This window comes from Borostomias antarcticus, assembly GCF_949987555.1.
Source record: "Borostomias antarcticus genome assembly, chromosome: 2".
Classification (NCBI taxonomy): Eukaryota; Metazoa; Chordata; class Actinopteri; order Stomiiformes; family Stomiidae; genus Borostomias; species Borostomias antarcticus.
In genome coordinates this window covers 9305258-9376839 of record NC_140235.1, presented here as the reverse complement: position 1 = coordinate 9376839, position 71582 = coordinate 9305258, and the positions used below count along the sequence as shown (strand labels likewise).

The following is a 71582-nucleotide window of genomic DNA, read 5'->3' as shown; positions in this document are numbered from 1 at the left end:
AATCAGTCATCTAAATATTAATGTCGACATGGTCATTATTTTGCACCACTGTTGCCACAAATAACAAATATCCAACTTAATAGCTTCAAGTTCATAGATTTCAAATTATTTTATGTAGACCTATCAAAAACACAATCGCGCCCACTTGCGTCCAAATTGCACGCTTTACCACTGTGCAATCCATATGCCAATGTTGAATTATGCGTGCAATCCATAGCCAAGCAAGACCGGAGTGGAGCCAGTGGTCCACATACCACGAATGTGCAGAGGAGCGGGGGCAGCGAGCACTGAGCAATTGCGAGAGCGCGCCCGCTCAGCGCCATCTGAGTAGCTCTACTCCAGGGTCCAATTTCCTAAATTAGCCTGATCCCTGTGTCCACGTCTAACCCCTGTGTTGACATGGATGGTGCTTGTGTACACTGTAAATAGCAAGGTAGCTAGCTAGCTAGCTGGTATTAGAGCTGTAACTGTAGCTAGCTAACTAGCTAGCAAACGCATATCTTGACCAACGGAGGATACATCACACAACACACTATAGGTCATTTATTTTAGAACGTTTCCCAGGATGTACAAAGACATTTAGTCTAGTAGGAAGGAGGGGTTCCCATGCACCCGAGGGACCTGTTGTTGTAACCCGTTTTTTTCAGACCCTAAAGGTGTCTACTTAAGATTTTTGCTTGTTGCCCAGATCAACTTATGTCCCATGGGGTCTGTTTGGCGGCCATTTTGAATTGATGTCCATGCGAATGGCAAAAACGCCAATTTTCATAACTCCTAAACCAGACAACATAGAGACAAATGAACAGACTTCAAGTAATTTTGACACCAGGAATAAAATGGAAAGGTCACTGAAAAGGTAGGACCACTCTTTAATGCTGAAAATCAGCTCAACTCTGAATAGATCAATCAATCAAAGGTCAATGAGTGATGTGGTCAGAATAGGTGCACAAGACCAGACAGACAAAATCCCTTTTTCTGTCTTTTCTCACCCCTGATCTTTGCCATACGGTTTAGGCCTCCAAAAGATTGGCTCAGCGGCCCGCTTGTTGCATGCCACTCTGTAGTTCACCCTCTGTATATGGGGAATAAGTGCATCTTGGCATGGAGGCAGGCGAGCAAAATAGATGCATGTGCATGTGATGTCACAGATGGAACTCAGCAGCAATGTGTCTTTGGCATTTAGAATGTAAATTGCCTATATTAGTTTTGCCACTCAGTTTACATTCTAATTGCCATATGAGGCCATTGTAACATCACGTGTGCATACTCTCTATAGCTAGTGGTTAAACAGTAAAGAATGAGTAGACAACGGAGTAGAGTTTCTAAGTATTTATTTAGATTATTGGTATTAGTTTTTAAAACTTTTTGTTTTGGCTAACACCAAAGTTAAGTAAGGGAACCTAACCACTATGTAATTACATAGCCTAGGCTAGTACACCACTTGTGATTTTTTTTAATTTTATATTTACATTTGATATTTCAAAAGAAACAACCATTGTGATCACTTTGTGACAGATTGATGATGAGATGGACAGAGATGACGACCAGTGAAACAGGGTTTTGTCTTCAATTAGCTAGTATATGACTGCCATCTACTCAAGAGTTTATTTTTCAGCAATAAAGAGTGGTCCTACCTTTTCAGTGACCTTTCCAATTGATTCCTGTTGTCAGAATTACTTGAAAAAATGTGTTCATTTGTCTCTGTATGTGGTCTGGTTTAGGAATTATGAAAATTGGCGTTTTCGCCATTCGCGTGGACATCAATTCAAAATGGCCGCCAAACAGACACCATGGGACATTAGTTGATCTGGGCAAAAATCTTAAGTAGACACATTTAGGGTCCTAAAAAAACAGATTACAACAACAGGTTCCTCGGGTGCATGGGAACCCCTCCTTCCTACTAGACTAATTAGAGGAAGTAGTGGATGCGTCAACAGTGCTAGCATCTTATTGACCTTGCCTTTTATTATTTTGTGCAAAGGAAATGTAAGATCTTAGCATTGTGACCTTACTGGTGTTGATGGTACCAAAAAGAAAAATTAAGGGATTTGGTTTCAGAGACTATCAACACCAGTCGCTAAGATAGTATCACAAACATAGTTCTCCTCCATTTAACACATGACAATGATTAGCCTACAGTTAAACTATGTGCTAATTTCACTATCTGAATGAAGTCTAGATACGATAGTCCTTTTAACAGAGGCAAGATCAATAAGACGCTGTCTAGCGCTGTTGTTGACAAGTCTTCTACTTCCTGTAAAGCCTGTGTACATCCTGGGGGAAGTTCTATAGTAAATTATCTATAGGGTAAAGTCCCTATCAAACCCACGTACCAGGTGGTGGTTTCTTCATTGACAGTGATGTGAACAGGCATTTGCAGATCTCCCACTGCACACCAGTACCAGCCTGTGTGTCTACGTTTCAGTCCTCTCAAAGTCACTACCAGAACATTTCCATTGGTTCGCAGCAGTTCCACTGACACACCGTCTAAACTCCCAGAATCACCATTCACACAAGACCCACCTAACTGGCACCACTTCATAGCCCCAGTGTTACCATAGTAACAACGTATAGTGGCATCAAGTCCCTCAACTGCCGTCACCTTTTGTTGATCCACATAGAGACGATCAGAACCTGGTGAGTGAGGGTCACAGACAGATGAGTATCAAAGTTCATATATGAATATTACAAATCTGAGCATGATATGGACATAAAGTCACCCATGTTATGCAGTATGATGAGATAAAAGTACAGAGACTCTAAACAGAGGTTTGCTCCATCCTCTGGACTAGGATAGATGAGATAGAAGGTCATGTACCTACCCCGAGAGACTGATATGAACACATAAGACCTCACATCTGGTCCGTCTTTCTCTATAGCACACCAGTAATCACCAGAATCACTTATCTGGAGGTCAGTCATGGTTACTGTGAAGATGTTCTGCATGACATCATCAGAGATTGAGTTAATTCCAGTGGTCTTAGGGTTATCAGTCCTTACTACATAAGAGCAATGATTAAACAAAGATCCATAGCACCAGTATTTCACATAGTTTCTGTATTCCTGATCATAGAGACATGGGATGGTGATGGTCTGTCCTGTCTTCACAGAGACTTGAGTCACTGAGGATAAACCATGTATTCCTGTAAATAGAGAACATGGACTCATTCATTTCTCATATCACATCAGTTGGAAGTCATGCTGCTTATGAGCACTGTGTAATGCCATTTCTCATGTTTGTACAGTATGCATATTCATAAGACACCTCTGTATTATAAGTGGATTTATAAATGCACACAAGTGCACATATATATTTACACACAGTTGATCATGTATTCTAATGTGGATTCTTTACATACTGCAGATTGGCATTGCATTTAGTCTACATCAGAAACCAGTAGTCTTCTTCTTGGTACTCCTTTGCATTTGATTACTGGAACTATTTTATCTATTTGTGCATAGAAAGTGCAACCACTAGAAAAGGAGAAGTGCAGCAAACTGCTGCTGTTTCACAAACAAGGATGACCCATTTCATAATTAAAATACCTTAATGTCCTGTTACTGAACATTGCAGTATAAATCAAGTTGAGCTCACTTACCAGAGAGTGTGGAGGTGATGAGTAGGATGTACAGAGCTGATAGGAGATCAGGAGCCATAAGTGGATGAGAGAGTGATTGTGAGGAGGATGTGTTAAGAACCCAGGAACCCAGCAGACTGAAGTTGCATTTCCTGATCCACACAGACATTTGTACATCTCTCTTCCTTATAAAATTATGCAATGCATCAGTAAGGCTTATGCATCGTAGTTTATGGTGTAAATAATAAACAAAATTTGTCATTTGACTCTATCTATATGCCACCTGTCTGAATTTGTATGTTGTTGTTTATTTTCCATCTCTGGTGCATTCAAATGGTTTGTTGGTTCAAATACCCAAGCTGGGTAGATTAAAAATCTGTCAATGTGCCCTTGAGCAAGGAACTGAACTCTTAACCGTGCCTGTAAGTTATGTACTGTACTGTATTAGAGTAAGCCTATCTGTTCAATGTAAAAAATAACACTGTAAAAAATAGTATGTAGGAGCACACAGGGCCAGTCTTAAAGATCCTAATCACAGCACAAAGGTATTTTGAAAGAAGCATACTGATGATGTCAGAGTGCTGTGATTAGTTGATCGCAATGTTGGTCTAGGAATACAAACGCTAATCCTAAATCGTTTTAGATGGCCGTGCTGATCCAGGAAGTCCTCACGTCATGTGCATCCTCACAGCTGGGAATGTTGTGGGATGGGTTTTTATATGGCCTACACAATTAAACACGGGTACTGCCCAGGTGGCCAGGCAGAGTCGATCCAAGTTGAGGTGGTAAACTGTGGTGGAAAAATGGGAGCATCTTAATTTCGTAAAGTTCAAATATTAAATGCAAATTGGGTTTTGGGACACAGGTTAAAGAACACATGTACATTTACGGCAAGCAAGGGTTGGAGCATGTACATTGTGAAGGTTGCCAAGGAGTATAAGTAGGCTACATCCCTTCTTCAGAGGGCAATCGTTAGGAGCCGCATGACTTCGGGCAGAGTACCACCGTGTCACAGGAGTCAGAGGACTGATGATCCAAAGCATCTAGGACTTCTGCCTGCAGTGCCAACTCCCATCTGTCCACAGAGTCCACGGTGGATAGCCTCTAGTTCCAAGACCTAGGTGTGTATACAAAATGTCCAGTGTGCATGTAGTGTGACCTGTGACCAGGTGTGCTGCCCACTTACAGATATTGTAGCCACTAGGCATGTGCCGATATGAGATTTTGACGGTACGATAACCTTGGACATATTAGTCGTATTTGGTTAAAATGTAAAATAAGGACAATTTTGGCACTGCTACCCTAAAAAGAAGAACAAATAAAGACATGTTAAAGGCCCTACGAGGAGTTTCGGGAAGTGGAAGTGTTTTCCTCCCCAAAAAAACACATTTCCCATGAGCCTCCCCGCGTACTGTCGTAAACCTTAGCTACCTGCCTGAGCCAGGTGTTTTGAAGACGCGGACGAGGTAATTACATAGGTCTTACTAGTAACGTTACTTTTGACAATACTGTATATAACGGTCATATTTAAATTATCGGCGGCGTAGGATACTGCAGTAAATCGTTTCGTCATTCCAAGGAAGTTCTGAATGACCCGACCACAAAATAATCTAAAAATAAACTACATAGAAGAATCTACATTTGTCAAAAATGGACACAAACAAGTGTGGGTAATGTAGATTCACCCACATTAAAATGAGACCGTTTCGTAACCAAAAATAAACTAATCGGGGTCCCTTTAATGTAATCTACTTGCAAATAGGTGCTATATCGCGTAGCCTAGTACTATTCTTACAGGATAAAACATAGGCTACATTAAAAGTATACATTTGAAACAATTAATCTTTCATGATTATGAATATGTAGGCTACATGTCAAAAGGGCGATATGTTTCTACATACATGTTAATGTAATCTACTTGCACAGAGGTGTGTTATATAGCCTAGTACTATTCTTATTGGATTAAACATACATTTAAACAATTCATCTTACATGATTATGAACACGTAGGCTACTGTAGCCTATTATAGTTGTATCACTCATCAGTATCACTTCCTCCCACAACTTGCCCACAAACTCAGGTCCTCTGATTTACAAACACACATGATCACCTCTCATAATCTCAGCTACCAGTTAGAGTATACCACCGAAGAGCAATCTCTTCAATGGCGCAAGACAGTTTTCATACTGAGGAGTGAGTTTACCCAATTCAACTTGGTTATACTGACCAAATGCATTCATTTGGTCAGGTCTGTGCACTCTGAGCAGCCCTTATAGTTTGTAAATGCCATTGATGCTAGTCATTTCCTTATTGTACTTAATTATTCAAGTCTGTACCTGTGTACTTTGTCACTATGCATCTTTCATACTCTGCTACTGTCTTACTGTAATCATTGATTGCAAGTTCGTGCATTGTCTGCACAGTCACTGCTTTTGTATTTTTCTGTACTTTGCCACTGCCCAATTACTGTCCATGTTGTTTGTAAGCTGGGCACATCTGTAAAAGAAACCTGGTGTCAATATGTTCTTCCCTGTCTAAATAAAGGCATCTATCTATCTATTCATCCATCTATATCCTTCCTATTCTACTTCCAATATATAAATACCCTCCATATAGTTCCTGATAAACACATGCAAAAATATTATAGTTAAGTACAGTAGCGTACTTTATTTAATTCCCAAGAGGAAATTGTCTTATCTTGCACACAAAATACTTCCAAAGTGTTTATTCCAGAGCTTTGTACAATGTAAAAACAGGCCAGTCCTGTACAACATTCCAGTTATGATGAACAATACTAATGTTCACTCATCCTGTCCAAAAGAGCTACTTTGCTCTTCAACTGAGCTTCTACTCATGTCTACCTCCATCTCTTCCTCTCCTTTTACTTGCAATTCTCTCCTCCTGTGGATCAAAGTCAGTCATGTTTGTTCAGCATCCCTTAGAAGTCCTCCTCATTCTCTGACGTCTCTGAAGTTCCCTCTCTGTGTGATGTCCAACTCAGTCCAAAACGTAACATCTTCCTTTTTGTGGGACCTGTCGTCTGTCATGTCCTTTTCTTCAAGCGTCTCCTGCTCGGCCCCGTCCTCAGCTTAGCCGTCCCCCTGCTCCCTGAACTGTCACAGCTCTCACCCGTGTGGCAGCGTTTTATGTGGTTCTTTAGGCTGACGTTGTGGTTGTATCTCTTTGGGCAGAGCTGGCACTGGAAGGGCGTCTCTCCAGTGTGAACACGCATGTGAGACTTCAGCTGGGAGGCCTGAGCAAAGTCATGGTCACACACCTGCAGGGAGCAGAATCAAGGACCTGGTAAACACATCACATTAAACAACGGTGCATTGCATGGTTATCCCTTTTCTCTCGGAATTGTCAATTCAAAACTATTCACAACAGGATCGGGACAAAGGCATATCCTCTTAAATGACTTACAATAGGGCTGGGTCCAAGGACCTCACAATACGATACAATATATATTGCGATACTCTACATAATTTTTACTGAAAATTTTAAAATGCAGCTGAAAATACTCCATCCCCCGCTCCCTGGAGGTGATCCTGAGGGCGGAGGGAATGTAAGGAATGGATGAATGAATTACAGTATCTATGACTGAATTCTATTCTTCTTTTTATACATCTGTATCTATTCCTCGTGCCAAAAAAAAAAATCCATCTTTTAAATATTTCGATACTGTACATGTAAAATCTATACAATGTATCGCAGAAAAAAATATTGCAGTGTGTTGCTATATCGATTTTATTGCACAGCCCTAGCTTGCAATATACTTGATGTAAATGGTGTGATAAATAAAAAGAGGCAATCTGAATGAACAATCCAAATGGGTGCAAATGAAATGGAGCTGACCTGGCACCCGAATGGCTTGTTGACGCTGTGGGACATCTCGTGCCTGTGGAGCAAATGGGGGTAAGGGAAGTCCTTTTGGCAGGTCTGACATCTAAATCTCTTTTGGTGCTCTCTGAGATGGCGACTTCGTGTCGACCTGTCCAAAAATCGCTGCGGGCATTCTGAACACTCGTAGGGCTCCTCCCCTGAGTGGCTCAGCTCGTGGGTTAGTCTGTCCTTGCGTGTTTTGAACGGTTTGAGGCAGAACGTACAAGATTGTTTGCGACACCTACAATGACCATTTATGTGGACACTGAGACTAAGCTCAGTCAGAAAAAAACGTCCACAGTCAGGGCACTGATATTTCTTTTTGGGATCACACTTGTGAGACACGGTTCTGTAAACGCGTCCACAATCTGTACAGAGTGTCTCTGGTCTCTTTTGCTCTCTTTTTATCATGTACATCCTCTTGTAGTGAGGGATTTGATAATCACATCTCAGTCTCTTCCTAGCCTTTCGCACCCCATCCTCCCAATCATCATCATCAGCATCATCATCATCATCATCATCATCCATTTCCCACTCATCATCCTCCTCCTCCTGAGTTTCAGAATCTGCTGTGTCCTCTGCTTCTTCCTCTTTTTCTATATTTTTGTTCCTCACGCTTCCTTCCCCCTTCTCCTGGGCTCCTACCCCATCGCTTTCCTCTTGGCCCCTCTGTGACCCGTCTGAAAAATCGGAGTCTATAGTCAGCTCCACCTCTGCAAATGGATCTGATTTGTTCTTGCTCTCCTGGTCTTTCCCTTTCTTGTCGTCTTCTGTCAGCAGACTGGTCTTCCTGCTGGGTCCCCCATCAGTCAGACCCATCGTCCTCACCGTCAATGAAGCCGCTGACTCCTGGTCCCCCTCTCTCACCTCTCCTGGCAGGGGAACAGACTCCTTGGCCAACTGTGCAGGGAAAATGGGACCAGCTTATCGGTTTACACATTGTGAATGGGTTAGTATGTGACCTCCACTTGAGGTTTGGTCCTGATGTAGGCAGTCCTCAAAATACGCAAGAGGGCAAAATACATTTAATTTTCTTTTTTATTCATATTACGCAAATTGAAGTTTCGAAGAAGCTACTCATTATAACAAACAACAGTTTTAGGATATTTTGTCATCAAAATATTGCAGATGACAAATCCATGGCACATCATTTGAAAGCTTACAATTTACACTTTATGTATTAAAAGAAAACAACTGAAAAATGACCTTGGCAGACATCAGGACCAAACCCTCCAGTGGCAGTCACATATGCCATAGCCTGGGGGCCACTGTGAGGATGTCTCCACTGCCAAAGCGGCCTTATAATTTTAGCACTATATTGCGGATTTCAACAAAGGTACAAATTATTACAGGGTATTTGCAAGTTTCAAGTAATTAGTGGGCCTATGAAATAAAATAATAAGATTCCTACTTTATAGAGTATTACTCACCGCCAGCTCTGGAGGTGGATCTTCATCAGTCAAGATGCTGTCTTCCCTGCTGGACGCTGTGTCAGTCTTACTATCACACCACTCCCTCATTACCAGACAGGCTGTGAACTCCCGGTTCCCTTCGGTCACCTCACACAGATCCACAGGCTCCTCGTCTTCCTAAGTACAGAACAAATTACATGTTTTAATGTCTGTGTATCACATTGTGTATCACGGTCTTAGGCCATAGCCGAGTGTCTCCTCATCCACTGCAAGAGAAACAGGCAGCCCACTAAACATATTCTGGCCTTATAACACATTGCTAATTAAGATGCTGCAAAGGTACACAAATGGTACTTTTTACACCTAATTTCTCCAGGATAAAAAGTGGATTGAAAATCCATCCAAAGGTGACTCATGAGCAAGACAATAAAAAGATGTCTACTTTATTGAGTGAGTGTCACACTAGGAGTAAACACCTTGAAAGGATGGCTGGTCCAGGTGGTCAGCTGACTGCAGATCTGGCACTGGTGGATGACTGTGAAGTGCCTCTTGCCCCCATACTTTCTGACCACACACTCTCCACTGCACTGTCCACACCGTCGGAACAGCCGCAGTAGACAAGCAATGTTCACACACACATCGTGTGGAGCAAGGTCAGGAATGTCTTTCTTCATGAGTGGAGGATGGCCGTGAGAGATTTCATTGGCTGGATAGTGATTCTGAGGGGAGGCTGCACACCTGAATCAAAAAAAAAAAAAAGCAGTGCATACAGATTAACCTCAACCTTTACATCTGTAATCTACCCTATGGCCTAGATGATTTAGCTACATTGGAATGGCTATCTGAGTGAGGCAACTACTTGGGAAGTAAGCCTTTGCCCCCTCACTGCCTTTGCAACATAGCCTATGGGTTATGAAGCATGGTACGTATGATCAAAATCGTGCAGCCAACTACAACCCCAGCTTGAGATCTACAAGAGCCTCTAGATGAATGCGCGTGTAATCTTCTTTGAGTGAAGTGTTGTTTGGTGAAAAGTTAAGAAAGAAAAAGTGAGTTCCAGCTCCCTGGTTACTAATCTAACCTGTACCCTGTAAATTAAAGGTGAATAGGAAAATAACATTGGAACACAAAACACGGCTGCACAGACTGAGGAAGAGACAAAGATGGAGACAAAGAGATGGGAAGTGGTTCAGAACATACAAAGGGAGAATGTTCTACATCAGGATCTGAGATTCTGTGTCTGAGAAACATGACACCTGCTTTGGGGTTGCACAAGGGAGCTGCCTTGGTCCATTATTATTCTCACTATGCTGCACTGCTGCCACTAGTGACCCCTCTAGCTCCTAGGTCCCCTCTAACTCCTAGTGCCCCCTCTAGCCACTAGTCTCTGGTGTCCCCCCTAGCTCCTATAGCCCCTATTGCCCCCTCTAGCTCCTAGTCTCTCCTCTAGCTCCTAGTCCCTAGTGACCCCTCTAGCCCCTAGTGTTCCCTCTTAGCCCCTAGTGCCCCCCCTAGCTCCTAGTCCCTAGTGCCCCCTCTAGCTCCTAGTCCCTAGTGTCCCCTCTAGCTCCTAGTCCCTAGTGCCCCCTCTAGCTGCTAGCACCCCCTCTAGCTCATAGCCCCTGCACTAGGGCTGTCAAAAAAATAGAAGTTTAAAAAAAAAAAAAAATTATCTCTAAAAACTTTAAGAGAAATTTGAACCTAAATTTGAGTTTGAATATTGAAATATTATTAAATATTATTATTTATCAAAAAGTATTCTGTCCGCTGTACGCTGTCAAAAACACCTCAGCGAGGAGTAACAGTGTTCACAGTACAATACTACGGTACCCACCCACATCCATTGTATGACCAAAACGGTGGTAGAGCAATAATCAGACTTTCTCAAAAGTGCTAGTTTTGTCAACTTTTTGATCTGATCCATTGTATGATCATAAGTAACCTTAAAACAGGGCTAAACATGATTTTTCCTTTTTTACTACTCCTTTAAGAGATAGCTGGCCAGCTTAGGCTAATTGGTGTTATAAAAGAGGCCAGCTAGATTGCATCCTCATGCATTCACAGCTAACACAGCCAAACACCAAGCAATTTTCTCTTAGCTATAGGAGATAGCTAGCCAGCTAACATTAGGCTAGCTACGTTACAAAAGAGGCCAGGTCGGCGTCAGTCTCGTAGCCTTCCTTTCATTACACTTCGTCAGCTCGCTAACTTAATAGCAATCAATCTAAAAAGTTATTACACTACCAGCAGCTTAGCTAGCTAGGGTAGGTACATAGCCCAAGATAACTAGATAACATGCATCCTCATACGTTCACAGCTAATACAGCCAAACATCAAGCAATTTCAACATAAGACATAGCAAGCCAGCTAATATTAGGCTAGCTAGCACTAATAGTAGGCCTGGGCACCGAACCGACATGATGTGAGCAGGGATCTTCTGAGAGCCCATGAGATAGAAGAGGCCTACCAGGCATTCAAGCAAACAAGGTTAGATTAATCTTCAAAACTTCATGACAAGATGACCAAGCAACGTCTGAAGACATTCTCCAGCATCAGCACAAAAAAGCTCAAGGAAAGAAACACAACAACAGGTAACGTTAGTGGTCTATCACCACTAGCGGTGTTTGCTAGCAAACGATTGCTAGCTAGCCAAGTTACATGCCACACAATGCCAGAGAATGCACTGTTTCAGTCATACTGTGATACGATCTTCACTCCAAGAGGAACATAACGTTACACTAATCACAATCAAGTATTTCAGAGTGCCATGTAATACGTTACGTTAGATGTTGTAGTGTGGAGATAACGTTAGGTCTGGCTATGCAGATTCCAAGAAAGAACGTTAGCTAGTTAAGTTAGCAAGCTAACGTGAGCTAACGATAGCTAGTTAGCTAGCTTACCGGTCTAGTAGAAAAGTAGCCATGTCACCATGCGACTTTATCCCATGAAACTCCATAAACTCCGTCCAACGAGCAAAGGCTGGCCCGATATTTATCCGAGTTTTGCTCCTTCTTCGGTCACTCAGCTTTTGAGATTCGTATCGCACGGTTCGCCGGGGCTCAGGCGGAGAAGCAGGACAAGGGAGCTCGGCCATTTTACCAAACGTTTAGCGGAAAAGAGTGATCGGAAGTGGACGGAAAAGCTGCCTTCCTTCTTCTTCGTTTGGTTTTATGGCGGTTGGCAAACAACTGAAAAGTGCATTACCGTCACCCACTGGTCTGGAGTGTGGACGAGATACATACACCCTATCCCCTCGCATTCCACTCCTCAGATCCTACGGAGCATGCAGGTTTGTCATCGTCAGAAACAATAGATCCCAGCTCTGATCCCTGGCCTGAGCGCTTCGCCAACACCCCACCAATACAACCCACTCCAACCCCACCTAAAGCCCTCTGCAATTATACCTCTCTCTCCCCAACATACTTCCTGCAAGACAATAGGCTAACACACACTCCGCCGTTTCCTCCTCCCCACAGTAATCACACCGCCCAGTTGCATGTTTCCCCAACAGAAAAAGTGAACTATTTAACCCTGCGTGTCCACACTCCGACCCCAATACCCTACTGTCCCAACCACTGGTGTGTACTTGAACAGACCCTGGCCCCTCCGCTCTGCACTCCATGCCGCCTGCCACCTCCTCTTAACCTGCCGCTTACTTATGGCCTTAGCTTCCGTTTTCCCCAGTTTGACCTCCACCCTGCCACTGCTCCTCAGCGCCCTCTTCGCAGCCCTGTCAGCCCTCTCATTCCCCTCCAACCACACAAACCGCACCACCAGCCTCAGCAAACCTTTTTAGCCTGATAAAACCATTCTCACATAAGCTCATACGTTGTTTCTCTCTTCTGGCATGTGAGGTTACGACTAGCCTACAGTACATCTAGCCACGACTGGAAGCCAGTTCATAATCTGCATGAGAACAGTTTTGGCTATCTAAGCTAATTAAATAACTGGATTTACCTTCAAGTTCAAGCTCCACCCGCTGTCTGTGCCAGTGTGCTTGTTGGTGGGGTAGCCTACATATTTGATGCTGCATATTCTGCCAGTGTGCTTGTTGGTGGGGTATCAATCAATCAATCAATCAATCAAAGCTTTATTTGTATAGCGCATTTCATACCCAGAGGCAACACAATGCGCTTTACAGAGAACAAGGGAGGTGGGCATACGACCCACCCCTACATATTCCAGAGGGAAGCAAAAAAACAGTATCACCCGGGGGCCAGATAAGTGAGCTGTAAAAAATCTTCCCTGACCCCTCTCAACAGGGCGATCGAGCAAGCTCCTGGAGTATGTTTGTCTACCGGCTAAGAACATTTATAAAGCAATACATTACATTAAATTACATTTTCAGAGTAAGAGAGGCTAAAAACATCATAGGAGAGACATGGCAAACACTGGTGTATGTCTGTGTGTGCGGCATTGTGCCTGGGCCCAGAAAGAGGCAGGGGTAGGGGTAGGGAGGGGGTAGGAATGGGAAACGGACCCGGGTTAGGGTGAGGGGAGGGGGAGGCTTACATATTTGATACTGTCCAAGAGTCCTGCATTGTGTGCTATTTTTTACATTTAGCCCTATTTGCAGTAACATGAACCTGAAACATAGAAACCATAATTTCACTGATCGCTCAAGTATTAAGCTAGATCGACATTTTCGTCCAACTCTCTTCACAATGGAAGTGGACAGGGATAGCAAAAAGCAAAAAGTAAGTTCTGTGAAATGTAGTTTATTTGCAAAGTAAAACGAATGTTGAAACAACAGTTACAAGTACCAACGCTGTAATACTATTGGCTGGTATGATATCAACAAAGTGTCATTGTTGGTCAGTCAAAATTTCATAATGTAAGCCTAATAATTTTAGACAAAATATCATTTTTTATGGAAAAGCAAAACTTTTACTCTGCAGCCTTCTCAAAGCCCTATGGATGTATTATTTTCGAAAAAATGTAAAAAATGTAATCCACATATTACATATTATACCTTTAACCTATTTCTTAACTTACAGTAAGCTCTGTACATTGTTATGGAGGCGCCATGTGATTTCGCCGAGGTATGTCTAAATTATGAAATTCTCATCACTAGTGGATATAAGGTTTTTGGAGATATCCATCTGATTGTGATTTTCTTTTTCAAAGGAAACATGCAGAAAATTACATGTAGGCAGTGGTGGTGCCTAGTTCTCCTGCAGAACTTTCCCATGCTGGTTTGATATATTTGCATCCTTAAAATCATTTCTTTCAGTGTAGCCAGGCTGACCTTATTATATTTTCATATTGACTGTATGTAAATATGTAATGCATGCCATTCACTCACCAAGGTCTGAAGAAGAGAGGTCATGAGACCGTAAAAGGCGGAAAAATAAAGTACAGGTAGGAGATGTCATTATGATGAGTGTTATAGTCTTAAACCTGTGTTTAAAGACTTACCCCCCCAATATCTTTCAGGATGATGTAGAAGACATCCCCCCACCACCCAACAAGTCATGGCATGTCACCACGTCAGCATCCAGCTGTGCAGGATCAGGTACTGTATAGGCTATTAGCTAAAGTATGTGTAGTATTATTGTAATAGAAAATATGTATTTTCTAAACTAATAAAGAGTAGAGGCAAGTATTCAGTTCTCTAAATTACTCAAGTCTGTTTATTCCAAGTACTTGTCCAATCCAATAAATTCAGTGTCCTCTAAAACTTCTAAATTGACTGAAACGTCCTCAAAATTGGCCCACTGGATGTTGAAATATGGTCACTTCTGGTTTAAATGGATGAAAATATCAGAAATGGATTCAGCATCCTCAATAACCCCCAAAACCACTCCAATATTGTCCAAATCGGCCAAGCAGTTGCTGAAATATTTGTCAGTACAGGCAAGTATGCTAATTAATGCTAATTTTGCTAATTATGCAAATTGCCCAACATATGCACGTTAGCATCCGGCAGTTTCTAAGAGCTGGGGACCCATACTGTATATTTCTAATTTAGTACTCAACATTTCCGGGTTCACATTGCTGGCAAGTAGACTACAAAGTAGGCTCTCTACTAGTCTCGCATAGCCAGACCTATCTCCACACTTCGTTTACGCCAGCGCCGGAGACAGGTCTGGCTGGACATATTACCATTCTGCAATAGGGGGGGGACGACCAAAACGCAGTATTTCTTTAAACCAATCACAGTCGTCTTGGGCGGAGCCAGCCCCGGACGTCGGTGCTCTTGCGAAATAGTCTGGATCGAATCTGATTGGTGGCGAGAGAATCTCTCGGCCAGAATCAGATTAAATTGCGTCGCCAGTCTCGCCACTGATTGGGCAGTGTGACAACGAATGACAAGGTTTATTGCCAAAACCTACATCCGTTGAGTCCATGGATGTATTAATAGAACGGACTAGCTCTCTACAAACCATGGTAGAATGAATAAGAGTACAATAACGTCTCCCTCTAGTGGGCAAACAAGTCCATGCACCTGTATGGTCTAATGTCCTATAATGAATGTTGAAATACAGGGGGGGTTTATATCTAGTGCTACTAAACACCTCAAGCTCTACTCTGATAATACATCCACATCATCTGGCCTCTTGAACTGGCTAGGATGGAAATGGGCACTGCCTGTACCTGCCTGTAAACCCTGTAGCTCTCATAAAGCCTCTGAAAGCATGAGGCTGGCATTTCGCAGGTTCTGCACCCACCTGGCACACCTGTAAAACAAGACCATATAGGGCTGGGTTTAAAAAATTGATTAATCAATTCTGAATCAAATGATTCAGAATCGATTCATGAATCCCAAAATCAATATTTTATTTAATGAATGAATGAATAAATTAAGGAATTAATAGTTCATTAATTCATTCAATAATTCATTCATTCATTCATTTTTTTAAATCAGTATCGATACAGCCGTGTTGCATAACTTGGCAGTCATGTAATTAAGATTACACCTAAAAATAAAAAACAGGTTTTAGTAACACTAACCGAATCGATATTTAATCGCATCGAATCGAATCGATTCTTGAATTCTCGATACCTAGCCCTAGTCAACAAGACCATTATTAAAAGCTAGGGGTGTAACGATACACTAATCTCACGATACGATACACGATATTGGGTTGACGATAATAATACGATACGATACACTAAGGGCAGGTGTGAAGCGTTGCAGTAGTGGTGCTGTTCACACCAATAGTGCATTTCTCCACATTTCTACTCCACTACACTTTGTGAATTTAGAGCTTAACTGTTTTAATATCATGGATAGGCCTAGAGACAAAAGATGTGTTTGTTACCAGCATTGTGTAGCCAACGTTAACTGATATACAATAAACATATCACGATATTGTTTTCACCTTGACGGTAGGTATTGTGACGTTTCTGTATCGCGATATATTGTGGCACGATATATTGTTACACCCCTACTAAAAGCTATTATTGTGAGTGTGTAAATAACAGTATTTCTAACACTGCCATGGCTCTGAGACTTGCTTCAGGTTGACATGGTTTTTATTTGTCCTGTACGCAGAAAGGCATCACACCACAGTTAGATGGACAAGACGGTCCCGGACGAGCAGTGCCTGGGACCGTCTTGTCCATCTGGCTGTGATGTTATTATTATACTTTATACCTTCCCCACTTCCCTTGGTTTATATGCAGCATGCACCAATTACTCAGGTGTGGCCAGATTGCTAATCATTGGTCAAGTTCGCAATCAAAATATGTTCAATCAGTAATGTTTTGGCGCTCAGTTGCCACATAATCTATATTGACTGCTCTAAATCCTCTTTGCCAGCAGATGTCAGTAGTGTACCAAGCATATAATGAGGCCGTGAGTAACGAATGAATCTATTTACGATACAATGTGCCTATAGGAGCCTCGGTGTTTCACCATTACTAGTCACCATCACCCCCACAGCCCAAAGGTTGACGCCCAGAAACGTCCCGAAGAATGAACAACAACAACATACAGCCAGACGGAGGGGCCTCTGCAGATAAACATACCATCTTTTTTGTATTCTAGTGAGGCCTAAGTGATCATTGAGAGCTTACTCTCTGATCTTAAAGAGTACCTTGCAGCATTCCCCCCTGTTCTCAGACATCTATCTAATATTCCTGCCAAGTTCCATCCCTGTCCTATAGCTCATAGATCGTATCACATGAGATGATGATCCTCTCATATTTACTACAGTAGTAGTTGCAGTAAGTGTGATCATTGATCCCGGGGGGAATTTGCACTGTTGCAGCATCAAAGACAACAAAATAACACAAATGATACTACAGTAGGACCAGGTGCCACAAAAACAGCTTCTTTCCTATGGCCATCAGACTCATTAACAAGGCTTGTGTCCCCCCATGATGCCCCCCCCCCCCCTCAAACTGACTCTATACCACTTACACCACTTGCACCTCACCTCTGATTGTTCCACATCACCCAACAGCACACACACTGTATACATATAACATCTCTCATCTTTCACACTACACTGCACACACACACACACACACACACACACACACACACACACAGTGTACACTCACCACACTCCGTTCTGTATATAGTACGTAAATTGCAGATGTGCCTCCCTTTTTAACAGTATATCACATTTTGTATATTGCACTGTATTTTGTATTTGTACTGTCTTTTGCATTTGCACTGTCATGTCTTTGCACTATCCTTTCCTTTGCACTCCTATGTGCTTGTGCCATTTAGGCCTACATGGCCAAGGAAACGGATCTTGAATCATCTAATCAGACTCAAGCCCCGCCCAACAGATTGTTGAAAACAAAACATGACGTCATTTCAAACCCGGTGCAGGCCGGGAAAGCTTGTTTTCTAGAGAGAGAGAGGACATTTTGGATTTAAAGGGGCTGATCCAGCTGTCAGTTACAGCTCTTGGTAAGTCAAAATTCGACATTAGACAACTTATTATTGGACTTATTGAATATAGTTTAGGGCGGTTATAATACTATAGAATACCAAGGAGTTTGGCCAGGATGATATAGCATTTTTGTTTAAATTGCAGAGGGTGGTTTCTAAACGCTGGTTGCTCCTCTAACAATACGGCGTTCGATGCCAGCTAAGCTAACGTCAGCTAGCTTAGCTACTAGTTGGCACTAAACAAAAGTAGGTAACGTTAGCTAGCTAGTCAAAAAGCAGCTTACTAGCTAGTTTAGATGAGTGTTTTGTTTTATGTTATGCGTGCTTGTATTGTCTGTGCTTGGACTAAAAAATCTCGATTGATGAAGGTTGGAGTATGACGGTGGGTACACGGTAACGTTAACGTTATTTGTCACAATATGGTTATCTACCTAACTAGCTACCTCCTTACTAATTTGTTAACCAGTGATTACAGGACCTGGCAATCAGCTTCTTGTAGGGGAACTAAAGAAAATTGAGACCATCAGTTGGAGACAGTTGAGACCATAGTCCAACTGTTATCTAACCTTATAGCGTAATGTTACGACATGTTTATAATGATGCTAATTACTACTACTAGTGCTGAAACAATCATAACGTCATTAAGAAAAACAGACACTAATTAATATTTACAATATTTACAGACATACAAAGAGCAGATATTATAATATATAGCTATATATGTGCTATCCGTCTTCTCTTGGATTATAACTTCTTTGGCTAGCTACCAAAAACGATCTTTTCATCTGTCCAATTTGTAATAGAGAGGGCCTCTTCTTATACTGTACATGCTCAATATATAAAAAGCGTGTGTAGGTCCATTCCATCTGCCATTTATGGGGAAACAACCTTCTGCTGTGTTCCCAGGGTGGGCTGACCACAGGATTTCACAGGGCAGAGTCTGATTGATGAGCTGGAATAGTGTCAGGGGCACTTCCCTCTCAGCTGTCCCCTGTCCTGCCACACCCTCCCTTTTCACTGGCGTTCCTTTGTGTCTGGCGCAGCCATGAAAAAGGGTGGAGGCGGGGGGGGGGTTGTGTACAGGAAACAGAGGAAGATTAAATGATCCGGTGGTGTCCAGCTTCAATGTGCTGGCAGGAAATGCATCTCCTGAGAGATGGCACAGAGGTCTTGGATTCAGGAACTGTCTTGCTGCAGTTCTAGAGCACCCACCCCCTCCCCCTTCTCTCCCCCTATAACATTTAGAAAAAACAAGCCTCCCTGACTGCAGCATTTAAAACAAATCTGCAACCTCTCAATAATCTAATCTAATTCATACCCAGTTTCATGAGAGCCAGTGGGCTTCATACTGCACTGTCTGCAAGGTGACATTGTTACTCGTTTCATTTGTTTAATTTCCAGCTGTAATTTGACTTGTGATATTGATATAGCCTGATTGCATTCAGAGCCGACAACCTGTATGTGCCTCACATTATCTCACCAGAAACTAGATTAGCTTAATTTTTAAACCTGATGTTGATATAGTCACTCCGTCTCTCCCACCATGAAGGTCACCTTAGATTTTCCTTGTGTGGCTTGAATGGGCTGTTAAGTTATATTTGGATGAGAATAAGGTACGGTCATTACATTTACATTATATTACAGTCATTTAGCAAACTTTTTGTTCCCAAAGCGACTTACAATAATTATATTTAACGTAGTTAGTCAGTGTACTACTTAGGGCTGTATATCATCTTGGATTTCGCGATACGATACGCATCACGATACACAGGTCACGATTCGATACGTATCACGATACAGAGGTCACGATACGATACGATACGTATTGCGATACATCATTTACTGAAAGATTTTAAGTGTTCAAGACTGAAAACTGAATGGCTCAAATGCACTATATAGATAACTCAAACTCAATGACTGGACAGAGAGCTAGCTAATAAATATTTTACATTTGATATCCATGCTTTTTAAACTGTCAACATTGTAGTATTTATGTTTTTTAAAAACTATTTATATGTATGCTTTTTTAACTTAATATTGTAGAATATGCTTTTTAAACTGGATTTAAAAATTGTAAATCAAAAAAAAAAAAAAAAATTTTTTTTTTTTTTACAGCGCCCGGCTGTATCGATACTCCGGGCTGAAAGATCGATAGAGTATCGCGAGACTACGTACCGCGATGCATCGTTGTATCGATACAATCCTACAGCCCTAGTACTACTACACGCCAGAACTCAAGTGCATCTCCTTTATAACAAGTGACTTAAGAGCATAATCTAGTGCCGGTGGTTGAACTGCAGCTTACTGGACAAGCTCCAGAGATTTAATGGCTGACGCTGGGGCCCCAGCAAGGAAGGAGTTGCAGTAGTCCAGACGGGAGATGACAAGAGCCTGGATGAGCACCTGCGCCGTTTTGTTAGTGAGGAAAGGGTGAATCTTCCTGATGTTGTAGAGCAAGAATCTGCAAGAGCGTGTAGGCTAACGGATGTGATATGTGCCAAGAACAACAGTTGGTCTATAAAAACTAGGGCTCAACCTATGAGAAGGTGGATAGCCTAAGCCATTTTCTGTTTTGTTGAACATGCAAATGTTATGTCTGCCCAACCTTGCACTTGAGTAGGTACAGTAGCATGTGATGGGGCACTCTTGAATAATATCATCCAGGCAGTAGCCTGCATTATTTAAGATGTTTCGTTATGCGCCGGTGGTCAGATGTAATGGCTGTATTTTAATTCTCTAAAAATACATCCTTCCTTTCCATCCTTCCTCCCATGAGTGGAAGAGTACAGGATTGGGGACTATCAATTATGTGATCATGTCAAGAGACTTGCCTCTGTCAAGGTGGGGAGAAGAAAGGATAGGATAAACGTCCACCAAAACCTGTTTACAGACATTTTTAATATCTACTGCCACAGTTTAAGCAAAAAAATTATAGATCAATCTCTCATTTGAAGTGTCGATAATTAATAGGCTACACTTTTTAATGTTTTATTATTTAAAGCAATACATAGCGTTTTCTCTGTTTGCAGATGCGAGTAGTGCACTGTCATAAAGTTATCAGATTGTCTTTTTATTTTTCTGGCTTCCTCCGTGATGTTTTGCTTCGGTTTTCTCACCTCCGTCATGATATCATTGAGCTAAAAAACGCATGATATCCATAGACACCGGAATAGTTAGCTACTACTGTGTTGTTTAAGCACAGCGTTGCGCATGCGCACTTCGACTGAATGCTGTGTCCCGGGGGCGAGAGTTTTAAAAGGTAATAAATGTCAATGTATTATCTTTCTGAGTAGACTGTTTGGACGATTCAGCTTACTTTTAGTAAATCTAATTGGAGAATTGGCACCAGACATGTTTGTAAAGGTCCAAATATCGCGATGTATTGCTTTAATTTAAGGAACAACATGTACCATTTAAGCCCATGTGTGTTCCATATAAACACACTTTATGATTTAATGTGTCAAGAAATCATAACTCACATAGCGTCATAACTCAATATGAGCAAATCTGATTGGCTTACAAAAAAAGGCATGTAGGTAAGAAGCCTCTTCATTGAAAGAAACTTGCTCAGCACAAAATTATGCCTTTTTTTTTTTTTTACGCCTAAGTTGCAAGTGGGTTTATGGTATGTGGGCTTAATAGGGCAGTTTACCCTACATCTAGAGTTTTAAAAGGGAGCCAGTGTGTATACACTACTCACCCAGCCTACCTTCCCCAACATATCCACTGCCCGTTCTGTCGTGCTCATCCCTTCTGGGTGTGGGGCGGGGCTGCGCCCTGACACTGCTCTGATCCCAGGCTGGCTGCCCAGAGCAGTGGGAAGGACACACTCTTATAGCAGGCAGCTCTCATCCTCTCCTGCACACGCTCACACTGCCTCCCATCCCGCCCTGCCACACCGCCCTGCCTCTCTCTCTCTCTCTCTCTCTCTCTCTCTCTCTCTCTCTCTCTCTCTATATCAGCGGGACTTTGGAGTTGCTCTCTGTTTGGATAAGCCTCGCTCTCTCTCCACGGCGATGCAGTTTCTTCCCGGCTGGTGACTGCGTGCTCAGGCTTCTTGTTGCTGGTGGAGGAATCATTATTTCAGCAGCCTCTCGTTGCCCTGTGGCGAGCTATGAGGATCTGATCTGCTGCTGAAGCGGAGGTTCGTTTTCTGGTCTGCTATTGTAGTCCCGTTGGAGCATTGCTACAGGGAGCGAACTCTAAATGGTGCTTATCCCAATTGGGTGCAGATTACACAGGAATTCAGGCAGCATCAAATAGGTTTCTCATGAGACTAATTTAACCGTGTTTGTTGATTGATGCTCTCAAATACTAAACGACTAGGCTATAGGAACAGTCTGCTGACATGTTATTCAAGATTGTGTCGCACTCTCTCGACTCTAGGAGGTTGCATTGTAGCTTTGTTTTTGATTACATTTGTGTAAATCTGGTTTGATAAAAGAGCGTATCCATTCCTTTCCTTGCCCCCACTAACCCCACTTTCTTTCCTAAAGCTTTTGTTTATTACCTTGTAGCCTAAGGAGTTGCCTACTTCTAATAAGATAAGCATACTGAGAGTGAACCCTGCTAAATCTTGTTCTGTTTGCGTCTGAATACATTGTGAATCCTGTGTTTTTGCTCAGCATGTTGTCGCACATGAGCATGTTGCAGCTTTATAGAAACTCTTTGAATGGTTGCGTGTTGCTGCCTGCTTCACTCCAGAGGAGCTGGAAAGAGCTGCTCTCAAAGCCTTTGTTTGCTCAGTCTGCCAGTGGTTTAACTGAGCATCCCAGAGAATCCTTTCATCCAATCAAAGTGTCAATTGCAAACACGAACTGTCTGATTAGTGAACATGCTTGCTTGGTCCTTCAAAGAGCTCATATTCTCAGAAATATTAGCCCGGCAAGACTGGCAAGAGTTGCTTTGGAGTCACAACAGATCAGACAGAAATGTAAGCTTGTGTCGCGAAGCTGTTTTCCTGGGGTGTCAAAGATGTTTTCAGTACCACCTTGGTGAGAGAGCCTTTTAATCTCTTGTTCGCTCACTCTTTCTTTCTCTATCTCTCTTAAGTAGTTTATCTATTTTCCCAACACTCTGGATTAAATGTCTTCAGTAGCAATTGATCTCCAAAGTCATCGGACCATCACTCATGACAATGTGGCTTTTGGCTAGGCCAGACTGTAATCTTCTGTAAATTGGTCTGTTATATATTTTTTTTTTAAGTTCTGCTCAGCTAGTTATTGATTTAGGCTACTTTTGTTGAGACTGTCACTGGTTCTTCTCAAAGAGTTCATAAAGTAGATTTTTCTATTGCTCCCGGCTAGATTTTGGTGGAATACCAGCTCTCTTGAGAACATTTTGCCCGGTATCTGACCTTATTGTGAGATGCAGTCATGCACGTCTTGTTAAACTGCTGACTTTATAAGCCGTTTGCTCATGCCAGACATTACCAGATTACTGATCAAACATTTAAAATGTAAAAAAAAAAAAAAAATCATAGTTCTAGTATGTCCTAGTCGAGATCTTTTGGGGCAGCATAGAAAACATGGTTTTTACTTTTTGGCACCCCCCAAAGAGATTTCAGCCAGAGCCAAAGGAAAATCAACAGTACCAAAATGCTAGAAATTGAATTTGATAGCTTGTTTCAAGTGCAGCCCATTCCTTTTTCTGTCATTGTCCATGGGTTGGACCACTAGTAATCAAGATAATTAATAGACAGGTTATCAGTATCTTAAACATTTTGGCTTCATCCATTTTGTCTCATGTCGGGAGATTTCCCGCGATTGTGAAAAGTGAGCTCAGTCAGAACTGAGCTATATTGGCCTATATGCTGGTAGGCTACTCGGATATAAAACGGAGGTTTCCACTCAAAAATCGTGTGCACATCAACCCCCAAAGACCCATTCTGAGCCAGAAAAAACCCTGGAAGAATCACTGCAGGATCGTCTAGCTGCAGCTGGTATGACTAGGCTAGATCTAGTATCTGGTGCCTGTCTGTCTATTGAGTAGTGATTGATGGATTTCATATCCGTGCCTCCGTGCCCTCCATAGAAAATGGTCACCTTGTGAATTGGCATAGTGTGCTGTGTTTTTCTGTGTAAGGGGCTGTGGTAAAGAAGAAATATGCAGAGCTAGTGAAGCGCAGCAAAGCACTAAATTACTGCTGGAGCATGCTGTGATCACACCTCCTCTAGAGACTGCTGTAATCTAAATGGATACTGCATCATCAGCATGGTTATTCTGTAGCAGCTGAACAGAGTCTACACTGCAGCCAGCAACCATGACCCAGACTGGTCTAAGCCTAGTTAGGGCGTATTCACATAAGTGCGCACCATTGATGCTCACCAAAAGCGAAAGTGATACATTGTTTTAATTTCTCAGCTACTGCGGTTCGCTTTCACACAGCACTTTCTTTACTCTGGTACAAATGCAGCATCACAAGTCACATGAAAAGGCTCAGTGCTGTCATTGGTCAATATTTTTCTGGGGGCGGATGCAAGACCGTCATGAAAAACTTTATAGGTCAAACATGTGGCGTGCGACAAGGTAGTTGCGTCGGTCCGAGGTCGCCGCTTTCACACCAAAACTGGTGCGCACAAGAATTCGGTTGAAGCCGCTCCGGGACCACCCCTTCTGGAGGGTCTCAGTGCGGCTGTTTTGGTGCACACCCGAGTGCGATTGCTGTGTTTACACAGGCCTAAACGAAGCGCTCTTGGGCCCTAAGCTCATTTGGTGCGCACTAACTAGTGTCTGTGTGAATACACCCTTAGACTCACAAGTCAGTCTCTAGACGCTGCGCTCAACTAGAGACAGGACATTCATCCAAGTTTCGTTGCTAAGAATGGGTGGAAACGATTTGAGAGAGTGAAAAAAACTGCATTGCAGAACCAATCCAACGTCTTTAGGGCGGTCCTTTCTATTGGAGCGGTGACATGGTGTTTTGATTTCAATGTTTTGATTCTCCACTCCAGTTTGTGGTAAGGGAGGTCCTTCACTCTATTGGAGATGTAGGCAGTGGCTCTGATTGGTTAACGTCAGTTTACAGCGCTGTTCTAGCAACGATATTCAACAGAGATGTCTCCAGACTTTCGGAGTCGGAGATCTCCAAAGTCTGGTATTGGAGACTAAGGCCTCAGTCTCTCATTCATTTGGGTACACGGAACCATTTACCGAACCATAGGTTATCTGACACTCCTATTGATCGACACTGCCTCGCCAGTGGCTCCTCAGACTATAGCAGTGTACGGGCCGAGGTGGGCTGTAGGTCTCCCTGTATCCTGATTAGATTCAGCCCATTACCAGAGGCTGACGGAGCTCTGGTTGTTGCATTAGTAGCGTGCAGTAGCTCTCCCCCTGCGCATGTTGCATTAGTAGCGTGCAGTAGCTCTCCCCCTGTGCATGTCTGGTCCCCATCATTAAATCTCTCATACATTACATTCTACTCTGCCTGGGGCCAGGCACTGTGATGGAATTACATGCTAATCACATTCACACTATAGGAGGCACTATGAGACTACCCCCCCAAACACACACATTGTCAGTTCCCTCAAGCAAGACCCGCATCTTCTTAAGGGTGGTTCCCCACAGTTTTCTTGAGAGTAAAGAGGGGTCGAAAGTACTGTAAGGTGGCATCACTCATCCCACACCACTCACTGTGTCATCTGGAAAATAATTGGTTATGTGTTACCACTGTTGTGACTCAAAGCTGTCTTTTATGGAGAGCCTTGCATTTTTTTCCCAATGGCTTTATGGCGGTATTAGAACTGACAATAGCTGGAAAGGCTGTCGTGAGCCCCGAGTCCCGATGGTGGAGGGACTAGGGAGTGGCCACCACAGAGCTGTGCGTGTGTGTGTGTGTGTGTGTGTCCTGCGTGTTTGTGTATTGGGTGTTTTCTCTGGAGGCAGATGGCTCTCTCAGCTGGTGTTTTTACTGCAAGACCCCCATTCGCACTCCTCCCTGTACTAAATCATTTTGAACTGGAGAATACTTCACCCATCTGAGCGAGCGCGTTGCCTGCCGTTGATCATTCACTCATACTGAAAATGTGATTCATCCATTCAACCTTCATTTATCCAGGAAGTAGCCTACTCACTGAGATGAGAATCTCTTTTGCCAGAAAGACCTGGCCAGGGTAGCAGCAGTGATATTTTGTGAGAATGACGATCAACCAAATTAAACTCAGTACATTTACGTACAAATATTTAGTGTTTCCCCTAGGATTTTTTACAGCAGGTTGGTAGGCCCCCAGAACTCCTAGTCCATGTCACGGATACATGGTGACGACAGTGTTGTCATACAGACATAAGGCATGTCTCTACACTGAGCTGAAATGAAACAAGTGAACATAACCTAGCTAAATAAATATAAACAATATTTACAACACATAAAAACGTTACGGTACTCGAAAACATTTCCTGTAGAAAATACATGTGAATGAACAGCTGTGAAGAAATTGCAAAAGCTTTGCTGAAAATGCATAAATACGTGAAAATTGTGAACTTGAATGCAACACCATTTAGTCCACAACACATAGCCTAGCTAATGTTAGCCTACAAAGTCACTAAAATCAGAAGAGAGATTAAATTATGGTTACATTACTTAAGCAGCTAGCTACAGTAACAGAAAATATTTTCATTTCATCACCTTTCACTCCATCAGAAAATGTCCACTAGCCACGATCCTAATTTTGGCTATGTTTAACTCCATTGACTTAAATGCTGAAAACGTTATCAATCTAAAGTCTGCTATTTTTGCCATTCTTTTTGTGTGTGTGTGTGTGTGTGGGGGGGGGGGGGTAGGGGAGCAGGTCTCGGTGCCATGGTAACACCATCTTGCTGAGAGGGATTTGACCGGCGGCTGAGTGGCCAGCCCTCCCGCCCGGTGTCCAGCCTGGTGGCATGGGGAAAGCCTCCCTGTGTCTGCAGTGCCCAGCCTGGCACCAGCAGATGCCCTCTGGAACGCTGCATCTGTGCGCTCTGTCACGCAGCGGGCCGCAGCCCTGCCCCAGTCTGAATCAGAATCCCCCTCACCCCCAGTCCCCGCCCTCGGCCCCCCACTCCTCCCTCCTTGGCTGTTCATTACAGAGACAGCAAGCTCTTTATGCAAGGCTTGCTACACACACACACACACACACATACGTACTGCAGAGTAAACAAGAAGAACTGAGTTCTAGCCTAAAGGATATAAATGAAATGATGATAATAAATGAAGGAATGAATAGTTCATTCATTCATTCAATGATTCATTAATTTATTCATTTTTTGAAATCGGTATCGATACCCAGCCCTAGTATTGATGTGTTGCATAACTTGGCAGTCATGTAATTAAGGTTACAGCCAAAAAAAAAACAGGTTTTAGTAACACACCGAATCGATATCGAATCGAATTGAATCGTGATAATCGATTCTGAACCTTGTGAATCGGAATCGAATCAATTTTTGAAATTCGAATCAATACCCAGCCCTACTCCTAACTTAATTTTACTGCGTTGATGGTCCTTACTTCTAGCTCTCCAGTGTGAACCGTAGGGCTGTATATCATCTTGGATTTCGCGATACGATACGCATCACGATACACAGGTCACGATTCGATACGTATCACGATACAGAGGTCACGATACAATACGATACGATACGTATTGCGATACACACATCATTTACTGAAAGATTTTAAGTGTTCAAGACTGAAAACTGAATGGCTCAAATGCACTATATAGATAACTCAAACTCAATGACTGGATAGAGAGCTAGCTAATAAATATTTTACATTTGATATCCATGCTTTTTAAACTGTCATCATTGTAGTATTTATGGTTTTTCAAAATTATTTATATGTATGCTTTTTTAACTTAATATTGTAGAATATGCTTTTTAAACTGGATTTAAAAATTTAAATAAAAAAATAAAAAATATATATATTTTACAGCGCCCGGCTGTATCGATACTCCGGGCTGAAAGATCGATACAGTATCGCGAGACTACGTACCGCGATGCATCGTTGTATCGATACAATCCTACAGCCCTAGTGAACCGATGCTTTCATGCTTTCCACAATGACTGCAGTCTCTCACTCTGTCGGGGCAGCTGGCAAATGTTACGGAATTTAGATAATTCGCCAGCCCTTCAAATAGATTTGTGATAGACGGTGTTTGAATCCTCCCATCTCTCGTACGGCTCTATGGCTGTCACATAGCTTGCTGTGGGTCTCTCTCTGCTCACATGGTTAGCAGAGCAGAAAGGTGACATGGTGCCTGGCTGTCAATGTTGGTGTAGGAGGGGGTTGAGCTCACTGTGGGAGAAGCTGAGATCCTGACAGCTGCGCAGCTCGTCTCTGTTAGTCTGTGGGTACAGTGACGGGTGAGCCCTGGAAAGTGGGCACCGTTGTGGAGAATCTGTTTTAATTGAGGCCAGAGGGGAGAGGAATAGCAGGGAAGGTAGTGAGACTCGGCAGTGGCTTGAAGCCAAGCTCCATCCTGGTGTGCTCTGGGTTTCCAGCCTGGACCCTGTTTAACCAAGGCAGCGTGATGCACACAACGTTTTTCTGCCATCTGCAATGCCTCTCCTTATCCTAGACCCAGGCACTCATTCCCTGGTAGGGGTGTAACAATATATCGTGCCACAATATATCGCGATACAGAAACGTCACAATACGTATCGTCAAGGTGAAAACAATATCGTGATATGTTTATTGTATATCAGTGAACGCTGGCTACACAACGCTGGTAACAAACACGTCTTTTGTCTCTAGGCTTATCCATGATATTACAACAGTTAAGCTCTAAATTCAAAGTGTAGTGGAGTAGAAATGTGGAGAAATGCACTATTGGTGTGAACAGCAGCGCTACTGCAACGCTTCACACCTGTAAAACTCACTGTAATGCCTACTGTCTAGCATCAACCAGCAACAGTCTCCAAGACGCATTATTTAATGTTTATGCAAACAACAAGTGCATAGTGCTGCTAATTTACTTGTGGTTTTCAATATAAAGCTTGGTTAAATTGTGTGTGTGTGTGTGTGTATCAGTAGTTTTAGAAAAATTTCAGCACATTTTATAATACCTCGACAGTACTGATAACCGTGATCATTTTGGTCACTATATCGTGATATGAAATGTTCATACCATTGCATCTCTAACGTGCACGTGCATGTACAGGTCCCCCTAAAGGTAGAAGATGTCCACGATGATGTATCCGCGGGAAGAGAAGCTGGAGAAGCTGTCCCAGGAGGAGATCATCTCCAACACCAAGCTGGTGATCCAGGGCCTGGAGGCCCTGAAGAACGAGCACAACTCCATCCTGCACAGCCTGCTTGAGACCATCAAGTGCCTGAAGAAGGATGAGGAGGCCAACCTGGTGCACGAGAAGTCCAACCTGCTGAGGAAGTCTGTGGAGATGATCGAGCTGGGCCTGGGGGAAGCTCAGGTGAGACCCAGAGGACAGGAGGGGGGTGGAGAGGTCTTGGTGAGCCGGCCTAAAGTCCCTAACGTCAGCTTTTCAGATGGTGTTTCTGGTCTGCAGAAACTTCCTCCTTCTATATTAGGCTGGGAACGGTGGGGATGATGGTGATTCACCCCAGACCCTGCAGCTAAGCAGTCCTCACAGTCGGTTCCTTCCTGCTCACTGCTGTTCCCATACCCCATCTCAGAGCAGCTCTGAGATGCCCAGTCTCTGATCTGGACCGTCTGGTCTCCTCCCCGTGTGTCCAGGTGATGATGGCCCTGTCCAACCACCTGAACGCGGTGGAGTCGGAGAAGCAGAAGCTGCGGGCACAGGTGCGGCGGCTGTGCCAGGAGAACCAGTGGCTGCGTGACGAGCTGGCCAACACCCAGCAGAAGCTGCAGAAGAGCGAGCAGAGCGTGGCGCAGCTGGAGGAGGAGAAGAAGCACCTGGAGTTCATGAACCAGCTGAAGAAGTACGACGACGACGCCTCCCCCACCGTGAGTTACGCCGACCCCCGGTACCTGATGACGCACGTGCGCGCGCGCACACACACACACATACACACACACACACACACACGCACGAAGATGTCTCCCCCACCGTGAGTTACACTGAACCCAGTACCTGAGCACATACGCGCGCGCACACACACACGAGGACGTGTCCCCCACTGTGAGTAGCTCTCTTTTAGAACGTGTTAATTCATCAAAAGCGCACGCGTGATTTCAGCAGAGCCAATTAAACACAGTTTCATATCAGTTTTTCTCCCCCCTCCCATACTCTTACATTTTTTGATGATTGCGAATTTCACTTCATCAATACTGTACTCATGCAAGTATATGTGCTTGCTTTTGTGCTGGGATTGTAAATCTTCACTGTAGCAGGATCCATTTAGAGGTTTTGTGCGGTGGGCAGTCATTTCTCTTTGCCTTCGGGAATGCAATGCATTTGGGCAAATGGGTCATTAAGGCTAATCGATTGGTTTAGTTGTTTATTGGTTAGCTTTGGGGTTGAAACTCAAGAAACAGTGACTTGTCAAACAGAATGATATGCTAGCACAGAGTAGCCGCATGAGGAAATGTAATTAAGGTTAATTCATTCATTTAGACTAGAAATGGATTGTTTTACTAATATTAGCTCTGGTCTGGAGCGCGGTGAAAAGCAGAGAGGAAACCTGAAATTGGAATGAGTGAACACAACCGCTATATCCGTACATGGAAGAGGAAGTGATCTTCCTGGAATGGGTCAGTCAGGGCCTCCATTGATCGAGTGTTTGGTATGGATCCCTCTGTCCCCTGACTCTGTCTCTCAGTCAGCAGCGCCGGGTCCAGGCGCACCCCTGCGGGACCACAGGGCTTGTTTACCGTCAGCCTCTCCATTTGAAGGTCTTTAACAGGAGGATCTGTGAGGGGAAAACACCATTCGATAGGCCCAAATACGGGACAGTCTCTGATGTCCCCGAGAGGACCTCAAAAAGCAGATGTTTTTTTTATTTTATTTTAAATTCAACTCATCTAGTTCATGCTTTTACAGTTGTCGAAACAAGGAAAGATCTTTTATTTGTAAAGATGGAAAGATCATGCGTTCCTCTTGAGAATGGCGAAGGGATAAATGGATTAAAGTCCTGTGAAGTTCTACCTGGTTCCTATTGAAGAGTTTAGAAATGACCAAAAGACTAGTCTAAACACAGCGGTACCAGAACCCTGACAGCTGCTTAGAACAATTTGCATGATGCATTCCACCAGCCTGTCACGGTGCGACGTCTAATACTGCGTTCACACCGGGCGCGGTGAGAAAATTTGCGCCGCCCAGTTCGCCCCAATCTCGCCGTGGGATCCAATGGCGAATGTCGCCGCGTGGCGAATCCTGGCCACCGCGCCGCCGGGTTCACCTGATTCGTGCCGCCCGCCGCCCAGTTCGTGTGAATTGTATTTGACTTTCTATGTAAACTCGCCGCGCGGCCGGTAAAATTAGTGCCCGGTGTGAACACAGCATAAGATCCGATGGGATACGCCCGTCACACAGATTGTCATGCAGAGTATTATCTCTCTGAATGTCACTGTCATTAGCTGCTTAACAGGCTGATTTGTCATGGCTGTCCCGGGGCGCTGTGTTGGTGGTCTAATGGGAGGCTGTGTGGTCTAATGGGAGGCTGTGTGGTCTAATGGGAGGCTGTGTGGTCTAATGGGAGGCTGTGTGGTCTAATGGGAGGCTGTGTGGTCTAATGGGAGGCTGTGTGGTCTAATGGGAGGCTGTGTGGTCTAATGGGAGGCTGTGTGGTCTAATGGGAGGCTGTGTGGTCTAATGGGAGGCTGTGTGGTCTAATGGGAGGCTGTGTGGTCTAATGGGAGGCTGTGTGGTCTAATGGGAGGCTGTGTGGTCTGTCAGCAGGAGGAGAAGGACGGAGAAGCCCCCAAGGACTCTCTGGACGACCTCTTCCCCAACGATGAAGAGGAGCATGGCCAAGGCAGTAAGACCTCCGCTGTCCTCAACCCCCCCCCCCTCCACCCCACCACATTACTTCTACAGACAACACCGTAGAAATTGGTTCGCAATGTGTCCTTCTATTTCCGTGTCACAAAAGGCCATGTAATTGATTCACCCCATGTTGCTCACCAAGGACATGCAGCCGGTCCCAGTCCCCCCCCCCACCCAGGGATGACCTTTGCCCTCTCTGCCCTGACCTCCGCCCCACAGTGCAGCACCAACACAACAGCGCGGCGGTGGCGGCGGCCCAGCAGGGTGGGTACGAGATCCCAGCGCGCCTGAGGACCCTCCACAACCTGGTGATTCAGTACGCCTCGCAGGGCCGCTACGAGGTGGCCGTGCCCCTCTGCAAGCAGGCGCTGGAGGACCTGGAGAAGACCTCCGGACACGACCACCCCGACGTGGCCACCATGCTCAACATCCTGGCCCTCGTCTACAGGTCAGGACCAGAGCCTTTGATCTGGGCTCGTGACCCCTGGGCCATGCTGTGTTTTTAGCCTCTTGACCCCCCCCATCTGAGCTTTTGTTCCTCTGCACATTAGTACAGAGCTACCCCCCCACACATTACAGAGAAGGTGTTAATAAGCTGTGTTAATAAGCTATGTTTATGCTTTCAGCCACCAACTTTTCACAAACAATGGGAATTGGGAACGGGAATAAACTGGAAATTTACTGGAATTCATTTTTTTCCAGTTTATTTCTGTTACTTCCCATTGATTCCCATACATTCTTATTAATTCCTATGGGAAGTTTGTGCACATTCCTGGAAATTTGCAACCGTAATTCTAAGGCCGGATTCATAGTCGACGCAAACTACATAAGCGCAAGCAACGCAAGCTTCGCAAGGCCACGCAAGATCTCGTTGTGTCATGCCGAAATTTGTCACTTGACGCAAGCAATAGTGCAATTCCTTGCGTTTCCACAAAACAAAACGCAGAACGCAAGCTCTCGAGTCATGTTGGAGCTTGCGTTCACAACGTAGCTTGCGTTGTTTACGTAGACTATGAATCAGGCCTAATGCTTGTTTATGTTGTGTGAGGTCCGACCTGAACGTCAGACTCTGTGCGTCCACCTCTGTAGGGATCAGAACAAATACAAGGAGGCCGCCCACCTGCTCAACGACGCCCTGTCCATCCGGGAGAAAACACTCGGCAAGGACCACCCCGCCGTGAGTGAAGGGGGGGCTGCCGTTTCCACAGCAACCGCCCCACCACCGCTACCACCACTGCCCACACACACACCCCCGTTCTCCCTGAGAATGGAGATTAGCTAGCTCACCATCGCCCGTTGGTTTATGAGGCAATAACATAGAGCTTCCTTTATTTACCGTCACACACATGGATGCTATAAGGGTTTAGTCCTCTGTCCAGGGTATGGATTTCTCTGACGCATGATCAATCAATAGCAGCTCAATAATATCCGTCAGTGATGTAGCCAGAGCTATCGCAATTACAAACACTATCAGAAGCCTGTAGGAAAACATCTTACCAGTGTTTGATTTGATGTCTTTTCATGACCCCAGTGGATGGATCGGTAATGGGGTCTGTTTGCGGAGGGATTGGCCATATTTAGCTTGAAGTGAGGCAATTAAAGTAGAGAGTTCATAGTACAGATTCCATGGCTATGTCCTGAACCCCCCCCCCCTCCACACACACACACACACACACACACAACACTTTTATCTCTCCTCCTCTCCTACCCCTTCCTCTCCCCTCCTTTCCTCTCTTCTTCTCTCTCCTCCCCTCCTCTCCTCCCTCCTCCCCTTCTCTCCTCATCTCCTACCTCCTCTCCTCTCCCTTCTCCTCTCTACTCCTCTCCTCCCTCCCTCCGTCCTCCTCTCCTGCCTCCCACAGTCCTACTTTCCTCCTCGCCTCCTCTCCTCACCCCCCTCCTCCTCTCCTCCCTCCTCAACTCCTCTCCTCCCTCCTCTCCTCCATGCTACCTGGTCCCTCAGACTAATGAAACACCATGCAGGCTCCAGCCGTCTGTCACACTAGCCCCTGGAGACTCGCTGCTTTTAAAGGGCTTGTTCTGTGTGCTAGATGGGAGGCTAGTTTTATGGTCGTGACACATCACCTAACATTGACAGAAATCAATATGTTCAAATGAATAAATTGCGACATAAATTGGCAGTAGAGCAAAAATGTCCTTTTTGACATCAAAACATTTTGAAGATAAATGGTCTGTGATAAACAGGGAAGTTTTACTCAGTTGTGTGTGTGTGCGCGTGCGCGCGCGTGTGTGTGTGTGTGTGTGTGTGTTGCTGTGCTCCAGGTTGCTGCCACACTGAACAACCTGGCTGTGCTGTATGGGAAGAGAGGCAAGTACAAGGAGGCAGAGCCGCTGTGCAAGAGGGCTCTGGAGATCCGAGAGAAGGTAGGCCACACCCCGGACACTACATTAGTCATTTAGCAGACGCTTTTATCTAAAGAGACTTCGAATAATTGCATTAAACGTAGGAAGTCAGTGTACTACTACTCGCCAGAACTCACAAATGCATCTCCTTTCTAAACAAGTGACTAAGAGCATAATCTAGTGCTCAAACCAAAGTGCAAGAGTAGCGAACAAAAAATTCAATACAGTAGGTGCTTAAGAGGGAGGATCCTGGTAGTACTTCTTGAAGAGGTGAGTTTTGAGCCTGCGGTGAATGACTCTGCTGTCCTGGCAGTTCATTCCACCACTGTGGGGCCAGGACAAAGAAGAGCCGTCATCCAGCCGCCACCCCAACCTTCACCACATCCCCTCACTCAGCATGTCCACGTGCACCCCGAGTACCCCCCCTGGCCCTCCCCCCCTGGCCCTCGCCCACATTGAAACCCATGCTGGATTAACTAATTTGGCGTAGTAATTAGTATTAATTTGCAACACCGGTTACTGCAAAAGGGAGAGGGGAAAGGGTTAAATGATCTCCATGCGTCCGTGAAGATCCCGGCGGGAGGGCGCCGGCGTCTGAGGGAACAATGGGGTCTCATTGAGCGTGGTCGCTAACGGAGGATGGTAGCGGGCGAGGAGAAGAAGCCGGGGGGCGGAGCAGGCTGGCCAGATAGACGCCCCACGCCCTGGGAGCAGCAGGCTCTCCCATCCATCCGGAGGGTATTAGATTCTGACTCTTCCTGGGGTGAAGCAGCATCCTCATTCAGGGTTGTAGTGGTGACTAAAGAAGTGAGATATACTCTAATGGCTACATTGCAGAAATGTTTGAGTTTTTACATTAGTGGTGGTTAGAGAAGTGGGTATGCTGTGTCCATGGATGAAGAAGTGGGTATACGGCTTATTTAAACAGTAACACACAAGAGGGAGAGCTTTAAAGGACTATGCTCGTTTTTGACAACCTGGACCTTATTTACGACATATTATAAGAAGTTTGACTCACCCAGATCACTTTTGTGTTGTTCGGAGGCCTGTAGAAGAAATTTAAAATCCAGCGCGAGCCAGTATATCCATGTAATGGCGGCGCACGGGGCAAAGGGAATGCAGTTTCTAAAAATCCATTTTCGGCCGCTAAACGGTTGTTTTCATCAATCACATTGCATGAATCGACAGTTGATATTCCTCTACGCGAGCCATTCTTTCGGTTTTCAAATACGTGGTCTGTAGCCACTGTAATATGATCTTTACACTGGCTATGCTCCCTCACATTCTCTGCGCTACGATCGGATTGTTGCTGACGAATGACGACGACAATATTCTCGGCACCAACTACGATCGTAGCGCAGAGAATGTGAGCCTGAGAATAGCAGGCTGCGCGCTGGCCTGTGCGCATGCGTGCTGGAGCAAGTGGGGGAGAGGCTTGTAAAGATCATATTACAGTGGCTACAGACCACGTATTTGAAAACCGAAAGAATGGCTCGCGTAGAGGAATATCAACTGTCGATTCATGCAATGTGATTGATGAAAACAACCGTTTAGCGGCCGAAAATGGATTTTGAGAAGCTGCATTCCCTATGCCCCGTGCGCCGCCATTACATGGATATACTGGCTCGCGCTGGATTTTAAATTTCTTCTACAGGCCTCCGAACAACACAAAAGTGATCTGGGTGAGTCAAACTTCTTATAATATGTCGTAAATAAGGTCCAGGTTGTCAAAAACGAGCATAGTCCTTTAATGCCCTGCACAGATGTGCCAATAACCACGATGAAGCACAACCTTGAGTGTGTTATTGCTTTTCTACAACAGCACTGCACTGCTGTTGTAAAATATTTTTGGGAAAAATATGGGCTTGTAGTGTTGAGTTTTGCTAAATCGCATTGCTTTCAGCCCTCCGCAGTCTGAAATTGTTCTACTTTGTTTACCGTTCCTGTAGGCAACCACAATGTATCAAAGCGGAGTGATTTACCCGTTGGTATATTGTGGTTGTGGTTATTGGGACGGCTCTGAATGCCTCTTGGCCAATCACAATGCGCGGTTGGAACTGGCTGTTGTATAAACCGACTGTGTGTGTGTGTTTGTGCGTGTGTACGTGTGTGTCCGTCCCTCTCAGGTACTGGGAAAGGACCACCCGGACGTGGCCAAGCAGCTGAATAACCTGGCCCTGCTGTGCCAGAACCAGGGCAAGTACGAGGAGGTGGAGTACTACTACTGCCGCGCCCTGGAGATCTACGAGAGCCGGCTGGGCCCCGACGACCCCAACGTGGCCAAGACCAAGAACAACCTGGTGAGGCCTCCTCTGGGCTGGCCAGCTCGCTGGGGAGCGGCCTCGCTCTGTTGTGGGTGTGGGTGTGGGTGTGTGGGTGTGGGTGTGGGTGTGGGTGTGGGTGGGGGTGTGGGTGTGTGTGGGTGGGTGGGTGGGTGGGTGGGTGTGTGCGCGGTGGAGAGAGGGGGGGTGTTTACAAAACAGAAGTCGGAGGGTGACTTGTTGGTCATGAAAACTCTGTTTGGAGAGAGGGTGCTTTGTGTGAGTGTTGTAAGTTCAGCACCGCCTCACTTGGGTAGGTAAACTATGTGGAGCAGTTAGAATGTGTTTATGTGCGTGGTCGTGCATCGTTTGAGTCAAAAGCTTCACCTTGAAGTGAAATTTCAGCTTGGCAATACTTATGAAAGGCATTGGTCTGTTCAATGGGCACAGTTCAATTTTCAAGTGATTTGAATGTTATGCAAAGCGCTTATGAAAAGCATATCAAAATCCAATTCAGTTGGAGTAGCGCATGGAGAGTGGTTCTCAAGGCCTTTCCATTGTTTTTGCATGCCAACAGTCGTACAGCTGATTGAATACGTCTTCACAAGCAGTGAGCAATGTTTCATCTCCATTAAGAAATGCGTCATCTCCATCCAGTGAAGCACAAGGCCATCAGAGCTCTCTCTATTTACTAACGCTGCGTCTCCTAGCTCGAACGCCCAGTTATCTTCAGTCTGACTCATGATTGAGGGGCTGAGAAATGACCCAATGGAAATTACAGTGGTAACACACACACGCACGCACGCACGCACACACACACAGGAGAAATAATGAGGATGGTTCAGACTTGCTCAAACCGGGAACACGATGCGACAGCAAGCAGCCTTGTTTAACACAACACTGACGAGAGCCTTCTCTTCCCCCAGGCGTCCTGCTTCCTCAAACAGGGGAAGTACAAGGAGGCTGAGATTCTGTACAAAGAGATTCTGACCCGGGCCCACGAGAAAGAGTTTGGATCTGTGGATGGTAAGCCTTCATAATGGTCCATGCGGTACTGAGAGAGGCTCTGTGGATGGGAAGCCTTCATAATGAGAGAGGCTCTGTGCTAAGCAGACCCATACGGTGGGGGTGTTTCTGAGGGCATGAGCGATTTTTGCGCCTTTTAGCGGGGCCCAGCCCATATGTAAAGTATTTACCAGACACTCCAAAACAGATGATCACTTCCTAACATTGGACATGTTCTGTGTTTCCCCGATTGTCTTGTGCCAGTGAGCAGGGCCAGTGACGGACACAGGGTTAAAAAGTGGACAGTGTTCTGAGCAGAGTGCCAGGCAGTCTGCCCGCAGTCACAGGAGGGGGCATGAGGGACGCAGGACTTTTTCAACAGACAATCTGAAGAAATAAAGTATTTTTTTCTCTCGTTTTAAGATATGTTTTCCTCTGGCTGTTATTCCTGCAGGGTAAACGCAGCTCGTTAATGGTCTCCCTCCAGGGATCAGACCTCCTACTTTTAAAACGTCGCATTGGTACAGAAACCTGAGCCTCTGCATGAAGGACTGCAGTGAATCTGACGGAGCTTTGGGGGCTTTAGAAACTGCCTTAATGCCTTTTTCTACTGAATTTATTGTATCTAGGGAGATAACTTTCTTTGCCTGTTGGAGCACAGCAACAGTAAAGCTATTTTAGGATGTGATATATTGATCTATTTTATATATTTTTATATATATATAACAAATGCCTTACTGATTGGTGTAAACATAAGATTATATCTTCTAGAGCACCCAGGCTCAGCACTGGCAAATCAGGAAAATTAAACACCATTTATGTTAAATATTTAGAGAAGAGGTGGATTAGCTTTTGTACAATATTATATTACACACAATTAACATGGTGGGTTTGTGTCAAATGCATATTTTATGAGTTATACTAATTAATGCATGCTTAATGACTGTAAATGATTTGTCTCTAATACACTGTTACCCCATGGGGATTGTCTAGTTGGTTGTTTTGAGGGAATGTTTTGTTTTTCAAATATTCACTCTATTAAAGCTATTGCCTCGGGTGGTGCCTTCACTCTGATTCTGAACACTATAATATAATAGTATGGAAAAGTTGTATACCCTTCATTTAGAATAGTCTGTCCTATACTTGAAGAATCTTAGACGTTGACCAGACAAGAGGTGCAGAAATAATGGTCTCAAACCACACTACAAGTTTGGAAGAGTGATCCATCTATAGAGTAGAAATTGTTCCCTCTTGAGCATGCGTCTTTGGCTGTGGCAGCTCTATGTACAGAACACCTCCCCTGTCTCTCTGCCTTGATCATCTTGGTGAAGAGAGGTCAGGGAAGAACGTCGGATCGGTGTGCACCCCCCTTCCCTCCTCCTTTCTCTCTGTAAAGCACATTGTGTGGCCTTTGCGTATACTTTATATGAATAAAGTTTGATTTGATTTGTCTGCAGCGGAGAACAAGCCCATCTGGATGCACGCTGAGGAGCGTGAGGAGATGAGCAAGGTGAGCGCCTGTCAGCTGATTTGTGTACATGGGGCCGTGGTGGGAGGAGCTCTAGAATAGCTGTGCGCAGGCAGGAATGCAGGTGTTCTGGCTCTAAAGGTCCTCACCCCTCCCTCTCCCTCTTCCTCTGGCTTGTCTTATTTACTTCCAGGGCAAGCACAGAGACAACACCCCCTACGGAGAGTACGGAGGCTGGTACAAGGCCTGCAAAGTCAACAGGTGAGCCTGGCCCTGGGACTCCGCTGAGTCAACACTCAAGGCCCTGTTTGACGCTGACAAGGAGAGATGGTGTATTTCAGTAGCTGGATAATAGGCCAGTGTGTGATTAGTCATAAATGACACCTAGTTTGCTGATTGTCACTATGGCACCTGCCTGGGCCAGTATCATGTACAGTATAACGTTTGTGTGTGTGTGCGTGTGTGTGTGTGTGTGTGTGTAGCCCCACAGTGAACACCACGCTGCGTAATCTTGGAGCTCTGTACCGCCGGCAGGGCAAGCTGGAGGCGGCCGAGACCCTGGAGGAGTGTGCCATGAGGTCCCGCAAGCAGGTCAGACACACACACACACACACACTGCTTCACCATGATGTAGAGCTCATCTTGTACTTGTGATTGTCCATTAACCTACAGTTATTATTGGCTTTCATGACGGAGTCGTTAGTGTGTTGCAGTGTGGAATGCTTGTTAGGGCAGTGAATCTCATGTTGTTTTCTGCTCTCTCTGGCTTGCTTTGGATCCAGAGCAACACAGTAAGTTGTTAATTTCTAGCAAGTAGTCTCGTCTAGAGCCACACCGTCCCCCTCCCTAACACCACACCCATCTAACTGTTCATTCTCCCCACGAGTCTCCAGAGACGGGGAGAAAACGCCACCATAACACCACCACGGCCACTGTAACGCCTCCGCTCTGCTAGACTGACCACGCATTTAGATACATGACATTTTAGAGGGGTTGTTGTGATGATTCTAACGTGTGTGTGTGTGTGTCTGTGTGTGTGCGTGCGTGTGTGTCTGTATGTGTGCGTGCATGTACCTGTGTGCGCGTGCGTGCCTGTGTGTGTGCGCGTGCGTGCGTGTGCGTGCCTGCGTGTCCAGCAGGGCGTGGATCCCATCCACGGGACACGTGTGGTGGAGATCCTGAAGGACGGTGACGGGGACAGGCGGCGGAGCAGAGACAGCCTGTCCAGCGTCAAGTACGAGAGCGGCTCTGAGACGGGCGAGGAAGTGAGTATGAGCGTGGACTGGAACGGGGTGAGTACAGATCCACTACCCACAGACCTCAGAGCCCGCGGCCTTAGAGAGGGACAGGGCGGGGGGACAGAGCTGCCGCACTGGAGGGAGAACACATCCTCTGCTCCAGGGTGGTGCGCTGCCCTTAAAGCTGCATGAGAACTTTTTAATTTTTTTCTGATAGTTTATGAATTGGCCTTAGCAAGACCCAAAAAATCATTGTGTGTGCTAGTGTACTGCTAGTGCGCTGCTAGTGCGCTGCTAGTGCACTGCTAGTGCGCTGCTAGTGCGCTGCTAGTGCGCTGCAAGTGTACTGCTAGTGTATTGCTAGTATACTGCTAGTGTACTGCGGTTTTTATTCTCGACCAGGGGCCACCAAAGTGCCAAGTTATCTCATGCAGCTTTAAGCTAGCTCTGACTGAATGACCAGTGAAGGCAAAACAGGGCTGCTGGGAAAATCAGTTTTCAAGGCTAACCCAGCATTGTATCTGAACCCACTCCACCAGCTCTCTGCATCACTGCCCCCCCCCCCAAAGTGCCGCCAAAGTGGGAATCCAACTTGGAAAGTCTATAGCTGATTGAGCGTCCTGGCACACTCGTGTCGCGTAACCTCTGTTTGCTACTGGCTGTTGTTTGTTTGTTTGTTTACCAGTGCTGTGTGAATGATGTCGCGGCATCCTGCTCCAATGCCTGATGGCCGTTCCATGTTGCTTGTTAAGAGAAGAGAATTGAATGGCACAGGCTCAGTCTGGAGCATCCGGGGAATGGACTAGAGACCCCATCATTCAGCTGAACCGAGCCCTGTTAGCATATACGTCTGCTTGTCCTCGAGGCAGTTAAGCCAGGAGCCGACATTTGTTTTACTGGCTTGTTAGTGTGGCCACTCCCCCTGGCTAGGGCCCAGGGAGATGGAGTCATTACTGCCCGGCAGCGAGACGGCCCCCCTCCTCTCTCTCTGCGAGGAAGGAGGGTCTCTCACTAACTCACAGCAGCCGATGGCGGTTTCTAGTCCACTCTGGACACGGGCTGGTGCTCTGAGTAGAGGGGGAGCCCGTTGATTGGCTGTGACTAGGCCGCTACGGAGTCTGCCCTGAGGTACAAGGTTAGGCTACAACTACAACCACCCAGTATGGCTGCCCTGAGGTACATGTACAAGGTTAGGCTACAACTACCTGTACCACCACCCGGTATGGCTGCCCCTGCCAGAGATCTCCAGTCTGAGCCTGTGCCTCCTCCCTCCCTCTCTCTCTCTGTGTCTACACTAGTGCATCCACCCCATCCCTCCTCACTGCTAGCCCCTCCCTCCACACCTCCCACTCGCACTCCCAACATGCATGTGCTTAGCCAGCCCGCGAGGCTCAACCCTTAACGCACTCACGCCCGCGGCCGGCCATGTTCAGCGTGTTCACCTGGTCTGAGACGCACTGCCTTGCCTATTAACACGCCGTGCCGCTACCAAGAACAATCACCACCAACACTTTTAAGAGGTTCAACCAGAATGGGTTATAGAGCTCTACCATCCGTGTGTGTTACTACACGGTATACTGTAATATATTATCATAAGGTTTCACCCAGATTTGTCATGTGCGTTTTAAAGGCCATGTTTACCTCAGTTACGGGCCGGTCTCTCTTCAAGGTGCATACCGGGAGAGAATGGATAGTTGGCGCCTGTGATCACATGAAGACGACCGAGGAGACACATCCGTTCAGATTCATGTGCTTTCTAGACGACATGCTCGTTAAGATCATACCTCTAGAGGTCTTCCCAATCACCCAGAGAACTTAAGATACAATATGAAACATATCCATCCATCCATTCATCCATCCGTCCGTCTATGCATCTATTGCCAGTGGTAAATACACAACTTATCTTTACTGTATGACGCCGTTGTGCTGCACCAGCACGCCAAATTTAGAAGGAAATATGACATGCAAATGCATTCTGACATCATACTCCCGTGTCTGAACTTGATTTTGGTTGACCTCCGTCTGTGTGGGTTAAGACGTGAACGCACCGATAGGCTACAGTGTAATATCAGTGACATAGACCCGTATGCTCATTGGAAGTAGTATTTCAGCATACACAACTTATCCCCTTACTTGGCCTGGCCTTGTCAATCAGATATACGGTAGACAGCAGTCATCGTCTACCTTTCAGGGTAGTGGTGATCCACCGTAGAAAGGCTAGCATGGTAGACGTGGTTGTGTTGTTGCTATTTTTGTTTGTTTTTGTGGAAGAGTTTTTGTGCCTGTTGAAGCATGATTTAACGTGACGTAAGGCTAGATGCCATATTGCCTTGTCCAGCAGTCTGCACGTCCCAACACTGTCCCTTTCCTGTCTGTCTGTGCCACTAACCTCTTGCCATGGCAACCAATCAGCCTATCAATCAAATTTCCCCTCTTCGTTCAGTGGACTGTACTCCTCTTGATCCTCCAGTCTACCAAAGCTGTGGGGGTTGGGCCGGGCGGGGCCTTTAGTGTCAGAAAACAGGCTAGACCGTCAGTTAGTCATCCAGGAGAGAGAGGTTTGATATCGCAGACGCTAGACAAGCTATTCCTTAATGCTAGTGTAGAAGTGTGTGGTTTAGGCTAAGCTAGTGTAGAAGTGTGTGGTTTAGGCTAAGCTGTTACTGTGTCAGGCCTAGGCTCCTGTTTCAGAGGCTGTGCAGTCATTCCCTCTGCAGAGCCTAGCTTCTCTGCTGCATTAAGGAGACGGAGGGAGAGAGACGTAATGGATATCGAAGCAGACACGTAGCCTATATTCGACCGGTAGATCTCTCTGGACAGAGCCAGAGAGCCTCCCTCCTGCCAGAGAGCCTCCCTCCTGTAGCCGCCGCTGATGCCTGTGGTCCGCAGTGCACAGTCTCTGGCTAGGTGCCGGCTGCCAAGATCACCCTGAGGCCAGCGCCCATAGAGAGACCGGGAGGGAGGGAGGGAGGGAGGGAGGGAGGGGGGGGGGGATGAACAGCTGAGTCACAGTGACTGCGCCCACTGCGTCACCCACCAGATCTGCTGGTACAGCATCGTTCCAAGCATCTGATGCAGTTTATGGGCAGACAACACAGCTGTGGGGCTGTAATAAGGCGGTCTGCGTTGTAGATCCAGGGGTCTAGAATTTCAAGGTACACAAGGGAAAGGAATTACGGTTTGTCAGATGCCCTGTCCTAGAGGTTGTAATCATGCTGTTTTTGTGTCTGTTTTTCTCTCTCTCTCTCTCTCTCTCTCTCTTCATCAGGCCTAAGCCATCGAGATTATTCCTCCATCCTTCTCTCCTTCCCAACACAATAGTAAAGGATGCGTTTGTCGTTCCCTCTGGCCTTCTCTCTCCCACCAAACCAAAGCGACAGCCTCCTCCTCCTCTACCACTCCTCGCTCCGGGAGACCACTCCTCATTGTCACCCACCCCCCCACCCCGCTGTCAGCTGTCAGGACGTCTGGTCTCTCCCCTGGTCTCTTCTCCTCCCTCCGGCCCTGGCGTCCTCTCTCTCTCTCTCTTCGCCCTCTGTCCCTTTACCTCCCTGGCCTTGTGGCGCTCCTCTCTCCTCCCTTTGTCACGGACATCTCTCTCTCCTCTTTGCCTTGTTTTGACAACACCATGTCTCATGTCTGTAACACCTCTGAAAAAGCACCTCCTCTTTCTCTCTGTCTTTAACACCCATTTGTAATTTTTACATATAAAGATGTAGTGTGTAATAATCTTTGACGTGACTGAAGCAGTCATAAGTGTACTGGGTCGTGGGAACAAAGCAAAGCAGGGTTGCTTTGGGAAAGTTGCTGCAGTACAACTGTTCAGGTGGTTCACAGTTGCTTTGCATTGGTCTCAGTATGTATTTGTATTGGTGTCGCTGGCTTCAGAAGCGTGCGCACGCGCACACACACACACACAAGGAAGTTATCAGCAGGTGAACATTTGTGACTAGCCTAAATGTTTGTGACTAGCCTAAATGACATGGCTTAACTACAGTTGAACGTAACGACAACTGACAAACGTGGTGCCTGTGTTTAGCCAGAGTATCTTAATCTTGAAAAGTCTGTTTGCTAGTACAGTACCTTAATGTTCATTTTGTCACTTGAAATGCATTCTAATGCCTGAGATCAAAGAATTGAGCAGTTGAAGAGGTACTGCATAGTATTACATGCTTTTGACTTGTTACATGTTAAATTACTATCATAATTGTTTGAGTGAGGTGTATTATGGATTCAAACACTTGTTTTTGTTTTTATATCTATTTTACTATTCAGTTTAATTTTGTATGACTTTGTTCTGTTTACATGCCTTTCGTTAATGCTTGCTGTGTATTTTATGGACAAATTAAGCCAACATCATTATAGCAGTTTCCTAACTTCCTGTCTGGATGACTGCAACAAACATGCCCTTCTCAAAAGCAAAAAGGCAAACTGTCACCTTCACCTGGCTGCACTTATAAGAGAAATGTCCCATTATTTCCCTGGAGTCCCTGGTAAGACTGCTCTCCTTTTGGGGCAAGGCGTTCACGACGTATTTGTTTACAGAGCACAGGTTGACATTTCAAAAAGGGAATGCAATTCGGTATCGGCAAGTAGTCAAAGGGAGTTATAAGTTAGAGCCATCACGTAATGCAACACCCGACAGTCCTGTTGCTGTGCTTTGCTGACAGAGGACCCAGGAAGAATAGTTGTTACTGAGGTAATAATTAACGGGGGTCCTAAATGAACATAAACAGGGGGACTTCAGGGGCTTCATGGTGACTGATGATGACTTCATGACTACACTGCCTTTGAACGACATGTTGGTGTGGAGGTAGAATAGACTAGGTAGTTGTGCTGTAGCACAGATGTCATAATTGTAGTATTTGTGTGTATTTGTGTGTTTTGATGGCTCAAGGCCGATAGTGGCCAAAAATACTGTATTTTGAACACGAAGCTTAATGGAGTATGTTGCCTTCCAAACACGGTTTATCACAGGTCAACATGGTCATAGCTAGTAGCTATTTAAACACCAAACCTATGAGAACGCTTTCCTCAAGGTTAGTATCTCATGCGTTGAACTAACTGATTGTAATATTGTTTCAATATTATGGCATACGTGTAATTATATTTATGGATTTGAAAAGAGCATTCGTTATCAGGCTTTTAAAATGCTATATCACATTGATTTGTCATTCCTCTCCATTAGAACGTTTAGGGTTAGGGGGGGTAAGGTCTTCTAACCTCTTCTGACGAAGAGGGAGGGGAATGGAAATGTTCATCACATAATTCTGAAAATACTGTGTTTAGTGGAATGCTGATTATTTATTGAGCTGTCTGTTATTGAAATCTATATTGTGACTCCAGTTTCCTCAAGCCAAAATAACACATGGCTAGCTCTATAAGCACTATCTTAGGCTTAAAAGTAGGACTGCATATTATATTTACCATACTGCATTGTGATGATTGTTGTATCAACACTTGTTGGTATTCTCAAATAAAAAAAAGTTTTTCATTTGTGAAGCCTGCCTTCTCTCTGCAAAGGAAACTTGCATGCCATGAGGTCTATGCCATGAGGTCTACTAATCGTGCTTGCATGTGTGTACTGCCCCCTAGTGGGCTTACTACAGTCTATAGGCCTGACCACCAGTGTCAAAGTAAATGGCTACAGGTGTCAAGAGGGAAATAAAAGAAGAACCACGTATCACCGGTCAGCTCAAGAGCGCAATGAAAGGTATGCATGGATGGATGGGTGGATGACCGTTACTTTAGCTTAGGAAGCCCACTGGTCTACATGCCCGTTCTGCCCCTCTGAAACACTCCACCTCTAGATGTCCACCAATCTCCCCACATAGAGACGACACACATGCTTACATGGTGGGGTGCGGTGCACTGTGTGTGTGTTTGTGTGTAATGTGTGTTTCTACCATATGCAGTGAATAAATGTCCAGACTGAGGTGTGTGTGTGTGTCCTCCAGGATGGCAGCGGTGCCCTGCAGCGTAGCGGCTCTCTGGGGGAAGCACATAGACGACTGAGGTGTGTGTGTGTGTGTGTCCTCCAGGACGGCAGCGGTGCCCTGCAGCGTAGTGGCTCTCTGGGAAAGCTCAGAGACGTGCTGCGCCGGAGCAGCGAGCTGCTGGTGAAGAAACTCCAGGGCAGCGGACCCCCGGAACCACGCAGCACCAGGTGGGAGACTCACCAGATAACACTACCATGACTTACACTACACACTACCATGACTTACACTACACACTGGACCATGACTTGCACTACACACTGGACCATGACTTGCACTACACACTACCATGACTTACACTACACACTGGACCATGACTTACACTACACACTGGACCATGACTTGCACTACACACTACCATGACTTACACTACACACTGGACCATGACTTACACTACACACTGGACCATGACTTACACTACACACTACCATGACTTACACTACACACTACCATGACTTACACTACACACTGGACCATGACTTACACTACACACTGGACCATGACTTGCACTACACACTGGACCATGACTTGCACTACACACTACCATGACTTACACTACACACTGGACCATGACTAACACTACACACTGTACCATGACTTGCACTACACACTGGACCATGACTTACACTACACACTACCATGACTTACACTACACACTGTACCATGACTTACACTACACACTGTACCATGACTTACACTACACACTGTACCATGCTGAGACTTATACCAGGGCCGGCCGCTGCTATAAGCAATATAAGCAGTCGCTTAGGGCCACAACCACTAGGGGGGGCCACATCACAGGAGGAAAAAAAAAAATCTTTTTTTTCTCTTTTTTTTTTATATTGTTACATTATGTCATGTATCCCTTATCCTAAAACGGTCATTCTTATTTAATATGCAATAAAACGAAAAGATCTTCAGTCACAGGTGTATAGGGGACATCTCGAATTACACAGAGGGACGATTGGCAGCTTTTACCCTGTCAAAGGACCGACTTGAAGATCTTCACTACCTAGAAGTTGTGTTCAGTTAAAATTATTTCACTCGTCTCACGGCGAGATTCACGGGACTGAGTCTTGTAAAGTGATGAGTTTCCACGGCGACACCCGATAATCCGTGTGGTATCGTATCTAAATGAGCGTTGTAGGCTGATTGTGGTTTGGTTTCACAGTCACATGACGCAAAGTGTAACTTCGAGACAGGATAGTTTTGGACAGTGTGTGCCTAGTGGAACCTAGAACCACGAAGAGATGAACAGTTCCTTCTTCGACCCAGCTGTCCTGGCCCAGGGCGCATGCGTTTAGTTTGGTGGTTGCGCTGGGAGTGTTTTGGGGGGCCACCAAAAAAAATCTTGCTTAGGGCCACCAGAATCCTAGGGTCGGCCCTGACTTATACTACAGACTGTCCCATGCTGAGACTTATACTACAGACTGTACCATGCCAAGACTTATACTAAAGACTACTACAGACTGTACCATGCTAAGACTTATACTAAAGACTACTACAGACTGTACCATGCTAAGACTTATACTACAGACTGTCCCATGCTGAGACTTATACTACAGACTGTACCATGCTAAGACTTATACTACAGACTGTACCATGCTAAGACTTATACTAAAGACTACTACAGACTGTACCATGCTAAGACTTATACTACAGACTGTCCCATGCTGAGACTTATACTACAGACTGTACCACGCTAAGACTTATACTACAGACTGTACCATGCTAAGACTTATACTACAGACTGTACCATGCTAAGACTTATACTACAGACTGTACCCTGCTAAGACTTATACTACAGACTGTACCACGCTAAGACTTACAGTATACTATAGACTGTACCATGCTAACTTATAGACAGACTGTACCATGCTAACTTGTACAGTACAGACTGTACAATGCTAATTTATAGAGTATAGCCGGTACCACATTAAAGGGTTAGTGTGCCATTTTGGATTTAGCCCTATTTGTGGTCTGTCTATCATGAGCCGCCGCCTTCATCGTTTGGGTGAGTTGGTACGTCCTCTCCCTCCAGGCTCGGGGCCGAGGGGCTATCTTTTTACCACCCCAAGCCTGTGTGAGGGGGTCACCCAGGCTATATATCCAGGCACACCTCAAGAAGCCACGTCACCGTTTCGTCATCCACGACCATCAGGCCACGCATTCCGTTGGGTATCCGATATATCGTACAGTCCTGGATGACATGGTCTGCGGGTTATGTCATACCATGAGCCTGAAACATAGAGACCATCATCTTACTGATCATTCCAGTATTGAGCTAAGGTAGCTGCCGTTTTTCTGCAGGCTCTCACTGGGCTACAATGGAAGTCAATGAGGCACCCGTAAATAGGTTGAAAAACTATGATAAATGTGCTTTACCGAGACCGGAAGCACAGGGTGTAATCTTACCAGTCTAAGTATTCTCTCCTGTGCAATGTATAGCAATCCAAATATTTTAGGAGGACACAGTCCTCTGTGGGAGCAGTGAAAACAAGTGTCAGGGGAATGCTTATGTCCAAGCCATGCCAAACATGTACAATTATTCGGATTGCGCTACATTTCACAGGAGAGCATATTAAGACCAGTAAGATTACACCCTGTGCTTCCTGTCTCGGAAAAGCTGATTTATCATAGTTTTTCCAATGCATTTTGGGTGCCCCATTGACTTCCATTGTAGCCCAGTGAGAGCCTGCATAAAAACTGCAGCCAGCTCAGTACTGGAATGATCAGTGAAATTAAGGTCTCTATGTTTCAGGTTCATGGTAGACAGACCACATATAGGGCCAAATGTCCGAAATAGCACACGACCCCTTCAAGACTCAGAATACTCACACAGGCTCAACGCTACACGGCTGTTAATGATCATGTTAGTCATCCAACACTGACATCATAAGTGTGCCCTGTCCAACAGCATGAAGAGAGCTGCCTCCCTGAACTACTTAAATAAGACCAGCGACGACCCATTCCAGGTGAGAGCCCCATGAACCAGTTGTAGTATTTATATAATATAAATGTCATATGATAAATGAATACTGAGCACATCTCTTTACACCCTCCTGCGCTTTCTGGTCACTCGTTCCCTCTCTGGCGTCATCTCTCCTCCATGTTCCTCTCCCTGTCCCTCTCCTCCCTGTCCCTCTCCTCCCTGTCCCTCTCCCTGTCCCTCTCCTCCCTGTCCCTCTCCTCCCTGTCCCTCTCCTCCCTGTCCCTCTCCTCCCTGTCCCTCTCCCTGTCCCTCTCCTCCCTGTCCCTCTCCTCCCTGTCCCTCTCCTCCCTGTCCCTCTCCTCCCTGTCCCTCTCCTCCCTGTCCCTCTCCTCCATGTCCCTCTCCCTGTCCCTCTCCCAGGCCCGCGGAGGCAGCAGGCTGAAGGAGAGCCGGGGTCTGAGCTCCAGCACGGTGGATCTGTACCGCAGCGGGAACTGAGGGCTGAGTACGTCCCCCCCCACCCCACCCACCCCACAGTGTACAGTCCACCAAGACACCTCTGTTCAGCTGGAAGAAACCACCGGCCCAAAGATGACATAGCCAGCCATGCTGCCGTCAGCCCACGAGAGCCTGCGGCCCAAAGATCCCCCCCGCCCGCCTCAGTGGTCCACGTTTCTGGATCAAACACCTCAACACCTCTTGAGGACAGGAAGAAGGTGTCGTACCTCATAGCGCCTCTCCTGTCCTGTGTTTAATGACAGTGGTTGTCTACATGGTTTAGTTACAAATTGAGTCTTTTGTTGCCATCACTCTGCTTTCTTGTAAAAGTAGGACGCGTCCCTCTTAAGTGTTTTTGTTTGTGCATAAGCCTACTGTCCTTCTGTGCCATCTCTAGTTATTGTTTTAATAATGCAGTTTGTAAAAAAAAAAAAAGACAGTTTGCTTTAAAGCTTTCCCCAAATGGAATTAACTTTGTGAAAAAATGTACTTATTTTGTGACAAACTTGACAACCCTTCCTTTTTACAAATAGTTTTAAGTTTGTTTATTTCATATTTGCCTGTTGAGATTTCTCTGGGAACGAGGTGTTTGTGTAAAGCTTTGGAAAATGGGGTAGAATGTTTTCTCCAACTGGAAATATAATCACAAAATCTAAACTTTGGTTTCTTTTGAACTTGATTAAGGAAGGTCAGGCACATTTCTGCCACCCCATGGTGCCACGTGGAGCTCTGTAGAAACTAAACTACAGTAGCAGCTGGAAAGGTCATTGAGTTCATGACTCCATTCAGGATGATGTTGACAGAATCGGTGTCAATAATATGTGCACATACATTCTCTTGATAAGCTGTTTACAATGGTGTGACTTTGTATGATACAGTGCATTTATAAATGTATATATGGTAATTTTGCACAACTGTTGTATGGGTCTTTTTGGTCAACGGATATGTTACAAAAATCAACTGGAATGTTATTTGATTCATATGCTGAGAGATTTATTTTATTCTTCCACAGTATGTCTCTTTTCCTCATTCTAGTTTTTTATTCAATATTAGAACAGTGGTGGGCTGCTCTTTCTATACTGTTTCCAGAATCAGGGTTTGTGCACAGATGACAGTTGTACGATTGTGTGAAATGACTCTTCTCGTTAGTAAAGCCATGCGTGGGTCTGCTGGGTGTAGTGAGGTTCAGTTTATTATCTTATCTGATTAGTTTGTTCATACAGGTTGTACTGTATTTGCCTCTTGTCAAGAAAATAAACAGCATTTTCCTGTCTATTGGCATGCAATGTGTATATCATATTCATTAGTAAACTGCATATAGCCACACATACACAGGATCAAGACACATGGTTGTAATAGATCCAGAACTCAAATTAAATTGTTGTGAAGATTATTTTAGATGTAAAAACACAGCCCCTCCCCCGCCCCCCACCACTGTGTTTGACATGTTTGGTACATTATCGGGGGGAAAAAGATGGCAATGGCAAATGACCTGGGCCATGGAAGCGTATGGTGCAAGGACAAGGTTGATGACTGTGAAGAAAACCCTGAAACAATACTCCAGATTGGAACCATTCTCCAGAACGTAGTGTCACAGACTACTCAAGAGTTACACTCGCATCCAGTAAGACTTTGATGGTGTAAATTGGTCTCAGTCATGAAGGTATAGGTCTCAGTAGAAAACCAGGCCAGGTCCAGCCTGACTTGTGTGTGGCTGGCTTGTTTCTGTTCAGGACTGGTAGGACGGAAGCTAGTCATGCCACTGAAATAACTGAATTGATAATGTCCGATAATTTAAGATAGGTCTTGTCGCCTGGACACATCAGTTCCAATGCTAATTCTGCACAATAAGAGCGAGATAGCCAGTTAGCTCATGATCTCACAACAACTAGCAGCAGTTTCCATAACATTAATGGTAGCGGTCAGTGGCTAAAGCAGTTACACTGATGATTCCTGTAACGTAAGCTATTTTGCTGCAATTGGTTTAACTTCTGTTTCTGGACAAAGGTAAGGGATCAACCCAGATAACACAAGGCTACCGGACCTACAGTGGGTCCCCAATGGATGCTCCACCACCATTCCACCGGTAGTTAATTGTCTATATCCTAGGCCCATTGGCCATGGGGTCCATGGCATGGTGGCGAGACTCCACCCCCTAGCGTCAGAGCGGTTCGGGTGTAGTGCAGTTACTTCCAGGCAATCTCCATACACCCACTGGTGAAAACCGTGTGTCTCTAGCCCACTCAGGGGCTGAGTTATGGAGTTCATGGCATGGATAGTGGCGTGGTGGCGAGACTCCACCCACTTGGGTCAGAGCTGATTGAGCGCAGTACAGTGACCTCTGGGCAATCTCCTTGCACTCACTGGCGAAGACCGTGGGTCTCTAGCCCACTCAGGGGCTGAGTTGTGGGATCCTTGGCGTGGATAGTGGCGTGATGGCGAGACTCCGCCCGTCTCCGCGAGACTCACAGCTGGTCGTGGACAGTGTACCTCTCTCCGGGCTACCCACTTGCCCCCACCGGTGAAGACCGTGTTTCTCTAGCCCTCACAGGGGCTGATTTGTGGGTTCCGTGGCGTGGACAGTGAAGTGGTGGCAAGACTCCGCCCCCTCGCGTCATATTAGGTCTATACTATAATAAACTAAATAGCCTAACTCAAATACTCATTGAATTGCTGAAACTGAACAAGGAACACAGTCTATCTAAGCCTGTTGCTGCCCTCCCGTGGCCGAAAACGGTAAATGCAGTCTATCTGCCTCTTGTGGTAGCAACATAGAACTGCAAGTCAACAACGGGACGGAGGCAGCCAGGGAGTAAGCCAGGGAGGGACGACTACCAAGACATTTGCTATCCTAGGTGCGCTGGCTTACAGCCACGCACAAAAATCCACAATAAATGTAATTCCATACTTTCAGCCAGAAGGTAGCAGTGTTGTTGCTTCATCTCAAGCGGTAAGATACCGGAAACGGCAGCACTGGGAATGAGTCTAGCCCATGGATGTATTAATAGAACTGGATAGGGTCACTCCATTCACTGACTGCTCGAAAGAGTGAAGCCCTATTGAACCGCGCCATCTTTGGAAAAAAAAACACATGCGCAGTCAAAGGTATCAATGACGCGTTCTTGTAGTCCACGAACAGATTGCGTTCATGGCTCTCCCTGCTCTGAGTTAGCGATGAAAAGCAACTTGCTTATTAATCTACTTTTGTCAAATATATCCATTGGAAAACTTTTTTTTTTTCATCCAGGCATCTTAGTTTTAACAGTATAATTGTGACTGAACATGTTTTGTTTGCTAGTAGGTGGTATTCATTCTGTTTCGAGCTCGGGGGGTTAGCCGCGAACTTTATGCCGCAACGAGAAGTGAAATGTAGCCTATATTTCATGCACAATAACGTTTTTCTTCTTATTTTAGACTGGGGTGCCTTGGGATTTTAAGTAGCCTACTTATGAAGGGTGCCGTGACTGAAAAAAAGGTTGAGAAACGCTGGTTTATATGGTGTGGCTATTACTGCAGTCAAGTGAGCTGCACTTTTTTCTTCCACGGTCAAGTGAACCGCACTTTTTTTTTTCTAAATTCAAAATAAAAATGGGGTGCGAACCTATTAGTAGTACTACGGTGAAACGGTTGCTGTAATAGTTATTTGTATCGTCGTTGCTTCTTTTCCTTGGCACTGATATTGCTACTTACATATTGGGACATTCATTTATATAATTAAATATAATTTAGATATAATGTAGAATAAATAAATGTATTTCGGAAATTAGGTAGGCTAGACGCAAAACTAACCTACTTCTCACGAACTCATGCACTTGACGTCAATCTGATTCCTCTGAGCTGAGGTCCCCCTTTCTCTCTCTCTCTCTCTCTCTCTCTCTCTCTCTCTCTCTTCTCTTGCTCTAAGTCTCTCTATGGCTAAGAATATTTAATACTCATGTAGTCAATATAATGTGAATTGTCCATAACTCTTCACAGGATTGACTTTGACGAGCGATTAAAGGAGAAATATAATTGTGTTCATGGGAGTGTCATATATATGAGTTCAGGAACATTCCCTCTATAACGTCATGCAAGACTATTAGACTTTTACAGTGCTGATTATGAATAATCCCATCACAAATTCCTATTCTAAACACAATTTAACTGTTTTTGTCAAATTTCACAGGTGATTATAGGAGAAATATAATTTTGTTCATGGGATTGTCTCATATACCTGAGTTCTGCAATTCTCCCTCTATGACTTAATGACAGAATATCTGACTTTTACAGTGTAGATTTTGAATAATCCCATCACAAAGTGAAAGTAATACAGAGTGAAAACTAGTTTTTTAATTACCATTCACAACTTGCGAAAGCAAAACGGTTGGGAATTAAGGCCTGGTTGACAGCTGCGTTCAGCAAGCTATCCAATCAACAACGTACAGTAGCCTACTTTTCCGAGATGCATCTGGCTCAAGCCCCCAGGATTCGAAATCTAAAGTGAAGGCCTATTGAACCGCGCCATCTTGGCTAGATTTGTAGTCTTTTGGCTATTTCCGGTGACTTTTGTACTTGCGCAGTTGTGCTTTTCTGTGACTTTTGTACTTGCGCAGTTGAGCTTTTCTGTCCGACGCGCGTCCAAGAAAAAGTTCACTTTTATGTGAAATGTAGACGCACGTTCCCGGCTCTCTCGGCTCTCCCCGCTTTGATTTAGCAATGAAAACCGGCTTGCATATTAACCTGTTTTTGTCAAATATATCCATTGGAGAAATTATTTTTTCATCCAGGCATCTTAGTTTTAACAGGTTAAATATAACTGAACATGTTTTGTTTGCTAGTAGATGGTATTCATTCCGTTCGTTATTGCAGCCAGGCTAAATTGGAGCCAGTGAAGTGAAGCCAATGGAGCCAGTGACCGGCGAGTTGAAGAGCTTCACTCCCCGCCAGCAGGAGCTTTGGCCGCTGCTACCGCATCTCGGATAACCCGCTGAGTTCGTGGCTGCTATTTCACATTCGCCCTTGATCAATCCCAATACCGATCCATGGTAATAATGAATCAATCGTTCAGATCAGATCGGCAGTGCTGCATGCATGTTACAACGTCATTGTTAGCTTTATTAACATAACCATAGCCTACATTTATCTCTCTAACGTTAGGCTATCCATCTTACACCAGTCGGCCATTCGATAGCTAGAAGCCAACGTTGACTGAAAACACCCAAACATGTCATTTATCCACTTTGGGAAATGACCTTTTTTTAAGAAACATCTTGCGGTCCCTTGAAGCAACAATCCGGAGTGGGTGAAGTTGCTTTGGCCTACACCTCCTCTGGATTGCAACTTCAACTGACAAAGCATTATTTTTTAATAAGAACAGCTCAAATAAATCAGTGTGTTATTTTTATGTGATGATGAACATACTGCTGTTGCTCTTTTTTTTGTTAGTTTAGTATACATAGGCTAAGTACATTTTTGTACCAAGACATATTTGTTGCCATCACATTGTTCATTTATTTCACTGTTCTTCCTCATCCCTTTCCCACCCCCTCCTCCCTCTCCCTCTTCTCATCCTCCCCAGCCAAACCACTCAGTGGGTCTGTTCTGTGCTCTCATTTTACATATTGTGGATGTAGCTGTCCCAGTGTATGACACACATGTGCTCCATGGCCATGCGTCCCACATTATTGTTTTTTTTATTTATTATATTTTTATTATAATCTGTTTTATTATTATAAATAAATACTTTAAAACTACCACTGAAGCTGTCTGTGCAAATTACAGTGTGCCTCCTCTTATCCTCACAGCTCAAGCCATTTTTAGGAGACCAGTTCACACCTCAACCAGACCTGCTGCTGTTTTGAACCTGCTTTAAGCCCTTTTTTGTGGTGTCTGTTTTCTGTGTGCACTGTCAAGTAAGCCAACTCGCCTTCAATGCAGTGTAGCCTCCACACTTGAATGGTTACAGCAGTCTTGTCGTCTACAAGCAACGGTCTCTGGCTTTGCATGGCAATTTATGTAGTATCATCCGAGTTCTACAAATGCTGTACTTTTTTTGTACTGTAAGTAACCCCTCAATTATTCAATTTTACTGGGGAGCAGTGACCATAGCCTACTTGCCAACCCTCCTGACTTCCGCGGGAGATTCATACATTTGAACTAGGTTGTGTAGTAGATAGGCTACAATAAATTAGGACAGATGCTGTTACGGACCGCCTCCCTCTCTCCCCTCTGGGCCCGCTGCGCGCTCGGGGCGTCCTACGCGCTCTACCGCACGTCGCATCGGCCCAGGCATGCAACGCTCTGACTCTCCGGAGTTTCCCCCCACTACCGGGCGTTCCCCGTCTCCGGCCAGCTCCGCGGACTCGGCAGTCTCCTCCCACTCCGGTGACGAAGAGTCGGATCCCGACATGCCCAGCACATCGGCCCGTGCGCAACGACAAGAACGGCGTGCTCGTCTCCGACGATGACGCGGGCGCGGCTCTACTCACCGGTTTCCAATTTATCATCACCACACCTGTCCCTCGTTCTGCAATCACCTTCAACCCCTACAAGAACCTGGTCTACACTCCACTCATCGCCAGATCTTACCATAACCTTTATGTGGTAAAGTATAGCCTAGCCTACGATTTACTTACCTGTATTTTATAGTGCTTTTTCTCGTTCCCTGTTTGTGATTACTATCACTCACCCTGCCTCTCCTCCTCGTCTCTCCAGTTTCCCGGACCCCCTCTGCTGAGTGTACCAGCTAGCAGAGCCCTCACCCTGCTCCACCTCCCGATCCCTCCGGCTCCCTTGAGCCAAGGACATTTATTATTATTTAGTGGCAGTTTAGTGGCTCCTATTATTTCATCCTATTATATTTTTTGGCATCCTCTTTTGTGGCTCCCCCTTTGTGTTATCTTATTAAATCGCCCCTCCGGGCTTTACCGTTCCTTGCCTCCTCCTTTCCTGTTGCGCCTGGGTCCCTAACCAAACCATCACAGATGCACATTTACTGAACAGGACAGACAAAAGTCGGACATTAAAAACAATTGCTCCATACACACACACATACACACATTATATATATATATTGTTTCACATTTAGTTTTAATGCTTTTAATGTCTAATTTGTAATGCTTTTAATGCCCCCCCCCCCCCGCAATTTGGTTTGGAAATGCTCCCTATTTCTGAGGTCCAAAGGTTGGTGAGTATGGCAAGCTATAAGCTATTAACACATCCATGATGGCAAGCCAGCAACGCAGACACAAGTTCAAGTACCACAAATCCAAATACCACAGGTCTCTCTCTCCCTCTCTCTTTCTCCCTAGGCTACCAGAGCCCATTTAGTAAGCCTAGGGTACAACAAAGCCTCAAAAACAGATACCCTATACATTTTGACACTTTTATTAAACTATTACAACAAACAAAAAGAAAATATCAGAGGTTTCTGTCGGTTTCCTCCTATTGGCCAGTCTGCACCTCCTCAGTCCCCTCCATGCTGCCCCAGTTTACCTGGAGGACTGGCCCTAATGAATTCCTCGCAGAAGGCAGAACATTGCTGCTCCTAGGAACGTAACTCCCACAGCAAGGAATATTTTAGCCGAGGTCTTAGCTGAGAGGTCCCAGAACCCGCCGGTCTTCTTCTGTGCACCGCTGTCCAAAGCGCTGACCCTTGTCGGTGTTTCGATCATGGGGATGACCAGGGCTACTCTCGTCTTCTGGTGGGCGTTGGTGTTCTTTGTTGCAAAGGTCTTAGCTAACAGGTCCCAGACCCAGAACATGCTGGTCTCCATCTGCTGGGCGTCGGGCGTCTCTGTCCCCGTTTGAAGACCAGCGAAGCGGCCGTCGTCATGGTCCAGTAAGTGGCAGTCGTGGGTGATGAAGACGCGGTCCGTTCTAGTGGGTGGAGAGGCAGCCCACTGGTCAGGCACAGTGAGAGACATCAGGGTGTCTCTGAAGGCCTCGATGACCGAAGGATCGATCGTGGTCGCAGCCACCAAGAGAGCAACTCCAATGAGAAGCTTTAAATGCCGAAAAGCCATCAGGAAAGTCTGAAATGTTCACAGGAAATTAATGGTGAATGCACTCCAGGAGACGGAATGTGTGATGGATCTTTACTTATTTGCTGTCTTTTATATGGCTATGATTGTTCTATGATGTCATAGATGAAAGCTGTGGAATCATCATTGAATGATCATCAGCATTAATTGTGCGTGTGTTCTATTAATACATCCATGGCTATGAAGCACAGCTTAAGCAGCTGCATTGGTTTCCACGGTGACGTGTCTCCTGAGGCGTGACTTGACCAATCAGGGGCCTCATTTATCATTGAGGTACGCCTTTTTTTACACGGTCTTTTCCGAGATTTCTGGCGTACGCACTCTTCCGCCCCAACAACGCGATCTATCAACCAATATAGTCTTTTAATACCATTGGCTGTTTAATCAAATGTGTTAATGAAAATGACCACAAAAAAGGAGAGTAGTCAAACCACACCGCTCAAAAAGGGCTAAATACATACAACAAACTGATCAGGCTAATCATTTTTTGATGAAAATGACCACAAGACAACCTCCTGTGCATAGTTGAAATGGTAGTGGGATACGGTGATAAACTGGAGTGATCATTTGATAGCAATTATTAGCCTTTTCCAGGAATGGACAGAAATGGGATATTTTTAGAATAACAGGAATGTATTCACATACAATGGAAAGGAGTTGATGTGTAGCATAAAGATGAAACGATACACTGAGTTTGGGTGTTTTCAGTCAACGTTGGCGTTGACCACTTCCGGCTATCGAATGGCCGACTGGTGTAAGATGGATAGCCTAACGTTAGAGAGATAAATGTAGGCTATGGTTATGTTAATAAAGCTAACAATGATGTTGTAACATGCATGCAGCACTGCCGATCTGATCTGAACGATTGATTCATTATTACCATGGATCGGTATTGGGATTGATCAAGGGCGAATGTGAAATAGCAGCCACGAACTCAGCGGGTTATCCGAGATGCGGTAGCAGCGGCCAAAGCTCCTGCTGGCGGGGAGTGAAGCTTTTCAACTCGCCGGTCACTGGCTCCCTGGAGGAATTTAGCCTGGCTGCAATAACGTTATCGCGAACGGAATGAATACCATCTACTAGCAAACAAAACATGTTCAGTTATATTTAACCTGTTAAAACTAAGATGCCTGGATGAAAAAATAATTTCTCCAATGGATATATTTGACAAAAACAGGTTAATATGCAAGCCGGTTTTCATTGCTAAATCAAAGCGGGGAGAGCCGAGAGAGCCGGGAACGTGCGTCTACATTTCACATAAAAGTGAACTTTTTCGTGGACGCGCGTCGGACAGAAAAGCTCAACTGCGCAAGTACAAAAGTCACCGAAAGACCAGAAAAGCACAACTGCGCAAGTACAAAAGTCACCGGAAATAGTCAAATGACTACAAATTTGCCAAGATGGCGCGGTTCAATAGGGCTTCATTGTTGATAGCGGTCAGTGAATGGAGTATCCAGTGTATCCAGTTTGTATGTGTATCCAGTTCTATTAATACATCCATGATCTGGCTGCAGACAAAATCCAGTTGACAGGAAATCACGTGACCTCTGCAGTTGACAGGAAATCCGTTCTGTTTTTTTGTGAGCATGCGCAAAAATACTTGCTTTTGAATTGGAAAAGATGAATATGTAAAATGTAAATGGCATTAATGAAGTCAACGACGCAAATTCAGCCGAGGCACGTACGTCACGGCCGGGGGGTCAGCAGAGGTTAATCAGTCACGCATGACGCAGCACCAGCTGACTGTAGCTGTCATAGCATTGGTCAGCTCACTAGAGCGCATGTATTAAGCTGTCAAAACATGTCATTGTTCGCGCTTGCCTTTACTGCTGTTGTGCATTGCATGCTCGCTGCTTCCGCGTTCTCTGCTCTTGCGTCCGCTGCCATTCCTGCTATTGCTCGCTGCTCCGCGTCTTGCTCGTGTTCCGTGCTCATGTTGTGATTTGGTGCGTTTGCTATCTGCTGCCCGCGGTGTCCTCGCTGCTTCCGCGTTCTCTGCTCTTGCGTTCCTCTCTGCCCGCGTCGTCTCTCCGGTCCGTGGTTTGGGTGTCCGTTTAGTGGCGTCGTGGAGCGCCGGCTTCCGAGGCCGAGGTGCCCGTCTCCCTGTAGCACCGTAGTGCCATACTTGCGTATGGTTCAGTTGCTCGCATAGCTTGCGTTGGAAGTCCGTTTGAGCATTGCTACGCGCCGGTCACTGGGTTTCATTCATGAGCCGCTATGTCGGAGGTTGTCCATGCCTCGTCTGCCGCATTACTCAACTGTCGATGTGCGCCGGGTGCATTCACCATTGAAATGTTTGCAGTTTCGGGCGTGGACGTGCTATGTGGATTCTCTATGTATTTGGTTCATCTCATGGTGCGTTCGTTTATAAATGGGAGGTGGCAAATTGCGACTTGCTACTAGGAATTATTAAAATACAACACCGCATGAACTCGCACTTCCTCGTCGCAAATTCGGATATGTTTCTCAGCCCCCAGTTGCTCGAATGCACTAGATATAACTAGGTGACTGTGATATAACTAGGTAACTGTGATATAATGTTATATAGCTCGAATGCACACAGGTCGGAGGTAGGTATTTTGCCACTTGCGACTTGCCACCTCCGACCACAAACGAACGTACCATAAGTCCTCCCCTCGCGGCTCGTTCGTGGATTCGCTGGCCGCATGACAGGCTATACTGCTCGTTGCTAACTAGCTGGCGTTCGTCAAGGTTCCCGTATTGCACGTCGGGGCGTCATTATGTTGGATTGCTAATACTAGCTCATGATTCTATTACTGGCTCATGATTCTGATACTAGCTCATGATTCTATTACTAGCTCATGATTCTAATACTAGCTCTTGATTCTAATACTAGCTCATGATTCTGATACTAGCTCATGATTCTAATACTAGCTCATTCTTCTAATACTAGCTCGTGTTTCTCGCGTTCAATCGTTGCAGCCCGAGGGTTCCGGCCGAACTGCACTCTACTCGCTAGCACCCATGATTGCGAGTGCCTCCACGCAGCTAGCGTTAGCCGTTCGGTGTGGCTAATGCTAGCTGTGTCCTCATCAATCAATCTAAGCTTGTTTGATAGCGCATTTCATGCCCTGAGGCGGCTCAGTGCGCTTTCCTGAGGACATGGTGGGTATACGTCCCACCCCTACATATTTTGGTAGGGACTTGACGTTCATGATCGCGTCGGAATTGCTTCCGGAGATGCAAACCATGTAAAGATAAATGAGGAATAAATTGATGACTGTAAGTAATGAGATAAGGAACGATAAATATTATAATAATATTCAGGCCGTCTCGCCTGTCTGGTAGGCCTGGCTTGTATGGCCGATTGCTTCGGCATGTCCAAACCTCGTTCGGGGACAACGACGGCGATGATGCCTTACCAATTATTGCAGTTTATTGGCTTTATAATTAGTTCGGGTCAGTAGCATCGGGCTACTGCATGGTTCTTAGGGCAACGTACTGTAACCTGTGCATTGTCATCAAATTGTTTCAAGCCATTATGCTCTGCAATCTGCTGCGTGTGCGCGACTATCCTGGCTGTTCGGTTTAACGCGGTGCTTATTCTTCCACCATTTACGTTCGTCGCCTGCTCCTCCGCGGTGTTTGGGGGCAGGGTTTACGGGCTTTTATTTCTAAATGTAAAAGGGATGTATGCTGCGCTGGTCACGCTTCAATGTCGGATGTGTCATTTTACGCTGCGTTGGGATCCTGCATTGCTCTTCGCATTTAGCCCTCTGTGTTATTTCAAAGACTAATCACCTGATTATAATGCTGCGTGCATGACATGATCGGTTTGTCGACTGGACGATGGATAGGGTGTTATGCGCGACGTGCAGTTTCTCTATCGTCGCTAATATTTTGCGGGGCCCCTCAGTGGTCTAGGAAACGCTTCTTTTCTGCATAACGGTGCACCGTGTATTTATCAACTATGTTCGTTCGTACATTCCGTTCGTCAATAATTCGTGCGCTGTCGCATGGCTGTCCGGGCAGGGGGGAATTCTTTTCCACGCATCCTCGTCCCCGGCTCAACGATCGAATCGCAGACTCGCTTCCCTTTTTGATTTACAGAGTTCTGCAGACTGTGCCCGGCTGCGGGCGGCCCTGTCCGGCCTGGTCTGCCTCTTCAGCGGATGGTTCTGGACCAAGCGATGCCTCGTGCCCTACTGTATCCGCTGCCCGATGCATGAGAGCTGGTCTGGCCCGGACCGCATTGACCAATGCGACTGCATGGTCTCTTTTCGCTGCGTTCTGCTCCACATTTGATGAACCTCGTGCCCGCTAGCGTTTCGGTTTCTCAGCATTTATTGTCCATCGTGTTGGATCCTGACGGCTGCGGCCTCGATCGGTCGAATGTGTCGTAGCAGGCGTACAAATTCGCATGCGCTGCCTGGACCCCTTCATCGGCATACGAACGCTACCTGGGGCCCGGCGTCCACTACGCTCTGCTCCATATTCAATGTAAACGTCATGCCTGTGAATATTCAATACTATCAGCATTCATAGTTCATTGTGTCGTGTCTAGGCGGCTGCGGCCTCAGTCGGTTAAGAGTATTGTTGCAGGTGTTCATTCCACATGCGATGCCTGGACCCCTCCACCGTTTCTCTGCTGGGGAACCGATCCGTCCAGCTCCTCCTTAATGGCATCACGAAGAGCATCCCCAAGGCATGGATATACGTCTTCCCTTCACTCCTTCGCTCGTTCATCGGTTAATCGCACGGTTGAGGCAGGGGTGTTTTGGTGGTCACTCGTATTTAATGTTAGAAACAGTCATTCTCACAGCTTTCTATGGGTTCCTTAAGGTCGGTGAATATTCTACACGCACATTGTCATTCAACCCCGCGCACAACCTCACTCGGGCAGATGTCACGTTGCACGCGCGCTATTTCGTCCTGCACCTGAAGCATTCAAAGGCGGACAGAGCTGGTGCCGGCGTGACCGTTTATTTATCAGGCAATAACACCTTGTTTTGTCCTCTGTCCTCCATGAGCTCCTACCTGACGAGCAGACCCCAGGCCGGTGAGGAGGAGCCCCTCTTCATAAGAGAGGCAAAGCCCATGACCGGAGCCTGGTTTGCTGCCAGACTCCGCGCCCTCTGCCAGGCGTGCGGGCTCCCACCGGTCCGGTACACTGCACACTCCCTCCGTATAGGAGCGGCAACCACCGCCGCCGCCATCGCCCCGGTGTCTACCCTGAAGTCCATGGGCCGATGGTCCTCGTCTGCTTATGGACGCTACCTACGGCCCGGAGTCCAGGACATTCTGGATGCCCAGAGAGCTATGAGTGGACTGTGACATTGGGTTGGGGGGGTACTGCGTATTCAGGCGGTCATGTGGCTGGTGCACTATTAAATGTTGTCTGGCTCATCAGTCAGAGCGCTCTCCGTCAACCCTTCTGCGCATGCGGGCCGCGGAGTTGCTGGTGTGTTCTTGGGGGGTAGTTTGCAGGTATTCCACCAGCGTCGGCCGGTGGATGCCAGAGTAGCCGCTAGCTGGTCTCTGTGGCTTTCCATGGCGGGCGCCATGGACGCAGAGACACGAGGCTGTATCTCCCGCGGAACCCACGAAGCGTCGGCCCGTGGGGACCAGGGACTATAATGTACAGCAGTCCTCCTGTGGCACTCTTTGACGGTCTTAGAGGGCTGAGTTACCTCCGAGCGTCTTCCCGATCGCGGCCCACTCTGATCGTCATTGAGGCAGGATGCCGTTCCCCCTTCCTGGCTCTCTGGGCCAAGGGCTTGGCCCAGAGGGGGGGAACACCTAGATTGCCTCCCCCTGCTAACGCGCTTTCCACGCCGGTGGAAGGCAGGGGGCCCCCCGGACAGAGCACACCGCCAAAAATTCATATGCATGTATTATGCCGCTTGTATAATAAATGTTCAAATTTGACAAAAGTGATCTCGTCTGAAATGAAGTCAACGACGCAAATTCAGCCGAGGCATGTACGTCACGGCCGGGGGGTCAGCAGAGGTTAATCAGTCACGCATGACGCAGCACCAGCTGACTGTAGCTGTCATAGCATTGGTCAGCTCACTAGAGCGCATGTATTTAAGCTGTCAAAACATGTCATTGTTCGCGCTTGCCTTTACTGCTGTTGTGCATTGCATGCTCGCCCCACCTCCTCCCCTGCTCCTCCTGCGTATGTCGATGTCGTCTGTTGTCATCGTTGCTCTCTGTCCGGGGTAGTTTGCAGGTATTCCACCAGCGTCGGCCGGTGGATGCCAGAGTAGCCGCTAGCTGGTCTCTGTGGCTTTCCATGGCGGGCGCCATGGACGCAGAGACACGAGGCTGTATCTCCCGCGGAACCCACGAAGCGTCGGCCCGTGGGGACCAGGGACTATAATGTACAGCAGTCCTCCTGTGGCACTCTTTGACGGTCTTAGTGGGCTGAGTTACCTCCGAGCGTCTTCCCGATCGCGGCCCACTCTGATCGTCATTGAGGCAGGATGCCGTTCCCCCTTCCTGGCTCTCTGGGCCAAGGGCTTGGCCCAGAGGGGGGGAACACCTAGATTGCCTCCCCCTGCTAACGCGCTTTCCACGCCGGTGGAAGGCAGGGGGCCCCCCGGACAGAGCACACCGCCAAAAATTCATATGCATGTATTATGCCGCTTGTATAATAAATGTTCAAATTTGACAAAAGTGATCTCGTCTGAAAAATAATTATTTTGGAACTCTCACAGACCTATCACCTCTTGCTTACTAGAACCATGTCATGGCTGACCTCCAAATGTCATTTTGACTGAAAAAAAGTAAATACAACAGCATTATTTATAATTACTAAATTAGAACTCTTGTTACTGTAATTGTTGGTGTTTCTTAAAAAATGGTTTCATAGTAAATGTTTATAGGCTACAATTTGCCAAGTTAGGCTTGATTCTATATAAATTCACTTCAGTTGTGTTTATTAAATGTATCTGTTGAAATATCAATGGAGAAATGCATGTACTAAAATCCGATAGCTTTCAAACATGCAGTAGATAATAACATTGCACATGAACATGGAACATTACACTCAACTCAACTCAACTCAAACTTTATTTATAGACTACTAATACTAAAAGAACACTAATAATTCCTTGTTGATAAAAAATGAACATGCACACAGAGAGCAAAGAGAGCCTTGGTCAAGCAACAAAGGCAGTGTGTAGTGAAAATTAGCAGCACTCCGGTAGCTCAATGGGTTGGGGCGCATAAAATGTTCTGCAGCGGCGTGGGTTCGATTCCGGCTCATGTCACAGTGTATATCTGTAAAAGTGCACGTGAGAGGACGATGTTATTGAATGTTATGGATCCAGTTAAATTAACTGGATGTTAATTTATTCATTAACTTTGTTGTATTATTTTACATTCCTGTATAATTGGCATTTCAACAATTCTTTTGGAACTCTCACTGACCTCTGACCTCTCGCTTACTAGAACCATGTCATGGCTGACCTCCAAATGTCATTTTGACTGAAAAAAGATAATAAATACAACAGCATTATTTATAAAATGAAAATGAGAACTCTTGCTTCCTTAAAGGTTGGTGTTTATGATTTTTTTCTTCTTTTTTTTTTAATCTTGGTTTTATAGAAAATGTTACAAAATCAAATCTCATTTCATACAAAGGGAGAGTTACTTAAATCATGTAGGCCTATATGAGACACTCCCATGAACAAAACTATATTTCTCCTATAATCACCTGTCAATTTTTTTTTTTTTAAAGTCAAAATGTGCTTACAGTGGGAGTTTGAGATGGGATTATTGAAAATATACACTGTAAAAAGTCAAATCTTCTTGCATGAAGTTATAGAGGGAGAGTTCCTGAACTCATGTATATGAGTGTATATATATATATATATGTGTATGTGTGTGTGTGTGTGTGTGTGTGTGTGTGTGTGTGTGTGTGTATAATGTGTATAATATTCTTACATGATGTTATAGAGGGAGAGCTCCAGAACTTAGTTAAATGAGACACTCCCATGAACAAAATATATTTCTCCTTTAACCGCTCGTCAAATTTTTGAAGGCTAGTTCTGCGTCTAGCCTACATAATTTCCGAAACACAGACATTTGTTTATTCTACATTAAATGTAAATTATATTAAATTATATACATTAATGTCCCAATGTGTGAGTCAGTGCGAAGGAAAAGCTGCAAAGACGATTCCAGCAACCGGTTCACTGTGTGCCGTAATACACCGAATAGGTGCGCGCCCCAGTTTTCTTTTGAACTTCGAAAAAAAAAAGTGCTGCTCACTTGATCGCGGAAGAAAAAAGTGCGGCTCACTTAACTGCAGTTGGCTTTTGGTGTGGTACCACAGTAATTTTTGTGTCTCTTATTAGTCTCTGACTGGTTGGCCACCCCTGGTCTCGCCGGTATGGACCTTCAATATGGTTCTCCCAGTTCGCTGGGTAGGCGGGGTTTCTCTTCTCTGTAGCGCAATTCTAGTGGTGCGGGTATATGAGTGAAAATCCACCCAGCAGCGCCACCACGGGAAGCAAAACACGTGAACCCAGCGAGAGCAGAGCGCAGCGGCAGGAGAACCGAGAGAACGGAGAGTTCCAAGTTTGGCTCCGCCACGGATCGGTGCCTCGCAGTCTCGCATTGGTTCAGGACTGAACAGGGTCTAGCGATCGGGTGTCAAGGGAACTGCCCCGAAAGTAGTCTAGTAGGGGAAGTAGAGACGTGTTTGTTTGTTTATACTCTAGTCTGCCTATCTAACCTATTTACAAACTTTACTAATTCTGTAAGACCGGTATTGCATCTATTCCGTAGCCTATAGGTGCTTGTGCGCTTCGTGGTTTCCCTTCATTCTGTGAAAGCTGGTAGGTTGTCAAACCACTGACGGAAATCGCACAGGTAGAGAAATATCTGGGCTGTTCTACTAGCGCATACTGACTGGCAGGGATCTCCTTTCACTCCGGTTCGTAGCTTACGTTTTCCCGTGTCTGTCTGAACTCGGAAAGGTTGTAGGCTATACTGACTACCACGGAACTATCAGCAACTGCGAAACAGCGACGGGATCAAGGCAATAAAAACTCCACGGTGTTCAACAACAGAATGCTACCGGTGGCTTACCTCGTGTCAATCGGCATCCTGTTCATGAAAGGTAGGCATTAAACTGATCTATCGGCTACTGTTTTGTTAGAGAAGCTGCTCTCGTCGCCAACTAAAAGCGTTGGATTTTTACATAGGCTACTCTATAATGTAGCTATGTATAATTTCTCCTTCAGTTACCTTGTCTGCCCAAAGCAATACGCCTCCACAACACGCGCACGCACACACACACACGAACAGGCAAAACAGTAATGTGATCTAGCGTGATGTTGTATAAACCAAACAGTCTTTTGTTAGGCTGAGTATTTATTATTAATAAATGAAAGATGATGAGTGGTTACAATGTGGATGGAAAACTTTGATTATCAATGTTAAGCCCCCCGTTAGAACTTCAGTCCGGGTCAGAAGGACTGCTCAAAGGGATGGAGGTGACAAGATTAGCAATACGGAACCTCCTCATTATAGCCGACTGTACACAACCGTCATACCTTTCCCATCAGATAGGCCTACACGGGGCCTGTTCCTAATATGATTATAATTCATAGCTAACTGAATTTCTTTAAATGGAATCTAAAGGGAGTCTCTCTCACTCCCTCCCTCCATCCATCCATCCCTCTCTCTCTCTGTATACAGTCTGAGCGGCAGTATATTTGGCTATGCCACCATTATGCGTATTCACAGTATAGACCAACTTGTTCCTCTGCTTAGGTTGTGTAAACCCACCTCTTGTTCATGGGATGAATGTGAGCTCTGTGTGGAGGTTATGTGGGGGTAGGAGGTGGGGGTGGGGGGGGGGGGGGGGGGGGGGGCTGAAACTGCCTACAGGTAGACCAAGGCCACATTATAACAGCCTTTAGAAATGCCCTCTAATGGTAAATGAAGAAAAGAAGGTCCAGCACAAAAGACAACTGCTACGTAGAGAATATAATATATACAGTATCTCTTTCCATGTATTCCCCATAGGAAACACAACTCCACTTCATATCATATGTCTTGATGTGTAATAGAGAATGGTCTTTAGATTTACATATGGGGTTTGTACTGTAGTAACATCTTGCTCATAGCCCACATTTTTCACTGCGTCACCACAAAAATGTACTTCAGGTTCAGAAACAGTGATTATACAGGCCTCTCTGTCCCTCCATCCCGCAATACCATAGGCTCCGAACTCAAACCCCTCTCTGATCCTCAGTCAGTCTCATGGATTAAATATTTACCCTGTGGCTTGTTTTAGTAAGGATGGCCACTCGGCTTCGCCATACTAGCCTTTATTTTGGATTCTACATCCATAATGCCAGTGTAGCGTGAGCCCCCCTAGAGTGTATGTTATTCCAACCATGTTCTATTCCCTCGCCTTCCCCGTGCGCCCCCCCCCCCCCCCCCCCCCCCCCCCCCCCAGGCAGGAGAGCGCTCCGTCAGAGCACCTCTACCCTCCACCAAACTGGATATGTATTATTATTGTGGAGAGATGAGTGGACAGGCTAAGATGGATGTGAGGGGTTCAGTTAACCGCCCCGTGCAGGCCGTTCCCCCAAGGCCCCTGTTTGATCTGTAACGAAGGCAAATGGCGTCGCTGGTTGGACAAGATCGGGTTTCCAGACTGCTCACCATGCAACAGTTTCCTAGCACTATATATATGTATATATATCACACACACACACACACACTACCAGGGCAGTCACTATAGGGCTGTCTACCATACCAGGGCTGTCTCTACTGTACCAGGTCTGTATCTACTGTACCAGGCCTGTCTCTACTGTATTATATATACAGTACTGCAAACATTTTAATATGTAATGTTTTATTTATGTTTTATCCCAGAGTAGAACCTTTATTCCAACAAACACTTCTACAAAAAGGGTTAGGGTTAGAGACAGCCCTGGTACGGTAGAGACAGTCCTGGTACAGTAGACACAGCCCTGATACAGTAGAGACAGCCCTGGTACAGTAGAGACAGCCCTGGTACGGTAGAGGCAGCCCTGGTACAGTAGAGACAGCCCTGGTACAGTAGACACAGCCCTGGTACAGTAGAGACAGCCCTGGTACAGTAGAGACAGCCCTGGTACAGTATGTCTCCAGGCAGAGTAATCACAGAAACCGTTTGCAGGCTCAAGTGAGGTGGTTCTGATGGTCCGATTAGAGGATACAGAACATTTATCCTCCTGTATGGGGTTCTGGGTGTGACTGGAGGATGGTCTTAAGCCGATGTTGTGTGACTGAGTGGGCTCAGTCAGTGGATAATCCGCTTGCCTGCCCACACAGCGCAGCAGTGTGCTATCAATCCAGGATTCCTTTTTATTAACAACCCCCGATAGACCGACATGAACCACTGTGGCCCTGTAAACAATACTAAGCTTGTAGAGATGAGTCAGAGACCTCCTTACTCTCAGATGCACCATACATACACACACACACACACCACACACACACACACACACACAGCATACACACACACACACAAAACACACACACACACACAGCATTCATACACACACACACAGCATACACACACACACAACATACACACACACCACACCCGCACACACACACACTCCGTTTAGTAATCCTGGGGTGTGATCAATCATAATGCAAATAGTCTGGGTTAGTGTCTGTTTGGTTCTAAATGGATTACAGTACTAGGAGCTGCCTGTCTGACATCTGTGGGCAGAAATGCCCATCCATCCATCCACCCACCCACCCATCCATCCATCCATCCATCCATCCATCCATCCATCCATCCATCCATCCATCCATCCACCCACCCACCCACCCACCCATCCACCCACCCACCCACCCATCCATCCACCCACCCACCCACCCACCCATTCATCTATCCATCCATTCATCCACCCCTCCATCCATCCATTCATTCATCCATCCATCCATCCATCCATCCATCCATCCATCCAGCCACTAAGTGCACATGTAATAATTCACTTTGTACACACTGGCGCGCCATGCTAGCACTGCATCATTACAGAGAGCCACAATATTATTTTTTTCCTTCCCCATAATGATAGCGTGTTGCTGGCGGAGCCGCGTCATGCAGATGGAGGCCTGCCCGGCCAAAGCACCACATTTGTTCTGCTCGCAGTACAAAGTAGATGCTTAAAAAGAGAGGTCACTTGTTAGCCCAGTGTAGCTGAGGGCTCTGGCTGGACTGGGCTAGGGGCTTTCTGCTGGCATCGCAACCAATCCCTAAATCGCTCTGAACGCATTATTCGTTCTCCACGGATTCACGGAGTGAACAACACAGCAAAATCAAATTCGCGCTGGGCCGCTAGCTCAAGCCAGAATAACGAGACAACAACCAGACAACAAAAACATTTTGGTTTTTTTGTTGAAAATCCCTGATGGAGAGAGCAGGGCTGGGGTTCTCTCTGTCACAGCCTCACAGTTGGTCCAGATTTCCTCTGCTCTCCCCTTCCTCCTCCCACTGTTCACCCCAGACACCCTGTCGGCTTTTTACTGGCCGTTCATCTGAAGATGTTTACCTAATTCCCCAAACATCTTTTGGGGCCTGTAATCCGTCTCACTCGCCCAGATGGCGTGTGCAGACTTCCACCCACTCCATCACAGAGAGACCAAAGATGCCGAAGGCCTTTTCACTGGGGAGTAACTCTCTTTCTCTCTCTCCCCTCTCTCTCCTCTCTCTCTGTCTCTCCTCTCTCTCTCCCATATCTCTCCTCTCTCTCTCTCTTATCTCTCTCCTCTCTCTCTTCTCTCTCTCCCCTCTCTCTCCTCTCTCTCTGTCTCTCCTCTCTCTCTCCCCTATCTCTCCTCTCTCTCTCTTATCTCTCTCCTCTCTCTCTTCTTTCTCTCTCCTCTCTCTCTGTCTCTCTCTCCTCTCTCTCTCTCTCTCTCTCTCTGTCTCTCCTCTCTCCCTCTCTCCCTCTCTCTCTCTCTCTCTCTCTCTCCCTCCCTCTCTCTCTCTCTCTCTCTCTCTCTCTCTCTCAGGGGTTAGGGTAATGTTCTTTTCTGGGGGTACCAGGGTTACCCAGTGCCACCGCCCTTGGCCAGGAGCCACCTCCCCCCACAGGGTCACCACTGAAAGAACGCAGTCGAGAAACTAAAACAAGAGATCTCTGCAATCATGTCCACCTCTACTTTCATCTCCCTGTTGACATGTCTCTGCGATCATTGGAGTAATGGGGGTAGAGGGGGATCAAAGCAAGCGCTGATACTAGTTTGGGGAGATTGTGGCTCCATTAAAGACGTTAGCTCATACTGCCCGGCGGCCGGACGTGGGTGTGTAAGGCGGGGCCGGACAGTTGGCCGGACAGCCAGGGTGCTGCCGTGTAGCATGTAGCTGGTCCAGTTTGGTGCTGGACAGAGAGAGGAATGCTGGCAGCAGCAGGGAGGTGGAGTCTTCCTGAGACAGCAGACCTATTTTAATTAACATGGTTAATTGACCACTGCTCTGTGTTGGTCGTGTGTGATCAATAAAGCCAGATCAGCAAGGGGTTGAGGCTACGCTGCATGCTACCCATGATTGCTGTAGCTAATGATCCATTTACTCTTAAAATGGTGTGTGTGTGTGTGTGTGTGTGTGTGCACGTGTGCTGGAACAGGCCACTGTGACTGAGGTTGGAGAGAGGCCCAGCCTGTCTGTCTCCCTCTCTTCTTTTCCCTCTCTATCTCTCTTTCCCTTTCTCTCTTCTTTCTCTCTTCTCTCTTTCTCTCTCTCTCTCCCCCTCATGGCTATGGTTGGCTGATGACCCTGTCTGGCAGGAGCTCCACCAGCCGTCCCTCTGTCCTGGTGCACGCTGACACTAACCAGACTCCTCCCTCTGCGGGGCCACAGCCTGGGTCTTGCTCGGTTCCCTGGGTGCTGGTCTACCCATGTTACATTACATTACAGTCATCTAACAGACCCTTTTATCCAAAGCGACTTACAATAATTGCATTTAACGTAGGAAGTCAGTGTACTACTACTCGCCAGAACTCACAAGTGCATCTCCTTTCTAAACAAGTGACTAAAGAGCATAAACTAATGCTAAAGGCAAAGTGCAAGAGTAGCGAACTATGCAATAGGTGCTTAAATGTTGAGGAGAGGTTTCTCCCCGACCAGAGTGCTCGTAGCTCGCGCTCATATAGGACAGGAAGTAATCAGTAACTTTACTTGATTAAGTAACTT

The 71582-nt window shown here is 45.8% G+C and overlaps 4 protein-coding genes across 10 annotated transcripts in view; 2 read left to right on the top strand and 2 right to left on the bottom strand.

Annotated features, from left to right (window-relative positions):
* LOC311329583 (CMRF35-like molecule 3) overlaps positions 1 to 3657 on the bottom strand; it is a gene marked incomplete at both ends in the record, with an annotated part of 24156 nt that extends 20499 nt beyond the window's left edge. Inside the window, 3 exons of the mRNA XM_084461458.1 lie at positions 2557 to 2634; positions 2904 to 3098; positions 3600 to 3657. Of these exons, the coding sequence (XP_084317584.1) occupies positions 2557 to 2634; positions 2904 to 3098; positions 3600 to 3657 (331 nt within the window). The remainder of the gene's footprint in view (positions 1 to 2556; positions 2635 to 2903; positions 3099 to 3599) is intronic.
* Positions 3658 to 6312: 2655 nt separating this feature from the next.
* LOC311324841 (uncharacterized protein) lies at positions 6313 to 11966 on the bottom strand. The gene is made up of 5 exons (XM_084457436.1): positions 11774 to 11966; positions 9350 to 9611; positions 8892 to 9050; positions 7435 to 8361; positions 6313 to 6856 (listed from the first exon to the last, which is right to left on the bottom strand). Exons 1-5 carry the CDS (start codon positions 11827 to 11829, stop codon positions 6623 to 6625), a joined length of 1638 nt encoding a protein of 545 aa, XP_084313562.1. The 5' UTR covers positions 11830 to 11966; the 3' UTR covers positions 6313 to 6622.
* Positions 11967 to 17692: 5726 nt separating this feature from the next.
* On the top strand, positions 17693 to 49857 carry klc1b (kinesin light chain 1b). 7 transcript variants are annotated; one of them, XM_084457344.1, is made up of 16 exons: positions 17693 to 17742; positions 28860 to 29127; positions 29412 to 29642; positions 31537 to 31615; positions 31843 to 32071; positions 32713 to 32800; positions 33907 to 34008; positions 36114 to 36287; positions 37175 to 37274; positions 38711 to 38763; positions 38915 to 38982; positions 39204 to 39312; positions 39861 to 40013; positions 46001 to 46125; positions 48873 to 48930; positions 49308 to 49857. In XM_084457344.1, exons 2-16 carry the CDS (start codon positions 28879 to 28881, stop codon positions 49383 to 49385), a joined length of 1896 nt encoding a protein of 631 aa, XP_084313470.1. In that variant the 5' UTR covers positions 17693 to 17742; positions 28860 to 28878; the 3' UTR covers positions 49386 to 49857. The 7 variants fall into 7 exon arrangements, 4 of the variants coding, with proteins under 4 accessions (XP_084313470.1, XP_084313468.1, XP_084313469.1 ...); XM_084457342.1 differs by having other exon boundaries at positions 39858 to 40013; XM_084457343.1 differs by having other exon boundaries at positions 31534 to 31615.
* Positions 49858 to 66371: 16514 nt separating this feature from the next.
* ptk7b (protein tyrosine kinase 7b) overlaps positions 66372 to 71582 on the top strand; it is a gene marked incomplete at its 3' end in the record, with an annotated part of 72907 nt that continues 67696 nt past the window's right edge. The window contains exon 1 of the mRNA XM_084457281.1: positions 66372 to 66497. Within this exon, the coding sequence (XP_084313407.1) occupies positions 66449 to 66497 (49 nt within the window). The 5' untranslated portion in view covers positions 66372 to 66448. The remainder of the gene's footprint in view (positions 66498 to 71582) is intronic.

What these genes read in the sequence shown, in the direction of transcription:
- LOC311324841 (XM_084457436.1), bottom strand. Translation starts at nt 11,829, where the DNA reads ATGGAGTTTCATGGGATAAAGTCGCATGGTGACATGGCTACTTTTCTA. An exon ending in ATCCACCTCCAGAGCTGGCG is followed by an intron (nt 8,362 to 8,891) that starts GTGAGTAATACT and finishes TTCCCTGCACAG; the next exon opens with TTGGCCAAGGAGTCTGTTCC. An exon ending in ACAAGCCATTCGGGTGCCAG is followed by an intron (nt 6,857 to 7,434) that starts GTCAGCTCCATT and finishes TGCTCCCTGCAG; the next exon opens with GTGTGTGACCATGACTTTGC.
- klc1b (XM_084457341.1), top strand. Translation starts at nt 28,879, where the DNA reads ATGTCCACGATGATGTATCCGCGGGAAGAGAAGCTGGAGAAGCTGTCC. An exon ending in CCATGAGGTCCCGCAAGCAG is followed by an intron (nt 39,313 to 39,857) that starts GTCAGACACACA and finishes CTGCGTGTCCAG; the next exon opens with CAGGGCGTGGATCCCATCCA. An exon ending in CCAGCGACGACCCATTCCAG is followed by an intron (nt 48,931 to 49,307) that starts GTGAGAGCCCCA and finishes TCCCTCTCCCAG; the next exon opens with GCCCGCGGAGGCAGCAGGCT.